General features: G+C 36.8%; 2 protein-coding genes and 3 long non-coding RNA genes across 14 annotated transcripts in view; 3 read left to right on the top strand and 2 right to left on the bottom strand.

The window, feature by feature from the left end:
- LOC110882866 overlaps positions 1-1,603 on the top strand; it is a 3,683-nt gene extending 2,080 nt beyond the window's left edge. For all 5 annotated transcript variants that reach the window (XR_004869703.1, XR_004869704.1, XR_004869701.1 and 2 more), the window contains 3 exons: positions 49-120; positions 421-566; positions 1,494-1,603. This is a non-coding gene — a long non-coding RNA (uncharacterized LOC110882866). The remainder of the gene's footprint in view (positions 1-48; positions 121-420; positions 567-1,493) is intronic.
- A 5,780-nt stretch (positions 1,604-7,383) lies between these two features.
- On the top strand, positions 7,384-8,605 carry LOC110882864. The gene is made up of 3 exons (XR_002560260.2): positions 7,384-7,568; positions 7,674-8,170; positions 8,265-8,605. It is a non-coding gene; the product is annotated as an uncharacterized LOC110882864 (long non-coding RNA).
- A 30,184-nt stretch (positions 8,606-38,789) lies between these two features.
- Positions 38,790-39,533, bottom strand: LOC110882826. The gene is made up of 2 exons (XM_022130749.1): positions 39,233-39,533; positions 38,790-39,118 (listed from the first exon to the last, which is right to left on the bottom strand). Exons 1-2 carry the CDS (start codon positions 39,531-39,533, stop codon positions 38,790-38,792), a joined length of 630 nt encoding a protein of 209 aa, XP_021986441.1.
- A 1,089-nt stretch (positions 39,534-40,622) lies between these two features.
- Positions 40,623-41,663, bottom strand: LOC110882825. Its single transcript, XM_022130748.1, has one exon. The coding sequence runs from the start codon at positions 41,661-41,663 to the stop codon at positions 40,623-40,625; it is 1,041 nt and encodes a 346-aa protein (XP_021986440.1).
- Positions 41,664-48,336: 6,673 nt separating this feature from the next.
- LOC118483154 lies at positions 48,337-53,182 on the top strand. 6 transcript variants are annotated; one of them, XR_004869696.1, is made up of 8 exons: positions 48,337-48,582; positions 48,660-48,917; positions 49,125-49,284; positions 49,388-49,681; positions 50,593-50,756; positions 51,176-51,346; positions 51,419-51,693; positions 52,878-53,181. It is a non-coding gene; the product is annotated as an uncharacterized LOC118483154 (long non-coding RNA). The 6 variants fall into 6 exon arrangements; XR_004869697.1 differs by lacking the exon at positions 52,878-53,181 and having other exon boundaries at positions 51,176-51,207; positions 51,271-51,346; positions 51,419-52,856; XR_004869694.1 differs by having other exon boundaries at positions 51,419-53,175.
- The last annotated feature ends 18,907 nt before the right edge of the window (positions 53,183-72,089 follow it).

Raw genomic sequence — 72,089 nt, 5'->3', positions numbered from 1 at the left:
AGTATAGTGAATCTTATGCTTTTGTTGTTACTTTTGGTTTTTAAATAGTTATACTATATCACTCGGTGATCCATAGCAAGTGTCCAACACAAGATAGTTACATCCGAGCTTACATTCGCAGTAAGTATATGCTTCCAGTTAGAGGTGGTGACAATATGAGCAGGCCAGACGGGTTGGGTAATATGTCAATATATATATATTTTTTTTTAATTTGACCCAGTTGAGATAAAAAGTAACGCCTATTGACCCGTTTATAAGTAAATGGTTTGAAATTACCTATGTGCTTCCAATCTTTCACATATGAAGATTTTATTCAACTGGTTGGAACAATTTGCTTAGAATTTTGTGATTATTATTATTATTATTATTATTATTATTATTGTTATTATTATTATTATTATTGTTGTTGTTGTTATTTAGGTGGAGGATTTGTGGTTAGCCCTCTGAATCAAGGAAAAGAATCTGTTGTTAAAACATGCCTTCGGTTGATTGGAAGTTGTGGAAATACTATTTTCCAAGAACATCTACAAGGTCTCTGACAATTCGTATGCTTGGTAGAGTTTCAGGTATTCTTGAACAATATAAATATATGTCACTCCATTAATTATCCTTTGAGTAATATTCAGAGATTGTCCCTGTGGTTTACCAAAAATTTGGATTTGGTCTCTACCTTTCCAAAATTACACGTATGGTTCCAGTGGTTTGCACTTTGTAACGCATTTAGTCCTCAACTTTACCAAAAGTCACATGGATGGCCTCTGTGGTTTACACTTTGTAACATGTTTAGTCCCTAACTTGGACATGCTGACCTTTAGATTTGTAGGCTGGGGACCAAATGCGTTTAAAGTGCAAACCATAGGAACCGTCCGTGTAATTTACTCTTATCCTTTTCTTGAAGATATATGGATATGGACAAATACTGAAGTTGCCATCCTTAAAACACAAAGTCAATATATTTATAAATGTATTCCGTTGTAGTGTGTTATATATCACCCCAATAGTAGAAATGTTAATTATATAGTGAATTGTTTTTCAATAATGTTAAACAAAAAAAAAACTACTAAAATTGATAGGTTTTTTATGGACATGTTGATGGCCATGATATTGGTCTCAGTTTTGACTAATTTACTTGGGAAATGGTGAATTTAAGGATTTTTTTTTAATCTCTTACAACAACGTAACTGGTTAGATAGATAAAATAAAAAAATTTTGAGTAAAAAGGATTTTTTTTAATGGTAAAAGGATGTTTAATAGTCAAATGGAATTTTGGCTTTTTGGTTGACTTTATAGAGTAGCAGACTGCCTTGGTATGGTATGAATATAGAGAGAGGCATATAGCTTTAAGATGTTTCAATAATGTCTGATATAGAAAGGCACATTTGTATCCCTCTCTGGCTATAGTTAGTAGGAAAAAAAGGCAGTTAACTCAGCTGGTGAAGATAGTGTCAGTTAACATAATAACTAATGTTTAATTTTTTTGGATCTTTTAATAGATAATAATTGCAGTGGGTTTTATTGTGACTGTTGTCACACCCCGAAATTATCAGAGCATGGCGTGACTGGACCGGTATCTTCATTGCACAGCGGAAGCAAAAAGCTAAGACTTCTAAACAATGAACGCCCGCTAAGTACTCGAAATCCCGTGGGTTCTCCTATTCCAACCGTTCCGTATTTTGAAAATTTCCACCTGAGAAAGAACATGCGAAAAAGTCAACATAAAGTTGAGCGAGTTCATAGTTTGTTTTGAAAAGATTTAAAATAAATCTTTTTGATAACCGGTTTTAAAGTTTTTGAGAAAATATAGTAAAATTATTTTCTTGGCATGATATATGAAAGGTTTGAGTCTAGCCCATGAGAGTCTTTGTAAGTAGGACCAACTCGTCCTCTTACTTGTACATAAGTTGAAAACGTTACCAATGTTTGTAAATCCATGTATTTGTGAGTTTGTGTCAAATGAATCTTAAAGACATCTGAAAGTTTAGCTGTCGAAATCCGATATGTAAAGCGTAAATGAATATGTTGATCATTAATGTGTAGCTAGGACATTAATATGTGTGCCGACATAGGAAGCCACCAACCCGTAAGCGATTTAGTACCGGTCCACCCGGCGAGGGTAACAAAGGAAACTCCATGTGGTCACACAAGGACTCGTGAGTGGGGCTCGCCCTGTACCCGATAGATCTACCCCCTTTGTTCCGTGGTCTTAAACAAGATTAATGGTGCTTTAAGTATCAGCCTATTCGCACGTGATCTACTAATTCATTTTGTTGCTTAACCATACCATAGTAACATGTATTTCCCCCCGAGAGTTATAAAACCGAAAACGTTTAAAAGAAAAGGGGAACATGAACTCACTGGGGTGGTCTCGTTTTGCGTACGCAGACAAACCCAGTCTCGTTGTTGTAGCTAGGACATTCCCGTCTCTAGACATGAAAATCATGCACGTTTCGTAGATACGCGTGTGTTTTGTAAAACCGGTATGTTTAGTATAAAGCGTTCGTAAACCGTTTAAGTTCCTTGAAATCCATTCGTAAAACGATTTAAAAGTATGAGTTTTCGTTCATCGAAAAGTTGTTTGTTTTTGCAAAAACTTGCATGTCTTTCCACCCCCGAAAACATTTGTAAAAATGTAAAACTAGAAAAGGTGGGGGTTATGAACTCACCTGGATATTCCTGTGCAAAGCTAGCTTAGCGTGATTCCGTAGTGCCATTCCAAGAACGTGACTTAGCTAGCGTGCAACTATAACATTCCTACGAAGGAATACTTATAAGTGTCTAAACAGAACAACGTAGCTAAACTACGTGCCCGAGCTCTACCGAATCGTTAACTAAACGACTCTAAGGTAGTGTTATATTGATTTAGAATAACCATTCTATGGTTATTTGATCCCGTTTATAATCGGGATAAAACTAATTCTCGAAAACAACTTAATTTTCGAGTGTTATAAGGTATATATTTATATATATAACCAAATATATATATATATATATATACGATGCCGTGTTAGTCGTCTCGAATAAAAGGCGTAGATGGATAGTAGTACAACTATTCGTAGCTTTCGTAAGACGTAAGCGAATAAGGTGTGTGTGTGTATATATATATTTACATATATATATTCGAAACCCTTGAAACTTGAAATATAAATTTCATCGTTTGAAATAAATATAAATCGTTATATTTATTTGATAGAAAAAGTATGAAGTCGTGGTGTAAAATATTCGGTCTTAAGGTGTTTGAAATAGGTATACCCGTTATATTTATCGTATAAAAGTGTTCGAAAGTATAGATGCTCGAAATAAATATAACATTATATCTATCTTGTAGAAAGTGTTCGGAATTTCAATTTTTGAAATAAATATAAACAATCACATTTATTTTATGTAAGATTTCTGAGTTTTCGTTGACTTGTATACCGTAATTGTCGATCCTTTGAAAAATACTCGTTTTATGAGTTATGATATGTCGCCAAAAATAAATATACGCTTATATTTATTTTTATAAAATACGTTGCATTCCAATAGGCGTCGTTTTTATAACAAAATACGTTTCATATGTCGGGTTTTTACAAAAATCAGCAGAGTTTCCTCTGTTTTTGGAATAACCCCGACAACTCAAGTTGTCGTCTTTTGTCAAAACTCAACATTGATTCAAACAATTTTCAACAATATAATCACTATATACTCAATTTATATAAATTTTCGTCGAGTAATAATAAATGTAAACTAATACCAAAATGAAACGGGTCGAGCTCGGTCGCGTTTAACTATCTAAAGTCTAAAATCTACGTTAATTTCGCGTCGTTAAACTTTACCGGGTCTGAGTTGACCATATTTGACTTCTGTTGACCGGCGTTGACCATTGACTTTTGTTGACTGGCTTTGACCAGTTGACTGACTTTGACCGTGACCCGAAACCGACTGAGTTGACTTGGCATCGAACCGAGTTAACTGAGCTTCGAACCCGTTAAACCATGTGAACCGAAACTGAATCTGAAACCCGAAATGATGTTTGACTGGCGTTGACTAGGCTGACCATCTTTGACCTTGTTGACCGACTGGCTTCGTTGACTGACTTGACTCGGTTTGACCGAGTCAACTGAACCGATTCTATCTGATCCGAACCAGCTGATCCGAACTGAACCGTTTGACCGAGCCGTTGACCATTTGACCGAGACCCAAACCACTCCTTTTACTGAGCATGAACCACTATTCAGCCGTCGTTGAACCGAACATACGTGACTCGTCAACACTAGATCTGTTTCTCAACATACAAGAGTTTAACAACTTTCGAAATGAAAATGGCGAGTGAACTGAAGATAAAACAAGTCTCAAATCTAACCTTGACTGTTTGAAATTCATCCCGAGCATCCATCGTCGCTGTCGTCGCTGATGTTGTCGAACCTCCGGTCACCGTGGACGCCACAAACAGCGGTAACAGCGCCGCCGTCACCTCCATCTCTCCGATTTATCCTTTCTGTATCTCTTCTCTCTCTGCCTCTCGGACCTTGTCGCCGCGCCGCCGCCATGCGCCACCACCCAAGGATGGTGGCCGGCCGTTGATTCTGTAACGGGGGGGGGTGGTTGCCGCTGACTGTCGTGCTTGTGGGGATCCACCACCGCCGTACACCGCCTCCACAGTTGTGGTTGGCCTGTTCCTTTGATAGATGAGGGGTTTTGTTTGTTTGATGGAACTCATGAGGAAGGAGATGAGGTTCCTTCATATAAGTGTGTGTGTATTCTTTGAGTAGTAGAGCAACAAAAGGAAACAGGAGGAAACGAACTCATATGCGGCTGAAAACAATTGAAGATTAGGGTTTTGGTTCTCTTTTATAGCTAGGTTAAGTGTAGATTAAGTGGGCTTGGGCTTGGGCCCAAGGCCCACAAGCCCAATCGCGTGTTTTAAGTGACCCGCTAATTATCCGAAGCCCGTTTTCATAACCGTTTTTCTAAAAATTGTCGGGAATTATTGTTTTAAAATAAGAAGACGCAAAACAGTGTCGGTTGTCGCATTTGACGCTCTCGTTCGTCGCTTACGCTAAAAGTCGCGTAAAATTGTGTCGTTGCCGCTTTAATCCGTTTTTCAATCCGGTTTCGACTACGGATATTAAAATTTGAAAACGACGTTCCATATATCATAATATATTATTATCGCGACAAAAATTCTTGCCCGGTGCTTCCGTTTCATCGTTGATTGTCTGTGCGTTATTGTTTCCGTGTTTTTCGTTCTCGTATGCGCTTAGTGACGTTCGAGAGCACAATAAATCCGTAAAACCAAGCTCATATATATAAAATATATGTACAAAATTCGTATTTGTCGGCGTTGTCAGTATTTTGTACGGTATCAGCTCGTATTCGTTTAACGCTCCGCATATTTTTCGAAAATAATCATACGCGCACCGTAACGTCCGATAAGGGTTCCTGGGCATACCAAGAGCCTAATTAAGATAATCCGTGCCTTAAACTCTATTTATTATCGACTTAAACGTTTGTTAATCGCGTAATTAGAAGCCGTTAATTGCAGGTTGTCACAACTGTTTCTCTCCAAATAACAAAGAAACCAAAAGCACAATATGGACAGAGGCTTGGAGTGGCCGGTAAGTCAAACGTCAAGATCGTCACCTTTTGTATTGTGCTTGAACAAGATCTCTCCGGAAACAATGGGTGGACGTTTCGAAGACCTTACTGTACATTGAACGGCTGAGTTTCCATCGGTTAGTAGAATATTTGGTAGGGTCCCATCAGTTTCTTGGTAACGGGTTCTAATGCTTACCAAACCGAAGTTATTACTGTTGAAAAGGTATAAACACTTATTGAATTACATGGGTCTTCAAGCCATTACTTATAGAGGTTTATGATTTTGCATCTGCTATTTATCCAGTTGAATAATGTGGTTTTATTTTATAGATCTATACTATATTTACTAGGATTATTGTTTCTTTTACCTTAATAACTTTGATGATGTGTTAGTGATTGTCTTTATGTATTCTCTTTTTGAATATAAATTATTGTAGGCAATCGGTCTCTCATGGGAGTTCAGTACATGATATAGTGTATATATGCTCTTTAATGGAGTGTAGAAGTTAATGGGAAACTAACTCTTAATGTAACAAAGGCACATATTATAAAAGCTTTTATTAATGAGGTCACAATGGATATGGTTTAGCATGTTGTGGTCTAGAGTTGACTAAAATTTCTAATATTTTCATTTTTATATTTATAAAAGATTTAAGTGTGTGTTGATGACTATTGAACCCGTATATTATTGTTGCTTTTGATTGTAATTTAAATTTTCCTACCCGGGTATCTACCCGGGGAATAACCTAGTCATGGTAATAAATGAGATCAACAATTTATTCTTCAAGTTAATATGGTAGTTAATTTGTGGCTCATTTACTACTTTAATAAATGTTATAAATTTCCTTTGATTTTGTGTTGTTATTCATTCAATTTAGTTTTGATTTTATAGATTGTAAAAAAATGGTCATAAATTAGTGTTTAGTTTATAGTCATACGAATATTGTTTTCATGTAGGGTACGGTTTTGCGATGTACTGTGTGGAATGATTATGCTCTGCAGTTTAACGAGTTCATATCTAAAACCACAACTCATGAGCATGTGATGGCTGTTATACAGTATGGAAAGTGTAAGGAATGGAAAGGTAATTTTTGTTACCTTCTGCAAATCATAACTATACTCTTTATTACTGGCAATATAATAATAGGTTGACTAAATATTTATATACTTTTGCATGTAGGTGAATTTACAGTTCAAAGTGATAAGTTTGCAACACGAATGTTTCTAAATGATGAAATCGATGAAGTTAATCAGCTAAGGAGGAGGTAATTTGTCAACATAATTTGTATTGTATATAGATATTCAAGTCAAATACTTTGTTTCATGTTATCTGTATACTAATTCTAATCATTTGTGGTATCGAAAAGTCGTATACTGAAACATTGACAAGGGAGTGGTTCTACTTCTCAAACAATACTATCGTCTCAGACTGTTTTTCCATTGCATAGGTAGCCCAGTTGGCCAGTCCCACCCAGGCCTCTTCTTGAGGTCACCGGTTCGACTCCTGGCAATGCCCTATTGGGGTGTTGGGGCTCTTCACCGTGGGTACTCACCGCCAGGCAATATTGGGACGTTGTTAGCTTGCGGAGTTGCAATACTCCGGCGGATGGGAGGTCCGTGCAACTACCCCCCCCCCCCCCCGAATTTGTAACAGATGGTGTGAAGAAACATGTTGATAAGATTAGTGAGATAGAAAAGGTTTCACATCTTTTTATATAGTTTGGTTTATCACCTGTATGTTTGTCAAACTATAGATTACAAGTGGATATATTGTTTTTACATGAAATATCTTGTATTATGGTTGCGACAATTAAGATTGTGCAAGAAGAGTATGGTTGGTTTTATCCTGCCTGTCGTAAGTGTTTTAAGAAGGTCGTAGCTAAAAGTGAATACTTATAGAATGTTGAAAATGTTTCGGATGATATTCTTCAATTGCCTACGACTTCTTTGGTTTGTCCCAAATGTCATAGTGAATGTACATCTATCACCACAAAGTAAGCAATGATGATTATTTAACATTTTATTTATATAAATAACAGTTTAAGACTGATATTTCAATATAATTTGGAAGCTTACTTAGGCATTTGTATATATTTCAGGTTCAAGGTGCAAGTCTGGGTGTAGGATGGGAGTGGTAGTGTTTCTTTTGTTATGTTTAATAGAGATGTTCAGAAGCTTCTTGGATTAGCGACGAGTGACATAAAAGAAAGGCAGGTGAAGGTGAATGATATTGAATGTTTCCCACATGAGATATTTCGATTGGTTGATAAGAAGGTCGCTTTTAAGATTGATGTTATAGAATTCAATCTTAAAAATGACTATCGTGTTTATACTGTGCAAAAAACATGTGATGATTCAGTAATAATTGCTGAGTTAGTTGGTGGAGATGGTAATGGTGATGAAAATGCTGATGAGCTAGTATATAAAATCACTTTTTCAATCTATTTATTTTTGGTTTGAGGTTCAAAAACTGGATTCTGCACTTTTTTATATAATATCATATATTACGATCCTTTAGGTTACTCAAGAAGTAGCTGAAGTTAAAGATGTTAACTTTTCAGAATGTTCCCAGGTGTCTGCTAAACGAGCTTCAAGGGTGAGTATTTATTTTTGAAAGTATGTTTAATATGTTTTTAGAGTTCATTATTTTATTAAATGAGATCAATAGTTGTTTTGTGATCTGTTGCAAGGATGTTGTCTCTGTTACGGCCGACTCTTTAGCCGTTGAAGTTGAAAAGGATTTAGGACCAAGTCCCAATGGAAAGCGGATAGTTCAAGATGTTGATCTTGTAAATGTTGGTGAGCTATCCTCTAATATGAGAAGAACCCGGAAGAAGCTATCTAAGGTTAACAATTAGATGCTTATGAAAAAACATTTCTTATGAGAGATAAGTTGAAACCACTTATTTTGAAGACTCCTTATGGTTTTTATTTATGTCTGTTAACTGTTGTTTTAACATATTGTGGTTAAAAGTTTGGTATGTAATGGCTACAATTTGAAACATCTAAACTGATGGATTTGGTATGTAATGTCGACAATTTGAATACCAAGTAAATTTGACCTTTCTTTGTTATATATTATTGTTATTATACATTATACATTATTGTTGATATTCATGTATTGCACAAGTAGTAGGGTTGTATATTATTGTTAGTGAATGGATGTAAATTTAATCAATTGGTTAGTGGGAAAACTGTTAGGGTATGAGATACATTAACATATGTTAGAGGCTAAGCACTGTTACAGACTTCTAACATCTGCTAAGGCCTAAGCACTGTTAGGATCTGAGTTACATTAGCATCTGTTGAACAAACTTTGCTTCAACAGACCTTATCATATGTTGATCATCATCTATTAAAGATCCTCTGTTGATCCACATCAGAACTTAGATTCGTCATACATTTGGCTTCATCAGCAGAGGTTCTCTTTGGCAGCCCTTTGCTTCAACAGTCTTTGTGTTCATCAGTAGAGGTTGTTTGCTTCAACAGACTTTGCTTCAACAGACTTTGTCTTCAACAGACCTTTTGGTTTGCAGAGTTTAGCGAAACAAATGTTGAATCTATCCTTTTGGTATGAGCAGATGTTTAAAAGACTGTTATTTGTAATTAGAGGTTATATAGTATTTTGTTAATTTTAAATCTTATATCTCTTTCCCTTGAGCGACCAGAAAACGTGATGTAAATTGTACAAACTACAAGATACCCATATAGTAATGTTTAGATGCAAAATATAAAAAGCTAAATCTACAAAGTTTGGAAAATATATAACTTTCATACACTAACACTACATAACTTCATCCTACATGCAGTTAGTTTTGGAAGAAGAAATTTGCCCATCAAACATACCAACAAAAACAAAAATCATTAAACCCTAGAAAGATATTCAGAGGCCATATCAAAAAACTTCAAAGTGTACTTTATCTCCTGGCACACTTTTTTCTTCGACCATCTGAAACCTCAGCTTTTTGCCCGTAGACATTCCCACTTCATCCATGATACACTGCCAGTTCGAATATATTACTAGATGGGTGTTATCATCAGCTTTTCTAGGATCTCTCCTTACAAGCAGCTGTACCAGAAACTTCACATAACCAAATGACAACACAATACTAGAGTACTAATTTAGTTGGTGTTCTCGAACAAACTTCTTCGGTATCGTCTGTAAAAGTAAATTCTTTATTTGGTAATTCATTATCCATAACATATACTTTAAGTAACAGATAAATCCAACATTATAAGTAAAATAAACCATATTAAAAGTAGATATGTAAATACCATGCTGTGTGTACTTATGACATGGTATTCAAATTGTTTCTTATAATGTGGACGCCTTTTGTGGTGTCGGTGGTTGCTACGGCTGCAGTGATGTTTAGTCCCCACGTGAAGTCCAATCCCGTATGTTTTGGTCAAAAATCACACAAGGATAATGCAACCAAACTCTTTGTAAACGGGGAATGATGCTTGGTATGATGAACAAAGATAAGGATCACTTAAATGAAAATTGCACAAGTGACACAAGGATTTATACGAGGAAAAAGCCCTTGATCAATGAATAATCTCCGGCATAAAAAACCTCGGGTGATGGAAACTACCGATCACCAAACTTCAATATAACAAACAATGTTTACAACTTCGGATTGTAACGAGCTAGGTACAAGGATCACTATAGTATCGTATGCTAAAGCGTGTGAGAAATGTGTTGTGTCTTCCAAATGCTGAAGAGTGCCCTTTATATAAGTGTGTGTGGTCATATTTTAGGCAAATCACCTAACTACTAGCTCGTTACCCCTTTAGGAATAGAAGTAAATTTAGCCTAACTAATTGCCCGTAATTTGTGCTAAGTTTCCATATTCTCCACAACGTCTATTTCCGGAGATGTATGTGCGAGATTTACGTGAAAGATTCCTTAATAACGTTGCCAAGACCAGGTCCAACTCGTAATCCCTGCAAAACAACATTAAATTCAAAGAGAACAATCGTTAGTATGAGGATCCTTAGGATGATCCATGATCCTGATCCTGAAGCTCTTCTGAGGATCACTATCTGCCAAAGAAACAAGGATCACTCGTTAGGATATCATGTAAGGATCACAGGTCATTAAAATCATGCCCTAACAATTGCCCCCAAAATATAAGGAGTAATTATATAATATTATCGAGTTATATTTTGCCGGATCTTATCTATAACTAACTCAACGGATATATAGCCGTTAAGAATGAACTATCCGTTGCGATCTGACGTCATGGAGATGACAGCCCTGCACAAATCATCATTATAAATAGAAAAAGGGATAGGATCGTTTGCATTTAAATTCAAGGACTCTTCCCTTTATAACCGCGATCAGAGGATTGAACAGGTATTCCCCTTCTCCTTCTCTCTTGCTTACTCTGTTTTTCTTTCTTTTTCCATCGTTCTGTAAAAAATGTTGCTCCGGAACTCTCCCAGCAAGGATCCTAAGGACAGCCCCTTGAAGGGTCAAGGGATCATCAAGGATTCTCCCACCGAGAGGTGTTGTTTTACTGATCCTCAAATTGATAAAATCCGTCATTGTTTTCCGGCGAACACCCTCTTTAAATCTTTTAACCCTACCGCTCTGAGCGATTATATCTCTGAGACTTGGGTAGCTTTCCCGGTCACTCCTTTCATGATAGGTTACTCGTATCCTTTCCCTCAGTTCACCGAGTCCTTCTTCTCTCTTACCGGCATCTGCTATATCCAGGCTATGCCGATGATCTGGAGGGTTTTATACACCCTTGAAAGGATAATCGAACAAGAAGGAATTGATCTGGGTATGGCGGAGCTGGCTGAGATGTATGATCTCACAACTTTTGGATCCCACCGATACTTGTTCAAACGAAAGGCTGGAGAAGAGCACCCTGTTCTCAAAGTTACCAAAAATGATATGAACTGGAAGCGGCGGTTCTTTTTTGTGAGGAGAGATACCATCCCTGACGGGAAGGATTTGCCCAAGAAGTGGGCTACCCATGGTAGGATAGAGGATCCTGGAAGGATCACCGTAGAACTTATCCTTTAGCATAAGGATCACTGACATTCTTTTGTTTCCTTACTGTGCAGCTATATCCGTTTCTCATCTTAAGTTGACTCCTGCTGCAAAAGAGAGACTCTTGGCCTTTAGGAAGCTTGATCCTGAAACAAGAACTTTCCAGGTCATCACCCAGGATTCTCAGGAAGTATCCTCTGCTTCTGTCACAATGTCAAGTAAGTATCCTCTTTTAAGGACTATTTATATAATGAGAGTCAAATAAAATTAAGATACTTATCTTGTTTTGGTTGTGCAGGCGCTGGAAAATCCTCTAAGTCTGCTTCGAAGTTCGGCATCGATGATCTTACTAATGTCAAATCCGCAAGGAAGAAGACTCCTGCTGCTAGCCCAAGTGCTTCAGCCCCTAAAGCACCTATCAGGGGAAAAGGAAGCAAGAAGAGAAAGGCCTCTGAGGATTTGCAAGGTCTGCCCCTGCTCCGCCAACAGTGTCTGGATTACATCAACGAGGTAAGGATCACTGTCCTGCTTGTGTATCCTGCTAGTCTAAGGGTCACTTGATTTCTGAGGTCATTCCTTGTCTTCCTTGCAGAAATTCGCTGAGGTAGAGACATATGTTGGTCATGTTGAGGATCAAGATCGCCAGATTGCTGACCTTCAACAGGTTGGGGTGTTGAAGGATCTCAAGATAGCCGATCTTCAGAAGGAGCTCCAGGCCACCAAGGGGGAAGCCGCCAAGATGCTGATCAACTTCGACTATGAGAGGCACGAGATTACCCAGGATGCCAAGGTCTCTGCTGCAATAGCTATGTACAAGATCCAGCTGCAGATGGCTACGGAGGCTCAGGATCCTGCTTTTGACAAGAGCACCTGGGATGTCGAAGGCTGGAAGGCTAGGCTGGCTGAACTGGAGGATGATGAGGAGGCTGAGGAGATCCCGATGCTTGAGGGTGGAGACATTGGCAAGGATCAGGGTGGAGAGGCAAGTGGAGCCAGTGGTGATGGTGCAGCGAAGGATTGAGCTGCAGGATTGGGCAATGATGGAAATTTCGAGACTTAGCCGGAGCCCAATTTTTTTTGTTTGGTGGTTGTGATGTTTTAAAACAATTATGGTCTGTATTTGAACAATAGGTTTAGGGTTGAGGATCTAGGATCCTGTGAACAATAGGTAGGATTACATATGGTGGAGAGATCCTCTGTTTGGGGGATGAAGCCATTGTGATCCTGCCGCCTTTAATTTCCTGCACTTGCTATAACCGCATAAACAATGGACACCCTTTGCCAACCCATGTGGACGGGCCACGTTTTGCTGGTAGAAATGTGGGTTGGCACTTTTGACAACTTAAAAAGGGTTTAAACTTTTGTTAATAAAATAACTCTAATCTTTTTGGCTCATCTTGTGTTGTTATCCTTGTTTATCCTTTTAATTTCCAATTGTTTTGATATATATTTGTCTGAGTAAGAAAAGTTAAGCAAATTATGTTTAAGAAATTTAGGATACGATCCAGGATCAAGTATCCTATAATTGAAAACTTCCAAAAAGTAGTTCATTTTAAGGATCATAGGTTCAGTTGTCAAGGTCTAAGGGTTATTCAAATGAATAATGAATGAAATTAAAAATAGTTAAGGATCATACCTGAGGATCCAAGTTAGGATCCTAATCTTTGATCAGGATAACCATAAGGAAAACTTTAATGGATAATAAGGATTGGGGATCGTTAATTGTTTAACTTCGAAAACCTGAAAAATGGAATATAACTTGGGACTAAGCCAATATAAAAGATAAGTTAGTAACTGGGGACAAGCCCAAAGGATAACTGGGGACAAGCCCAAGGATAACTGGGGACAAGCCCAAGGATAACTGGGGACAAGCCCAAGGATCGTCTGTAAACTGGAGTATGGCCCTCACTGGCGACTATCCAAACTTAGTGACATGAAAATGCCAAAACCTTAGCTAACGTGAAAACGTTAGAAACCTTAGGAACGGATGTATGGTACGTCTACCATTATACGTAGGATCCTAGGTATAGCCAGTACAATGGAATTATCAGCCCCTAAAGCGAGTATTGGTCCCAAAGACGTGAACTATACCAGGATCATCGTGCGCTACAGGCGAAACTGGGGACAAGCCCAAGGATAACTGGGGACAAGCCCAAATAACTGGGGTTGAACCCGAGGATCTGAGTTGCTTCTGAAGATTGTCGACAATATGCTAAGGATACCTGGACTATCAGAACTCAAAATCTCGTGAGAGAAGGATGAAGGATACATGATCCTCATCCTTAAATAAGAAAAATATGTAAATAAGAGTTCGAGCTTAGGACATTACCAGAGTAAGGATCATTGATGCTTCAGGGATCCTTGAAGGATACTTCCAATGTAAGGATCATATATGCCAGAAGGATCCTGCTCACATGAAATATTTCTTCAAGTGGACAGCATTCCAGGTTCTTGGTAACAGATTACCTTCCATGGTAAGCAATCTATATGCCCCCTTTCCTGCTTCGGCTTCGATCAAATAAGGGCCTTCCCATTTTGGTGCCAATTTCCCATCAGCAGGATTGGTGGTATTTTGGAATGCTTTTCTTAATACCATATCCCCAACTTGGAATTTCCTTATCCTGACATTTTTGTTGTAAGCACCAGCCATTCTTTGTTGGTAGCTAGCCATCCTTATCCTAGCCAGATCCCTGATTTCCTCAATAGTATCCAAGTCTTGAGCCAGGTTTGCATCATTCTCCTCAGGATCACGGGTACTTGTTCTAGCAGTTGGAACCACCATTTCTGTTGGGATCACTGATTCTGCCCCAAATACCAAAGAGAAGGGTGTTTGACCAGTAGCATTCTTGGGAGTTGTCCTATCAGCCCAAAGCACATAAGGCAATTCCTCTGCCCATTTCCCCTTCTTGGATCCAAGTTTCTTCTTCAGATTGTTGATGATGATCTTGTTGGATGATTCTGCTTGACCATTGGCCTGTGGGTGGACTGGTCTTGATGTTATCATCTTAATCCCCCAACTGTCACAAAAGTTAGTAGTCCTGCTCCCAATAAATTGGGAACCATTATCACATACAATTTCGGAAGGAATGCCAAATCTAGTTATAATATTTCTCTTAATAAAGGATATAACTTCCTTCTCTCTGACTTGGGCAAAAGCTTCAGCCTCTATCCACTTGGAGAAGTAGTCAGTCATAGCAAGCATGAATACTTTTCCACCAGGTGCCTTAGGGAGTTTGCCAACTATATCCATCCCCCATCTCATAAATGGCCAAGAGGATGGTATAGGATGTAGAAATTCAGTTGGCTGATGAAGGATATTGCTGTGTCTTTGACAAGGATCACACTTCTTAGCATACTCCACAGCATCCCTTTTCATAGTTGGCCAGTAGTATCCTGTCCTTAAGATCCTTGAGAACAATGCCCTGCCCCTAGTGTGGTTTCCACAATCTCCTTCATGGAAATCTTTTAACACTTCTTGAACTTCAGGATCCTCGATACATCTTAAATATGGTCCTGCAAGAGATTGCTTATACAGCATGTTATTTAAGATTGTGAATTGAGATACCTTAATTCTGAAAGCCCTAGGATTTTCTCCCATAGGAATCTCTCCGTGTTGTAAGTATCTCATGATTGGTGAGATCCATGATCCTGAACAAGATTGAGTATCCTCACTAGGGATCATTGCAGAATCCTCTTCTATTTCCATGGCCACCTGATTTTCAAAAGCAGGAGCCAGGATATGGATGATGGGGATACTTATATCCTCTGGGATCTTCAAAGATGATCCTAGATTGGCCAATGTATCAGCTTCTATATTTTCTTCCCTTGGTACCTGTGTCAAACTGAAGGAAACAAAGGAGAGTGCCAATTCTTTGACTATCTCTAAATATTTGGTTAGTTTTCCACCTTTAACAGCATAGGATCCATTAAAGTGATTAGTGATTAACAATGAATCCACGTATACCTCAAGATACCTGATCCCCATATGCTTAGCAATTTGCAAACCAGCGATTAAGGCTTCATATTCAGCCTCATTATTAGTGGCTTGGAACTCACAAGCTATGGAGTGAGGTATTATGTCCCCATGTGGCGATTTTAGTAGTATACCAAGCCCCGTGCCTTTAACATTTGAGGATCCGTCAGTATGTAGTATCCAAGGATCCTTGGTTTCATCCAGCTGCTGGACTTCCAATTCGGCTTCCTTTTGTAAATCACTACTGAAATCAACCACAAAGTCTGCTAATGCTTGGGATTTGATGGCTGTTCTAGGCTCATATCTTATATCATGGGCACTAAGCTTTACTGCCCACTTAGCCATCCTTCCGGACATCTCTGGTTTCCTGAGGACATTCTTAATTGGAAAATTAGTTCTAACAACAATAACATGGGTTTCAAAATAATGTCTTAGTTTAGTAGATGCCATAATTAGTTCAAGAATAAGTTTTTCAAGGTGTGAATACCTGGATTCAGCATCAAGTAAACTCTTACTTACATAATAGACAGGATATTGTGTACCTTCATGATCCTTAACAAGGACTGCACTTACTGCTTTTGAGGATACCGCAAGGTATAAGGATAACACATCTCTTTTTTCTGGTTTCATCAATGCTGGAATGAGGACATGTATTCTTTTAGGGCTTGTAAAGCATTCTCATGCTTTTCAGTCCATTCGAATTTCTTGTTCTTTCTTAGGATATCATAGAATTCTTTACATTTTTCTGAGGATTTGGATATAAATCTGTTTAGAGCTGCTATCCTACCTGTTAGCCTTTGCACATCCTTAGCGTTGGCAGGGGATTTGATATTCACCAATGCTTTGATCTGTTCCGGGCTTGCTTCAATGCCCCTCTGGGTTACCATATATCCTAAGAATTTACCTGCTTTAACACCAAAGTGACATTTTGAAGGATTAAGCTTCATGTTATAATTATCAAGGATATCAAATGCTTCCTCCAAGTCCCTTAGGTGATCCTCAGCTTTTTTGGATTTCACCACCATATCGTCTATGTACACTTCCATAGTTTGTCCAATTTGATCTTTGAACATCATATTCACCAGCCTTTGATATGTTGCACCTGCATTTCTTAATCCAAATGGCATAGCAATATAACAATATAAACCGGTTGGGGTCATAAAAGCCGTATCCTCTTGGTCAGATGGTTCCATCTGAATTTGTTGGAATCCAGATGATGCATCCATAAAGGTTAACAGTTCATGACCCGCCGTTGCATCCACCATGGAGTCAATGTGGGGTAATGGGAAAGGATCCTTGGGACATGCCTTATTCAAATCAGTGAAATCGACACATACCCTCCACTTTCCATTTTTCTTTTGAACAACAACCACATTGGCCAGCCATTTTGGATACTTCATTTCTCTAATCATACCTGCTCGTAGTAATCTTTCTACCTCTTCCTGGATAATGGCGTTTCTTTCTGGTGCAAACTTCCTCCTTTTTTGATGGATTGGTTTAACTGACCTGTCAATGCCAAGTTTATGAGTGATAATATCCTTAGATATACCTGTCATATCCTCATGTTTCCATGCAAAGGTAGATTTTCTTCTTTTGAGGAAGGATACAATGTCTTCTTTCATTTGTCCAAGGGTCCCTGATCCGATATAGATTTTGGATTCAGGATCATCAGGATCCAGGAGGATTTCGTCCACATCCTGCTCTCTTGCCTCCAAGACATCCCTTGGAGGATACTTTAATTGCTATTGCTCCCTCGATTTCGAGGCTGGTTTCATTGATGAGGTGTAACAATCCTTAGCCTCCTGCTGATCACTTTTGATCTTGATTATTCCCCAAGGGCTAGGGAGCTTCACACATTGATGGTAGGTGCATGGGACTGCCTTCATATCGTGTATCCAGGGCCTGCCAAGGATAACATTACAACAAGACAAACAGTCAATAACACAAAATTTTTGATAATTATGTAATCCTTCCACGTAAATTGGGAGTTTGATGTCCCCCCCAGGGTTTTCTTAGTTTCGCCACTAAATCCCACAAGCACGGAGGATCTTGGTGTGATGTCTGATTCAGGAATACCCATTTTCTTCAGAACATCAAGCTGGATAATGTTTACTGAGCTTCCTCCGTCAATAAGGATCCTGCGGACAAAATGGTTAGAAATAAAGAGAGTAATAACTAAACTATCATGATGAGGATCTTGGATGTTAATTCTATCATCCTCATCGAAGGTTATGATTTTTCCTTCCGAGACACTTGATGTTCGAATAGGTCTTTCTCCGTTATCCATTTTAGCTTCCTTTGCATGCCTTTTAGCTGCTGAGAAGGATGTACCACAGATGTCTGATCCTCCAGAAATAAAGTTGATCACTTGTGCATCTGCCGGAGGGGCTGGAGCTTTTTCAGGGATCCTTTCAGGATCCTGAGTCCTTTGCTTTTTTCTTCCCAACAATTCTTTCAAATGCCCCTTGCTCAGCAGATATCCAATTTCCTTTCTTAATGTGATGCATTCCTCTGTCAAATGCCCAAAATCCTCATGGTATGCACACCACTTTGATTTATCTTTAGCTGCGGCTGGTTTGTCATTTTTTCTGGGCCATCTGGCTTTTTCTCCTAGATTCTGCATTGCAAGGATTAGTTCATGGTTATCAACAGGAAAACAGTATTCAGAAATCGGAGGATAATCCTCATCATCCTCTTCTTGGTCAACAGCATGCACATTCTGGTTGTCAGCTCTGTTATAGGATTTGGATTTGTTGCTTTTGAAAGAGGATCCTTGCTTCTCTTGTCTTGAGGATCCTACTTGTCTCTCCTGAATCCTCTTGTCATCCTCTAACCGGATGAACCTGGGTGCCCGAGTCCTTACTTCGTCTAGGTTCCTTTATGGTGTCATAACAAGATCATCATAGAACAATGAATCCTTAAGCAATCCCATCTTGAAGGCCTCAACAGCTGTGGCCACATCCAAGTTGGGAATGTCCAAGGATTCTTTACTAAATTTGGTTATATAATCCCTTAATGATTCGTTATGACCCTGAGTTATCCTATATAAATCACTAGTCAATCATTCAAATATTCTGCTACAAGAAAATTGATTATTGAATAAGTTAACTAAATTAGCAAACGAAGTAATAGAGTAAGGGGGAAGACTTAGCAGCCATTTAAGAGCTGATCCAGTAAGAGTGGATCCAAATCCCTTGCACAGGCATGCTTGCTTTAACTTTTCTAGAATTGGATTGATCTCCATCCTCTCCCTGTATTGTGCTATGTGTTCCTCGGGATCCGTTGTACCATCATACAGCTTCATAGTAGGGATATGGAATCTTTTGGGTATCTCAGCATCACAAATTGGTGGTGCAAAACGAGATACCTTATGGCTTCCATCTGCAATCTCCGGGATAGGTTTGACTACCCCTGGAACACTTGATATCATATCCTTCAGTTTCTGCAGTTCTCTGGCCATAGCATGGTTGATACCTGTATCCTGCATGAATCCATGGTTAGTGGTAAGAGAATTATTAAAAGTGTTACCTCCCATCGGGTTCAAGTTAGGAACATTGGATGTGAATCCATATTGCTGGGATTCTGGGATGATGGAGGGACCAGTGGAAGCAATGGTCTGCATTGGAATAAAATCTCCTTGATGGACATCTGGACTTCCTGTTTGCAAATTCTTCAAGGATCCTGGTATCTGAAGGGATCCCTGAACATGGGATGATCCTGGAACAAAGGAGGATCCTTGAACCTGGGATGATCCTGGAATGAAGGAGGATCCTTGAACCTGGGATGATCCTGGAACGAAGGAGGATCCTGAGTTCATGAAGGATCCCATATGCCGGTTGGAAATATGATCCTGATGCCTGAGTCACTGTTGCTGGGCCGAAATGCACTCCTCTTGATCCACCCATATGTTGAATGTCTGGGACCTCTGATGGCTGAGAAGTAATCATCGGAGTATCAAAATTCAAAGATTTGGGCATCAGTGGGGAATGATCCTCTGCCGTTTTCTTTTGCCTTTTGAGATCTCCGATTTCTTTGAGGATCCTGTCATTAGTTTCATCCTGCTGCTGCATACGATCCCTCATCTGCAAAATCAAAGTAAATATATCACTAGTACTGGGAGCAGAAGAAGTTAGAGCAGAAGATGAAGGTTTAGAGAAGATAGGAGTTGGTCTCTTCTCAGCATTTTTCTGAGATCCAGCTGGTGGTGAAGGCAAAGGTGGAATGCCATTAGATGAATTGACTGCAGACATCGCTGTGGAGGTGTTCTTCAACGATGAAGCCATGCAACACTCCGGAATGATCACCAACAGAAAAACTTTCTTATGAATGAAGCACCAATTGCCCCACGGTGGGCGCCAAACTGTTTTAGTCAAAAATCACACAAGGATAATGCAACCAAACTCTTTGTAAACGGGGAATGATGCTTGGTATGATGAACAAAGATAAGGATCACTTAAATGAAAATTGCACAAGTGACACAAGGATTTATACGAGGAAAAAGCCCTTGATCAATGAATGATCTCCGGCATAAAAAAACCTCGGGTGATGGAAACTACCGATCACCAAACTTCAATATAACAAACAATGTTTACAACTTCGGATGGTAACGAGCTAGGTACAAGGATCACTATAGTATCGTATGCTAAAGCGTGTGAGAAATGTGTTGTGTCTTCCAAATGCTGAAGAGTGCCCTTTATATAAGTGTGTGTGGTCATATTTTAGGCAAATCACCTAACTACTAGCTCGTTACCCCTTTAGGAATAGAAGTAAATTTAGCCTAACTAATTGCCTGTAATTTGTGCTAAGTTTCCATATTCTCCACAACGTCTATTTCCGGAGATGTATGTGCGAGATTTACGTGAAAGATTCCTTAATAACGTTGCCAAGACCAGGTCCAACTCGTAATCCCTGCAAAACAACATTAAATTCAAAGAGAACAATCGTTAGTATGAGGATCCTTAGGATGATCCATGATCCTGATCCTGAAGCTCTTCTGAGGATCACTATCTGCCAAAGAAACAAGGATGACTCGTTAGGATATCATGTAAGGATCACAGGTCATTAAAATCCAGCCCTAACACCGTATTTGTTAAAAAAATTTACAATGAAGTTAAAGTGATCTTCAGGAGTACTTTCCATCCATTGAAACAACAGTTGGCAACTTTCCTCAATGTCATTTTCAAAGCAAAAAGTTGTCCATCCTGATCGCATAAAACTAGCAGCCAATCCCTTTTCATTTTCAGGGGGGAAAACATAATACACATCAACTTTACAACTCTGCTTTGGTCCGCGTACTTTTGCAACCAAGTTATCAATTTTTAACCTCCTCTCTGACAACAGCCACAACAAATCGTGCGATAAATCCTATAATTTTCATACATTTCAAAAATGTCATATTAGACTTTATTCAAAATACAAAATATAAATTAGAAGTTTTTCTAACAGCCCAAAAGAAACACTAACAATATATAAAAACAAGGTAGCAATTTTTAAACTGCTTATAGTATGTTTCTTCTTCAGCCTGTATCAAGCAACCATGAACATAATCTCTGCCTGAGGCATCCTTTCTAACCTCCAAACCCTCATTGTTCAAAACACTTATCTCAAATTTGACTTCTTTCAATTTTTTTAAACACAACTTCTCTATATTCTTATTTTTGTAAGTTTCAACAAACCGAATCCATTCTGGCCCATTTATCCTTTTACTTTTACGACCGATGCTCTGTACTGCAACCTTATACTTAAATCCCATATAATCAACAAGCTTTATTACTTGACACTCTCTTGGTAATTGGTTACTCATTATCATCGGAAGTACCTATGTATACAAAATATTATTGACATTTAATTTTATATTTTCATTATAAACACACTTTTTAGCACATAATCGTGATTTGAGTTAAGTTGTTTTAAGAATATAGTTTACCAATCCCTCACTTAGCTCTGTCATTTCAGAGACATTGATAATTATCATAAACTCCATCTGAAAGTAAAAAAATACAATAACAATTAAATACTTAAACATAAAATCAACTGTATCTGAAAAACATTCTATTTAAGGCATAAAAAATATCCAACACCCTGTAGGACCAAAGTTATATGTTGTGTACTTCAGTTTGGTCCCTGCAACGAACAATATGAGTCTAACACCGTGTAAGACCAAATTTATATTGTTGTATACTAAAAAAATATTATATGACATTAAACTTTCCAAAGATCCATGTTGGTGTCAACTTCAAACTTCAATTTTTTCAGCAACCAACACTATATTCACTTACAAATCAGACATATGAGTCCTATAAACTGATTGCAGAATATTTTACCAAAATTAAGTTTGATAGAAGAAATATATCAATACTACATTGCAATTCATACAATAATTCTAAAACCATTCGGAAAATATACAACCAAATAGTTATGAAACAACATTATCTCAGATTCTTATTTAGATGGAATGTATCTAAGTGTAACTAAATAAGTTCATATCAATATTATTATAAAACAAAGAAAACAAGTTCATATAAGTTTATCTATTTTAAATCAGCAGATTATGATTTTGATATCTATATAATTTGAAACGAAGAAACCGAAACGAACATGTCAAAACATAACTGTAAAATACACAAGAAAACAAAAAAAAAATACCTGATCCAAAACTTTCAACTTCTGATCGACAAGTCTGAAGAAGAAGAAGAAGAAACTGAATAGTTTTTTCGCCAGAGAAGAAGAAGAGAAAAGATTGTATTGGGATTTTTGAAAGTAAGATTCTTATCCATTATGTAATTCTTTATTTATTTGATATATAATAGTCTTTAATATTGGGATTTTAAAAACCTATTTTTAATTATGTAAATGCATGAATTAATACATAAGCTTTTCTTATTTAACATTAAATTTATATTGAAGCAGTGGTAAAATATGCTAAAATTACATTATTTTAAAGAAAAGGGGGTAAAGTATAAATTTTACAAAACTTAAATGCACCAAACCAGTGTAAATGGAGCATCTGATTAACTCCATTTAATATTCATTTCAACTCCATTATTGTACATAAGCATCGCAAAACACATTCGGAAGTTTTCTCACATAAGCTTCTTATCAAAATCGGAAAGGGTCTATTGCATATATAGATTAGACACTATAAAACCAAGTATTGTTCCTTTGATGTAATTGTTTGTATTATAAACGTTAGATTGTCGTTGTTTGATATATGAGTATGTATTTCTCATAAATGGCATTTCATATTCTTTGTTTCGCTCATAATAGTTGTTGTAATCTGGTGTACTTTTATTGATTAAGTACTTCATTAACTTAAATGAAGTTACTGATGGCATTCTCTGTGACAATTTGTGCATGCATCTTCTTGATGTCCTCTTCTACATTACGATTGATAAATCAACCATATAATTTTTGGTTGTTATGGATTTGCTTAACTGTTGTGAGAGATGATGATTTTCGTTTTGTGCTTTATTTTTATAAAACCCTAAGTGTGTGATTATACAAATAGTCCTGTTACTATTTGGTACTTTTGTTTTTTAAGTGTTGATTTAGATTAACTGAAGTTAGTGATGTTTTTTTATGATGTTGCTTGTCTATAAGTTTTCTTGGATGTTGTTCATCTTTATAACTTGTAAGTTTATATTCTTTATTGCAGATATGAATCCATCCAACCAAATACTATCCTTTTTATAATATCTTAATGAAGATGATTTTATATTTTTGGTATGTTTTTTTTTTACTTTCTTGCTACTATTAGCAGTGTACATTAATTTTTGATGCAAGATGTTTGCTAACTACCGTTGAAGAATATACAACTAGATTTTGAGAATTTGTTGTGGGGGAAGGAGGTCCCCTACGGTCAAACTGTAGAACTACTTGATGGTGACAAAACATGGTTAATATGAGTAAGGAAGAGAGATGATAATTGTATATTTACAAATGGATGGACAAAGTTGGTTAGAGATTGTTGTTTGAAAATCAAAGATGTTGTATTGGTAAAAGCTATTGGAAGTTTGTCATTCGTTGTCTCATGTTTTAAAGAAAATGTCTACGAGAATTCGTACATTTAAGCAAATATTAGACCTGAACTTGGCATGACTGTAAGTAAGTATATATTATTTTGCTACTTACTGTAAACATTTTATCCTCTTATGTAAACATTTTATCCTACTTACTGTAAACATTTTATGCTAGCTCAACAACTTGCTAACATTTGATTGCCCTTTTAACGTCTGTTTCCTTATCCTCTTAACGTCTGTTGACTAACCTTTTTAACTTTTGTTGACTTTGCTAGCTCAACAACTTGCTAACATTTGTTTGCCCTTTAAACGCCTGTTTCCTTATCATCTTAACCTCTGTTGACTAACTCTTTTAACATCGGTCGACTAACATCTGATAGTTAACATCTGTCCACGTTGCAACCTCTGTTGGGCATAATAGATGACAATTGTTAGGAAACCTCTATTGGAAAGCAACAGAGGTATGTAACAGTTGATAGACAATAGTGGTTAGGTTGCGTGTAAATACTGGAACCCCTTTTTACTAACCCTCCTTTTAACTTTTGTTGACTAACCCGTTTTAACCTCTGTTAATCATCAGTTCATATCAATTTTGTAAGTCTACACTAATTATTTTTTACTTCTTCTATAGCTAATTGTTAAGAAATTCTGGAAACAATTCTATGGTAAAAATTTACGAGTATGGGATGGAAACTATCTATGTTGGCGAAAGGTTTTGGAATGTGATGATGAAAGGATGGACCGACGGATGCGATTTTACTGATGGATGGTTAAAAGTGATTGAAGAAGTTCCGATAGCAGCTGAATCTTGGTTGGTTTTCACCATGATTGCATCTAAAACGCTTGAGCTTTCTGTTTTCCATCCCGAAACTGGAACTGAAATTTCTTTCAAGAAAGCTGATGTTGTTATTTTGGATGATTCGATTTATGGAGATGATGGCCTTGACTTATTAGCTGCAGTATAAAAATTCGATGTTAATATACATCTATTTGATAACATGATGTTGATAAGTAACTTTTTTATATTATGCTAATAACTATTGAAATGACATATTGTAGACTAAACGCAAACAAGATCTGGATTCTAGTGAAGTTGCTTTAGATGATGCTGAGACTGGAGCCACAGTTGTTAATTCTACGCATTTTACGAGTTTTGAAGATATTTTTAATGTATATATACACATGTAATATTTACTTATTATTATGATTTAAAATACGGTTTCTTATATATGATCATTCTTGTAAATATAGTCTGTTGATGATGGCATATTCGATGCAAAGGTAGCGGCTCTGGTTGATGAGTCAGATGCTAAAAGTGTTGTAAGTTTAAATTTTCCTTCTTTACTTATGTATTGTATATAAACATATACATATATATTATATTGTACAATAAGTATAACACGGTTTTTTTAAATTTTTTTGTGGTCTCAAGATCATTCTGTAAAAATAAATGCTGATGTTAATGATCCTCAACTTCACTCTAAAGATTTTTCTATTGATGACACTCCTGCTTCTCCAAGTGTTGTATCTAATGTAAGCGTTTATTAGTTTTACACTGCCCATTTTATTATTGTTTTGATATGTTGATATTCTTCGCATTGATTGAGTCTTAAACTTCAAAGCTGAGATGACAAGATAGTTTGTGTTGATAAAGAAAGTTACAAAACTTCAAGAATTCAGAGTTATTATAGACTAAATTAATATACTTTGGTTGAAAAGATGCGCAATCTTCATGGCAAGACCATTGTAGAGGATAAACAAGTTGTTGATAGACCGTGTAAAGTTCAAAAGGTTCATTTGGCATCATTCACTTCAGAGCCAGTTTTACACTTCACCACACAAGCTGAACACAGCCTTGTAAGTTTTTGCAGTTCTTACCTTATTTTGTTATTTCAACAATTTCAGTTATATATCAATATTTTATAAAATTCATTATTCAATTTTCTGTTTTTTAGCATCTGCCATCAGATGTATCATCTGCATTGGATCTGGATATGGATAATCTTAAGCCTGTTAAGATCCAAAATCAAAAAGGTGAAGTCCAGGAACTATTTACAATATCTCAAAAAACCAATACCGGATTCAGCTACGGTATTGTTGATGGCCTGTGATGTGTGCTAAACAGACTATTAAAATTAACTAAATTAGACTCTCTAAGCTAGACACTAAAAAGCTTTAAATCTAGACTCGACCTGAACCACACAACCGACAAGTGTACCGATCACTGTAGTATGACCTAAGGAAGTCCGGATATCGAACCACGGGACTCTATTAATCACGTTAATTAGACTCTAACAGACACTGACAGACACGACTCAAACTGTTTAATTGTTTTGGGGGGGGGGGTTACTGAAAATCTAAGGAAATCTATTTAAACTAATTATTAAACTAAAATTAAGCTAATACGAAATAAGGCGAAGACTTGTCTTATATGATGAACGAGACCACCTAGACTAGAATCCTGGATTGATTTTAAAGAATTACCGATTAGGTTAACTGCATGATTTATGGAACCGAGATCTTATGGTACTAAACCTATTAAGACACCAACTAAGCCCCTCAACCCTTCTCAAGGTGAAACTTATGGCACTACCTAGGCCGTTAATCCTACCGGTTATTATACTTGTTTCCAGTTGTCTAATTATTGTGTAAGTACCCTAATGTTGACCTACTCTTTTCCAATTATAGATCTAGGGTAGTTTGGATTTATTGACTTGACTTGATAGACTAATAAACTGACAGGGCAACTAAGGCACGACTTTTTCCAAAGACTGTCTAAAGCAACTCGCCGGGTAAGACCTACCAATAGCCCCTCACCTTCCAGCTATTAGGACTAGTAGAACACTAAAACCTAGCAAATTACTAACTATCACTTCTAGGGTTTATTGGCCAATTCTCCCTAAAGGTCAAAGACACTAGCATGAACCTATTCTGTAGCGGACAACCACCAAGATTCACACGAAGCAATTGATAGTAATAAACTGGATTAAAGTACGCATGCACATCAATTCAATAAATCAAACTCTTTACTAAACACAATCAACCCATAAAATACATGCAATTAACAAAAAAGGTTAAAACTTTATATAAATCCATTCATCATAGTCTAGGTGGCTTAAAAGTTTAGCCAAGCATGTCAAATAACGAAAACAAATCCAAGATGTTCAAGTAAGAATTGATGACAACGAATTTCAAGAAAGAAAGTCAACAAACAAGGAATTGGAAAACCCGAGCAAGTCTTAAATTCTTCGTCCCGAACTCGTACCGATGATTTCTATCCTTCAAAACCTTCAAAATTGCTCTAAGAATGCTCCAAGAATCGCCAATGATGTCCTCAATTCGTAACTAGGGTTTAGTAATGATTCTCTTGAGTTTATATACGTAACCCTAATCGTTAACGAAGAAAAGTCGTCCAACAACCCCGTCGTGTGACGGGTAAACGATCTTGAGGTCGCGTGATGCGACACCTTTAAAGTCCAGAAATCATTAAAATAATGGTGGCGGGGCGTGACTGCAATATTGTGTAGCTGTGGCGTAGTTCACAAACTGTTGCGTAATTTTCCCAGCTTCAACATCCGAAAACTTCAGAATTTTTTCTAACTCTTTTAAACTTGTTTCCCAACCTTTAACACTTCAGTTTTTCAATGTTTTTAGCACAAACGACCTGGAAACACAAAATTTTATCAAAGTATGCACATTCTAACAAAAACAGAACTAAATATAACGGAAAACTATAGAAACTATACACGAATAAGAGATGTATTTTGCAATACATCAAATATCCCCACACTTACTCTTTTTTCGTGCTCGAAAAAGAATTATGCAACGGAATTAGAGATGAATAGTTACTCGGGTCAAAAGCATATTTATATTTTATTAAAACCAAAGCTTGCGTTAGCCGCGATTGCGAATATATTTGTCCGTTTAAACCCAAATCGGTCTTAAGCCCTTATCATGTGAATTTAGTTTAAGTGCGGTCAATCTACCTAGGGTCTCACAATAGAATCTACGGTCCACCTAATCCAGCCTCAAGCTTATAGAACCAAAGGAACTATCACTGGACCAATTCCCAACTGTCTTATATCAAAACCAAGAGAATTTAAATTCACACTTTTTTTCTCATTTTTTTTCATCACTTTTTCTTTCTTTTCATTCTTTTTTTTTTCTTTTTTTTGTTTAACGAGCGTATACGTTGCTTTCCCTAAGCCAGAGGCATTCCGATTACTTAGGCTTTGGTACTTTTTACTTGCAAGTTCGATTTCACACATCCTAGCGGTATTCCGGTTGTAGAGTCGCTATCCCCAGCCTAGATTACATAGAATTGCGCTACTTACATTCAGTTTCTAGCTCATTTTTTTTTCTATTTTTTTTCTTTTCTTTCATGATTACAAAATTCTAGTGGTTTTAACTTATAACAGTGTCCCTTATACTCTTATTGGCGGTTTCAATCTCCCATATTTCCTAGGCAAAAACCCACTAGTAGACCGACAATTAAGGTATATTAACTCAAAGGGACTTAAAACCAAACCCGGGCCTATTCACATATCCCTAACTAGACACAAACTTGATTTATTTAATCTCATATTATTATTATTTGAACCCAACCAAAAACTCATCTTTTCTATCATTTTCTGTGTTAATTTGCAAACTTCTTTATTAGAAAGACATTTTTCTGATTATTCAATTTTTTTTTTTTTGAATTTTTCAATTTTTTTAATTTTTTTGGATTTTTAAATATTTATGACTAGATTATTTACATGTATCCCATCCCCACACTTGAAGATTGCATTGTCCCTAATGCAAGAACGGAAATACGACTCAAAACTACCTAAAAATAAAAACTGAAAACGAAATATATAAATAAATACAAAAAATACAAGGGAAACGACTTAGCTGAATATGTGAGACTGTCAAAGTGCCAGTCGTTTCCACATAAGCCCTCCAATTCGAAACGCGCTCAGCAAACAGCTCCTAATCTCGGACACGCAAACGAAAGCGGCTACTAACATCAACCTATCACATCATAAGCAAACACTACCCAAAAGATCATAATATATATCATCCAAAATTCAGTTTCAACACAAACCAACCCATCCTGCCCAACCAACCTGTTTAACGTGTATCAGTATAAGTACAAACCAACAAATGAGGATAAAAAAACAGCATAAAAGAAAAGTAAAACAAAAGATATAGTCAGCTACTGCATCCTCATCTCATCCCCACACTAGTCCTCCTCATGCTCGCTGGCAGTCTCCTCACTGCCCTCCTGTCATCCAGCTGCACCAGATTGCCCTCTCCAAATACACGGAATGGGGGATCCAGGTGAAACCTCTCACCAGCACCAGCCGAGCCACCCTGCTGTCTCGGCTGGAAGAAATCTGGAATCCCCATGTTGTGCGTGCTCATCATGTACCTGAGAGCATCATCCTGCCTCTCCTGACCCAACTGAATCGACTGAATAAGATGCTCCAACCTGTCGAATCTCTGCTCCACATAGCCAGAGAGCGACTGCAAAGTAAGTGGCTCAGGTGGTGGCTGCCTACGGGGGTACTGTGGCGCTGGCCGCTCGTGTCGCTGTTGTGGCCGCTGTCGGCGAGTAGGGTCAATTTGTATCATCACATCCTCAGTTGGTTGTCCCTCTGGAGGCTGCACCTGTGGGCCCTACCTAATCGGCTCCCAGCCGTAGGGCTTCGTATACGACACTATCCCAGCCTGCTGTAACTCCTTAATCCCAAATGTCATCGTCTTCGGCCCCTCATGTAGAAATTGGGGGACATACTTGTTAAACACCCCCAAATCCTGTGCAATCTAAGTAATATATGGGCCTATAGCCAACCCAGCCCGATGACCACCTCGACGTCCCCTACTGAATGAGTCCGCTAACACCGTAGCTAAGTTCATCTCCCTGTTCTCCACCCGACACATGAGAATGAACAACTCGATCCAATTCTCCTTATTTTCCCCTGATTTTCGCCCCACCAACGTAGTAGAAAAAATCTTCAAAACATACCTATAAATTGGGTTACGAACCGAAGTAATCAGGTTCGTAACTGCGAATGGGTGGTCGGAAATCGTCTTCTAGAAATTTCGCAGCTCAGCTCCTCCAACACTGTGATCCCTCACAGTAGAATATGCACCTCGCAGACAAGTCACAAATCCCGGCTGCTTCACCTCCTCCCCAGTATAAAACCCCGAAACAATGGCAAACCTCGCCATATTCATCTCAAGTACTTGCCTACCCAGACTGAAGGACACAGTTGTGTCATTATCAAACTTTCCTTCCTTGTGTCTCCATGTGTTGTGAAACTCCAGCACCAACTCCTCATACTGAGCCTGAGTACACTCTAATGCATCAGTCAACTTTGGACCCAGGAGGTCCAACACTACCTGCCTTGAACCTATTTCGTCCAACCAGGTCCAGTCTATTACCCTATGCTGAAGCAAATCCGTATGCCTCAACTTATCATACTTATCCCATTCCGGTGTACTCGGCTCGAACTGTAGTAACGGGTGGTCGAGTCGATTAACTTTCTGTGTTGGAATAAACTCATGAGCCCTTTGGTACTTAAGTTTTCTCAGCTTTGGATCATTGGCACCTATTTGTATAATCGGGGTCTCCTGTGGAATCGGATCTCGCCATATTCATCTCAAGTACTTGCCTACCCAGACTGAAGGACACAGCTGTGTCATTATCAAACTTTCCTTCCTTGTGTCTCCATGTGTTGTGAAACTCCAGCACCAACTCCTCATACTGAGCCTGAGTACACTCTAATGCATCAGTCAACTTTGGACCCAGGAGGTCCAACACTACCTGCCTTGAACCTATTTCGTCCAACCAGGTCCAGTCTATTACCCTATGCTGAAGCAAATCCGTATTCCTCAACTTATCATACTTATCCCATTCCGGTGTACTCGGCTCGAACTGTAGTAACGGGTGGTCGAGTCGATTAACTTTCTGTGTTGGAATAAACTCATGAGCCCTTTGGTACTTAAGTTTTCTCAGCTTTGGATCATTGGCACCTATTTGTATAATCGGGGTCTCCTGTGGAATCGGATCTTGCTGGGGTGCTGTCTGATCCGCACCCCTTTTCTGGGCCCTACCCCTACGTGAGCTGCTAGCCATGTCTACAAAACAGATATTAAACAAGACAAAACAAGAAAACAATCAGTAATAACAAACTATTTTTGGTATTTTTCATTTTTTAACTTTTTTGAAATTTTTATATTTTGTTTGGATTTTTAAAAATTTTTTTCGAAAAAATTAGAATAGCCGTATAGCATTTCATTCGCGGCTAATTCTGAAAAATAAAGTTGAAATAAAAAACAAACGGGTTACCTTTTTATAAATGCTAAGAGATAATTAAACTCGCCCGAATGGAGATTGAGTACGAGCGAGCCTAAATCACTTGTACGTGCAAGTAAACCCAAGACCGACTACAAACGACTCGAACTAGACTAAAAAGGACTAAAAAGGACTAAAAAGACTAAAACTTGACTAAAAAAACACAAAGACACTAAACTGGACTCAATGTACACTACCCCCCTCGGCACTTTAATTGTCCGCAATTAAACAATATTGCCTAATCAAGACATTGAAGTCCAACCTTGCTTAAAAATCAGCCGTTTATTAGTTTTAAAATCAAATTTTTTTGCGTTTGAAAAAGTCCGCCTAGTTAAAGGAGGGTTTTCCATTTGCAAAAATTTCATTCTGAATGCAAGGTTCGAACTTTAGTCGCCAATGTCTTACAAAACCACCAATATTCATCAATTCAAGGTCAATAATCCCAACCCAACAATCATTCGCTCCGAATAGTCGACACGAAAAGAACCTAGACATAACGCCAGTTTTGCTAAGTAAAGCCTAATACTGACAAGTGACGTTCAAAGTCTGCAAATCAAGCTATCATACGCCCAAACCATCCATCTGCACCCAACGACGACATTATCACAACCTATATGTAATGTTAAGTTCACTGAGTAAAAGCCCAAAATTAACACAGGAACTATCATTCTACCAATCCATATATATATATATAATGTAAGTATCTATGAAAAAACCCATTTAATCTAGAAAACTTGGCAAACCTGAATTGTGTGGTCAAGATTGATCCACATCATATCTTTAAACACATGTTAAAAGGGTAAATTAGTCATTTGTTCAAGCCATCATTTCACCCTCTTCCCCATCCCATCAAGTCATTTATTACCCATCATCTCATCACTTTTTTAAACCAAACAATATATACAGAACTTGCATCTCTTTCTTCCTTCTTTATCCCCCATTCCTTTCTTCTTCAAAAACCCTAATTCCTTTGCTTTCTCCCATCTTTCATGGCTGATTTTCAGGCATCAATCCATCACCTTTTTAGTCAATACCCAACCTCACATTTTAAACCCCCATTTTCTTTCTACCTCAACTGTTTCTCTCTCAACATTCAAAACCCCAAAACCCACCGGAGAAGAAGAAGAGAGCACTGCAGATCCAAACATTGTCGGCGATCATTTGAGCACAAAATTGTACGACGATCATTGGAGAAACAAGAAAAAACGACGGTGCTTTTTGTTTGGAGGAAAACCCTAGATATGAGAGCCACATTTTCGGTTGTTATCATCCGGTAAATGTCACCGGAAATGGAAGAAATCAAGAAGCAAGTGCAGAACCAAGTAAGTTTCCTCCGTTTTTCCGATAAATGTCGCCGAAAATGTAGTTATTACGGTTTTTTTTTTCCGATGATTGACAGAACAGACAACCATCTGTCTCATCGCTCGTCGATCGGTAGGTGTTTAGCTTCGAATGTCTCGTGTTTTTGCGACTTTTAATCTGATACAAAATTGTTAGTTGTTTTGAATGAGAGTAGAAATATGTGTCTTCTTGTTCATAACTGATGTTGTGATTTTTTATAAGATTTCAAGTAGGATCCCATGACAATTGTTATGTGCTTAATTCGTTTATTAGAGAGTTGGTTTTATAAAAGTTAGGATTGAGATGTTCACTTGGCTGAGATAATGTCGAATTCGACTTTTGTTATATGCTAAGGATGTTGACTTAATATTCTAGGGGACGAAAGCTTGTTTGATGAACTGTTGGTTTGTTTGCTTTTTTGTTTGAAAACATGTTGAGAATAATGGCCATAAACTGTGTAGGAGACTGTGCAATTTCAACTCAGAAAAATAGATTAGCATGTGTTAAACCTGTCTTATTTTTATCAAATTAGGTAACATGTATTAAACCTGCATTATTTTTATCAAAAACATATTAAGTAAACCTGTCTTTATTAGGGTAACATGTGTTAAACCTGTCTTATTAGGTAAACATATTAGAGTAACATGTGTTAAACCTGTCTTATTTTAATCGAATTATAACATATAGGAGATTAATGCTGATGTACTTGTTTTGTTCATAGGTGAATGGTTGTTTTGTGTTCAAAATGAAGATGGCTATCAAGAAGCAAAGCATAGCTAGATTTTAACTTATAATAGTTTTTGGATCATTTTTATATATTTAAGTTCACATAAAACACTTTTGCCACTTTTGTTACCTTATGTATTACATTACAACTTCCAGGAACCAACTGAAGATGTTACATATGTTAACATAAGTAGATTCTCTTAAAATCTGAAGAAGTATTACATCACGTAAAGAGGAGTATTGTTGAACGTAATATAACATTACATGTACCACATAACATCATTAAAAGTAAACCATAAAAATGTTGTTGTAAACCATTCAATGAAACACGTAAACTATAATGTCAGAAAAGGGTAATATAACATTAAATGTTACCCATAACATCATTAAAAGGTAATATATAAAAATGATACAAAATGTATAAACTTCATAATTTATTCGGAATATCTCGTTTATTTTACAAATAAAAAGTCGTGGTTTTTTGTGGGATAATTAGCTACATATGTAGTAACAACGTTACACAAGTTACTTATAGTTACCCCAACCCTTTTTTAGACACAAAGGGGGGTTGCACATATGTAATACATGTTTGTAACATGTGTTACACTAGAGAGGTAACACATGTATAGCCACGTTACACATGTTACATAGGAGATTAATAAGTTTTAACTATAGAAGATTAATATTGATGTACTTGTTTTATTCATAGGTAAAACGATGTTTTGTGTTCAAGATGAAGATGGTTATCAAGAAGCGAAGCCCGCCGAAGCATTACAACGCATCATCAGGTTTTCATGCTGACGATGGTGTGTTTTTTGGTTGGCTGTTATGTGTTGTAAAGATGGATGTTGCTGTGATGGCCATTTTTAGAAGCATTACAACTATTGATATAAAATTCATTTTTATTTTCATTGTTAGTATGAATACGGATGTTGTTGGGAAGGCATTTTTTTTTTTGATGCAACAACTATATGTAACATGTGTAACAGTGACATTGTAACATATGTAAAACCTATATGTAACATGTGTAAGATGGTTATACACGTGTTACATATATTACCCCATAGTGTAACATATGTTATAAACATGTGTTACATATGTGAGCCCGTTTGGTGTCAAGTTAAACTTAGTAAAATTACATATGTAACAACATTACATCATCCAAAATGTCATATAAGTAAACAAACAAGTAATATCAGTAAAATTACATATGTAACATATGTTTACATACATGGAGTTACATGTCTTACATAAGTGGTAACGTATGTATGCTCATAATATACACATTACACCCTTATGTTAGAGACTCTGGCCTACAACCTGAGTATACACATGTTAATGTGTTTTTTAACCTCATGGTGTTATATTAGGAAGCTACACGTAACACAAGTTACATTTGAAGTGTTTGCACCCTTATAAATTTTCCTTTTCCATCTGTTTATGTGTTATATTAGAAAGTTAAATGTAACACAAGTTACATTTGAAACTCGTAACACAAGTTACATTATTAAACGGTGGGATTATGGCACAAGTTACATATCCTGATCTTCTTACACCTTCATGTTTTTTTACTCCATAAATGATGTAATATTGTTGGATTGTACGCCACTTTATACTCCTAATACATGCAACACTGCTTGGAACATTTGCTACATGGTTATATATTGGGATCTTTGTTCCACCCTCATCTTACAAAGGTTTAAACATATCAAAACCCACTTCATATTGGTTTAACATATGTCACAACATATTCAAACATTTTTAACTAGTATATTTGTTGTATATGCTACAAGGGTTCCTCTATGCTACAATTATTTTAATGTGTATAAATTGTCACAATTAGCCTTACGCTACGTAATTATCGCTCCCACCATTTTTATAGATCAATTGAGTGATGAGTATGGCGACTTGTCATTACCACCACGTACCAATCAAGGTCAAACATTTCCACGTATGGGCTCATATGTTCATGAAGGTTTTGATTGAATAATATCTTTTTATCAATTTCCATGTTTTGCATGTGTTACTCCAAAGTGGATAACATATGTACAACCAAGTTACATATGTTGCATAGTGTAGTTACGTGATCTACACCAGAGGCCAACACTTGCATAGCAAGGTTACACATGTTATCTTTTATTTGTAACACGTGTTACACCGATTGTAACATATTTTTAGATAACACAGGATGTTACATGTGTTACACATGTTACATAGAGTAGTTGCATGTTCTACACCAGAGGCTAGCACTTGTATAGCCACGTTACACATGTTACCACATGTAACCTTTATATAGAGAAAACAAGATGTAGCATGTGTTACACGTGTTACACAAAGTAGTTGCATAGGATATAGCATTGTAACACATGTTACCTGGAAAACCAGGTAACACATGTAACAAACAAAAAAGAGATCAAATTAAGTTGCACAAGCAAACTAACATATGTTAAACGTTCGAAAAATACAAAATATGAAATACAATGCTAAAATGTATACAACATATCAATTTCACCTGCCTTTTTTCACCTAGACAATTAATACATTCAATTCCTCTCATCATTGTTTTCTTATCGTTTTTTCACTTGCCACATTGACCCAAAAAATAATATCCCACAAAATAACCGATTAGCCACTGATTGAAATCATATCCCACAAAATAACCGATTAGCCACTAATCGAATGTGGTTTCAGCAATCACAACATCCGATTGGTCGTTGCAACATTTAACGACAGTGGTTGTTGGAAGAAGACGATTTGTTTAAAGTACACTTGGTGGTTTCACTTACTGATTGATGGCTACAAAGTTTAACGATAGCGGTTTCACTTACCGTCGGTAAGGAAGAAGACGATTGTGTTAGTGGCTGTTGGTGGTGTTATCGAATCCGGTTTTACTTACCGCCGACAAGGAAGAAGACGGTTGTGTTAGTGGTTGTTGGTTGTTGGTTGTTGGAAGAAGTCGGTTGCTGGTACAAGACGTTTCCAGATCTATAAATTTGTCACCATAGCTTCAGATCTGAAAATCAGTCACCACGATGTGAAACCAGAAAAATGGTGTGAGAAGTGGCTGGACGCCCTACCTTATTTGTCTCTCTTTATACAATCCATGTCTCCCCTTTATTTTGTTATACCAGTCTCACATATCAACTAGTTACATATGCAACAATTACTAGTATAACGACGAACAAAAAAAATCTCGTCATAATTGAAACGAATTTACTTAATATGAAATTTAAAATTAATTTGAATGAAAAACAAAGTTGTAGATAAAGTAAGAGAGAGAATGTTGGTGAGAGAAAAAAAAGTAGAGAGAGAATGTTGGTGAGAGAAAAAAGGTAGAGAGAGAATGTTGGTGAGAGAAAAGGTGGAGAGAGAATGTTGGTGAGAGAAAAGGTGGAAAGAGAATGTTGGTGAGAGAAAAGGTGGAGAGAGAATGTTGGTGAAATGAAAGGTGGAAAGAGAATGTTATTTAATATTATTTCTTATGTACTTTGTGTAATGTCTTGACCAAAATACCCATCCAGCCACTTAAATGGTATTAAATTTAAATGAAATTACTATCTAATAATTTCAACCATTGGATCATGTTGATCAATGGTTATCATAGAGTTTACTAGGTTTTCTTACTACAAATAAGTTTTCTATAGATCCTTTCCCTATATATATATATATATCCAAACCATGGACCCACAACCCTGCAACATAATCAAACAAAAACGACACTGACCCGACTCCTAAATCTCTTAAAAAAACTGACTCGAACCTGAACTAAGACTACTCGACTGACCCGACACCAAAAACCACAAAACTAAGACAATCTAAACCATACAAAGACCCGAAACTGAAATTTAGAAAAGTATAAGCAAGAGTTACATACCAGATTCGCCAGAAATTTGAAGAAAAACCAAAAAATTTCATAAAGGGTGAGTCCCGAATTGGAGCAGACCGGCGGTTAGATGATGTTTTTTTATGGTGGGGTTTGCTCAGTGATGAAATCCGGTCACGTGGGTGACATGATGGCTGAAAATGGTGGAGTTACGGTGGTGTAAGGGTGGGTGAAGGGTTTGGGGTGATGTTCGGCGGTGGGAGTTAGGGGATAAGGGTTGTTTAAGTTTTTGGGGAAAACAAATGAAAAGGGGCTTTTTATTCTATCTGGGACTCCGTTGCATCGCGCTACGGAAGAATGGGTAGGCTGTGGCGTAGCGCCACAGGGTGGTTCAAAGAAAAAGGGGTTCAGGTGAGGGGTCGCGTTACGCGACTGATAAATATCACCATCGTCGCGCACCGCCACATGTAGGTTCAGACGGTTTAAGTGGCCTGAGGGGTCGCGTAGCGCGACCAAAAGTCCTTTTCACCATGGCGTGACGCGAGGGCGTGTTTTGGGCAGAAGGTTGCGTAAATTTTCATGTTTTATGCCTTAGAAATTTTTTCAAGTCTTACCAATCCTTCCCAAAACCATCCCAAATTTTTCTAAGTATTGGGACTTACCGGGAATGTCATTTTCTTCGCAATTTGAGATCCTCAATGGTACGATTCCTGCAAAATTACTCAAACACACAAAACAAAGACACGAAAACTACGAAAAAATACGAAAAAATACGAAAAAATACGAAAAAATACGAAAAATCACGAAATTACAAACGGTACAAACTCTACACTTGGGATTTCATCCCAAAACACTAAGTGGCGGCTTTTGATGGAATTTCGAGAGGAGTTTCCTCCATCTCGTTCTTGTCTATCGCTCCTCCAATGTAGTGCTTCAAATGGTGGCCATTCACCTTCCAACTTCGGCCATCCGACTCATCCATAATCTCCACCGCTCCGTACGGAAACAGTAATGAACCATATACAGTCCCGACCACTTCGACTTCAACTTCCCTGCAAACAACTTCAATCTTGAATTGTAGGGAAGTACTTTATCACCCTTGCTAAACTCTTTGATGTTTCTTAACTTCCTATCATGTGAAGCTTTCGTCTTCTCCTTAATTCCCAACGATCGAGTATAAGCCGCATCCCTAAGCTCTTCAAGCTCATGGATTTGAAAGAAACGCTTCCTAGCGGCTTCGGTCATGTCAAGATTAACGGTCTTTAAGGCCCAAAGTGCTCGGTGTTCTAGCTCTACGGGAAGATGACAAGCTTTTCTATAAACGATCATAAATGGTGTGGTTCCTAAAGGCGTTTTGTAGGCGGTTCGAAACACCCACAATGCATCGTCAAGCTTGTCGGACCAATCCTTCCTATTCTTACCAACGGTTTTCTCCAAGATACGTTTGATACCACGATTAACGTTATACACTTGACCACTCATCTGTGGATGTTATGCGGTAGACCAACGATAAGTGACTCCGTAGTGTGCAAGCAATTTTTCCATCAATGCGTTGCAAAAGTGAGTACCACGGTCACTGATTAAAGCTTTAGGTGTACCGAAGCGGGAAAAGAGTTTCTTGAGGAAACTCAAGACTACTCGGTCTTCATTTGTAGGAAGAGCTTGAGCTTCTACCCACTTAGACACGTAGTCAATTGCCACAAGTATGTAACGATTCCCTTTTGAGACGGGAAAGGGTCCCATGAAATCAATGCCCCAAACATCAAAAACCTCCAACACTTGGATTGGGTTTTGAGGCATCTCATCTTTGGCTGAAATGTTGCTGGTTCGTTGACAAGCATCACATGTCTTCACGAACTCAACGGCATCACGAAGTACGTTAGGCCAATAAAAACCACAATCAAACACCTTTTGAGCGGTGGCGTATGCACCATGATGGTCTCCCGTGAGGCCTTCATGTACTTGCTTAAGGATGTTCATACCTTCCTCTCTCAACACGCACCGCCTAAGTATCCTATCTCCCCCTTTCTAAAGAGAAAAGGATCATCCCACACATACTTCTTTGACTCACTAAGGAATTTCCTCCTTTGTTGTCTGGTCATTCCCTTCACAATATTGCCACTAGATAGATAGTTCGCTAAGTCACAAAACCAAGGCAATCCCTCTTTTTCGGCCTCTACAAACTCAATAGACTCGTGAGGAAATGTGTCTCCTATCTCTTCCTCACGAATCTCCTCTCTCCTAGGGTCCTCTAAATGTGAAAGATGATCGGCTGCTACGTTTTCGGCCCCTCTCTTGTCTCTAATTTCGATTTCGAACTCTAAAAGCAATAGAATCCACCAAATACGTCAGGGTTTGGCATCTTTCTTTTGGAAAAAAAACGCAACGCAGAATGGTCGGTGAAAACTATGGTCTTGGATAGCACAATATGAACGGAATTTGTCGAAAGCAAAGACTACGGCTAAGAGTTCTTTCTCCGTGGTGGTGTAGTTCTCTTGAGCATCATTTAACGTTTTGCTCGCATAGTATATGGGGTGGAAGTGCTTGTCCTTTCTTTGTCCTAATACCGCTCCAACGGCATAGTCACTCGCATCGCACATGAGCTCAACGGGCAAGTTCCAGTCGGGCGAGATAAGAATAGGTGCACTCATAAGCTGTTCCTTCAAGAAGTTGAAGGCCTTAAGACATTCCTCGTCAAAGACGAATGGAACATCTTTCTCTAGAAGACAGGTCATGGGGCGAGTGATTTTAGAGAAATCCCTAATGAAGCGTCTATAGAAGCCCGCATGACCTAGAAAACTCCGAATCGACTTAACACTAGTGGGTGGAGGTAACCTACTAATGGTATATATTTTCACACTAGTGGGTGGAGGTAACCGCTGAAAGGTAGCTAGAGCGTTACATAGCCCAAATGGCATGCGTCGGTACACATAGGTTCCTTAGGGGCATGTGAAGGTGGTCTTATCCTGATCCTCCGGGGCAATGGGGATCTGGAAGTACCCGGAAAAACCGTCGAGAAAACAATAGAATTGTTGACCCGCGAGACGCTCCAACATTTGATCGATGAAGGGCAATGGGAAGTGGTCTTTTCGGGTGGCATCATTCACCTTTCGGTAGTTGATGCACACGCGCCAACCCGTGACCGTACGAGAAGGGATAAGCTCATTCTTCGAATTCATGACAACGGTCATCCCTCCCTTCTTAGGGACAACATGAGTAGGACTCACCCATGGTGAATCTGAAATGGGATATATCATCCCGACATCTAGGAGTTTTAGAACCTCCTTCTTCACAACATCTTGCATGTTAGGGTTGAGGCGTCTTTGGGGTTGCACCACCGGCTTGTAATCATCCTCCATGAGTATCCGGTGGGTGCAATAAGAAGGGCTAATGCCCTTTATGTCGGACAACCTCCATGCAATGGCCTCCTTGTTGGCCTTCAACACCTCCAACAACCTCAACTTCTCTCCTTCTTCCAACTTCGATGAGATGATAACAGGTAGCTCCGAACCCTCCCCTAGGAAAGCATACTCTAAATGAGATGGAAGTACCTTAAGCTCTAAGGGTGGGGGTTGGGTGGTGTCATCACTAACGGCTAACACTTCGGGAATCAAAGGAATCCCCTCGACTTCTACTTCATCTACCCTCAACGACTCCTCCTCTACCTTCTCTCCTCCTACTAAGTCGGCACCACTAATGTACTCTAGACAATGGTCAACAAATGAGATGAATGAATTCAAGAAGTAGACGGAATGGCGAGGACCACTATAGTCATCGGAACCACTCGGGTGGTTCATGGATCGATCTATCTCAAAGGCGACTCTCTACTCACCGACCCTAAGTGTAATCTTACCATCGTAGACGTCTATGAGTGCTTTAGCGGTACGCAAGAATGGACGACCAAGTATGATAGGAACTCTCTCATCCGCTTCCATATCAAGAATGACGAAATCGGCGAGAAAAACAAACTTGTCGACCTTAACAAGCAAATTCTCAACTATACCCCTCGGGTATTTCACGGACCAATCGGGTAAGGATAATGTCATACGGGTAGGTGAAAGCTCACCTAAGTCTAGCTTCTCGTGGAGAGAAAAGGGCATCAAATTGATGCTAGCACCTAGGTCGGCTAAGGCTCTAGTATTGGTGTTACTACCGAATAGACATGGAATAGTAAAAATACCGGGATCTGTAAGCTTTTCCGGAAGCTTATTTAAGACAACTGCGGAACACCCTCCATTTAATGGAACATTCGAATACTCCCCTAACTTCTCCTTGTTCCTAAGAAACTCCTTTAAGAATTTCGCGTATTTGGGCATCAATTCAAGTGCCTCAATGAAAGGTAGATTAATCTTCAATTGCTTGAAGATATCTAAGAATTGCCCGTATTCCTTGGAGTACTTTTGGTTCCTAAGACGTGTAGGAAACGGGATACGCGAATGGTCTATGATAGGGGAAGGTCTAACGTCTACGGGTGGTTTCTCTACTTTCTTCTCACCTTGAGACTCACCGGGCTGTGCGGTACATGTTGGGCTTAGCCTCGATTGCACTTTGCCGGGAGCCTCCATCTCGATCTCTTCGTTTACAATCTCCTCATCTTTCTCAACTACTCTCTCCTCAACTCTAGGGTTCCCTACGGTTTTGCCACTACGAGTGGTAATGGCTTTAGCATGGGCGTTAGGGTTTGGTTGGGTGTTACCCGCAAACTGACCGGGTAATCTCTCCTCTAGTTTCCTAGACATATCACCTACGACCCTTTGAAGGTCTTGGAAAGAGGCTTGGTGGTTCTTAAGCATAAGGTCATGTTCGTTAAGTATCTTTTGAGTGGTTTGGTCCTTAACAACTAATTGGCTCATCATTACCTCCATTCTCTCTAGGCTACCCCCTAAATCATAACTTGGACCCTGAACTGGTTGAACCTGACTACTTGACCCCCCATCCTTGACCTGCCCATTGAACCCCTTATTGAACTACCCATTTGAACCCCCACCAAAGAATGAACCTTGACCTATATTTGGATTTTCAGCTAATTGGAAACCAGGGGGCCATTTGAGCGAAAATTATTATTATTAAAATCATTATTATTATTATTTCGCCAACCCGAATTAAAATTACCTCCGAACCCACTATGTTGACCTCTACCTAAACCCCCTCCCACGAAATCAACTTGCTCCTCACCAACTAGCAATGGATACGCATTCGTATCGTGACCCCCTCGACAATACTCACACTTATCTACATTTGCCTTAATCTCTTTGAGCTGCCTAGTCACGTTTTCCAAAACAACGGCTATACTGGGGTGCATAGTGACATGGTTCACCCCACGGGCGGGTGCACTAGTAGTGGTATTTGAATTACCACTTTGATACCGTTGATCGGATCGCGACTGAGATTGAGATTGGGCAAATGCCTCGAAACGCTCTAAACACTCGGCAACAGTAAGAATACCCATCATATGACCCCCCGCATTAGTGTCAAAACGATCATGAGTCTCTTGGGTGAGACCGTTATAGAATTTTTCACAAAGGGCCCAATCAGAAAGACCGTGTTGGGAGCATCGAGCGACTAGGTTTTGAAATCGCTCCCAAGCAAGGTAATAGGGCTCGTCGGGCTCCATGCGGAAGGAGTGAATTTGATCACGCAGACGTGAGGCTTTAGCGGGCAGGAAATATTTGTTCAAAAAGGCTTGACGAAGGCCCGCCCATGTGGTGAAAGTACCAGTTGGCTGAGAGTCCAACTAAGTAGCCGCACGGCCGGCTAGTGAAAAGGGGAAAAGCTGCAAGTAAGTAGCATCGTTTGGGGCTCCGTGAAGGATAAAAGTAGCAAGTATACGGAGAAACGGTTTATGTGGGCCGGGGCGTCCTCGTCCTCGCGGCCATGGAACTGGATGCTATTGGTGATGGCTTGCATGACATAAGATGGAATCTGCCATGAACTTTCATTAACTATGGGTGAAACGGTAATGGGTGAAACAAGACCAGTAAAGCCTTGGGTGGCTTGTTGGTGGACAGTCTATCTTGCGTTGGCCATTTGCTCTAAGTTTGGGTTATCTGGGGCGCTAAAGGTGCTAGAAGTAGGGCTATCGGGTGGAGAAACCTTAGGTGATGTTTTAGGTGAATGGGGTGGTGATGAAGGTGGGGTGGGTAAACAAACTATAAAAATTAACTAAATTAGACTCTCTAATCTAGACACTAAAAAGCTTTAAATCTAGACTCGACCTAAACAACACAATCGGCAAGTGTACCGATCACTGTAGTATGACCTAAGGAAGTTCGGATATCAAACCACGAGACTCTATTAATCACGTTAATTAGACTATAACAGACACTGATAGACACGACTCAAACTGTTTAATTGTTTTGCGGGGGGGGGGGGGGTTACTGAAAATCTAAGGAAATCTATTTAAACTAATTATTAAACTAAAATTAAGCTAATACGAAATAAGGCGAAGACTTGTCTTATATGATGAATGAGACCACCTAGACTAGAATCCTGGATTGATTTTAAAGAATTACCGATTAGGTTAACTGCATGATTTATGGAACCGGGATCTTATGGTACTAAACCTATTAAGACATCAACTAAGCCCCTCAACCCTTCTCGAGGTGAAAGTTATGGCACTACCTAGGCCGTTAATCCTACTGGTTATTAGACTTCTTTCCAGTGGTCTAATTGTTGTGTAAGTACCCTAATGTTGACCTACTCTTTTCCAATTATAGATCTAGGGTAGTTTGGATTTATTGACTTGACTTGATAGACTAATAAACTGACGGGGCAACTAAGGTACGACTTTTTCCAAAGACTTTCTAAAGCAATTCGCCGGGTAAGACCTACCAATAGCCCCTCACCTTCCAGCTATTAGGACTAGTAGAACACTAAAACCTAGCAAATTACTAACTATCACTTCTAGGGTTTATTGGCTAATTCTCCCTAAAGGTCAAAGACACTAGCATGAACCTATTCTGCAGCAGACAACCACCAAGATTCACACGAAGCAATTGATAGTAATAAACCGGATTAAAGTACGCATGCACATCAATTCAATAAATCAAAGTCTTTACTAAACACAATCAACCCATAAAATACATGCAATTAACAAAAAAGGTTAAAACTTTATATTAATCCATTCATCATAGTCTAGGTAGCTTAAAAGTTTAGCCAAACATGTCAAATAACGAAAACAAATCAAAGATGTTCAAGTAAGAATTCATGACAACGAATTTCAAGAAAGAAAGTCAACAAACAAGGAATTGGAAAACCCGAGCAAGTCTTCAATTCTTCGTCCTGAACTCGTACCGATGATTCCTATGCTTCAAAACCTTCAAAATTGCTCTAAGAATGCTCCAAGAATCGCCTATGATGTCCTCAATTCGTAACTAGGGTTTAGTAATGATTCTCTTGAGTTTATATACATAACCCTAATCGTTAACGAAGAAGAGTCGTCCAACAACCATGTCGCGTCGCGCAACGGATAAACGATCATGAGGTCGCGTGACGCGACACCTTAAAAGTCCAGAAATCATTAAAATAATGGTGGCAGGGCGCGACTACAATGTTGTGTAGCTGTGGCGTAGCGCGACGGCTCCATTTTCACAGATTGTTGCGTAATTTTCCCAGCTTCAACATCCCAAAACTTCAGAATTTTTTTCTAACTCTTTTAAACTTGTTTCCTAGCCTTTAACACTTTAGTTTTTCAACGTTTTTAGCACAAACGACCTGGAAACACAAAATTTCATCAAAGTATGCACATTCTAACGAAAACAGAACTAAATATAACGGAAAACTATACAAACTATACACGAATAAGAGATGTATTTTGCAATACATCAGCGTGGTTATCTGAAGAACCAAAATATTGTTTTTGGTGATGAACTTTCATTTGAATTTCACAAGTCTGCTCAGTTGTTGAAGCTAACAAAAATTGTGCATTTCGTGACAAAGATTAAGTCCTCTTCATGAGTGTTGTGTTGATTGGAGGTTTATAAACAATGTTCAATGGGATGGTTGTTTGTGGTTGTACATTTGGTTCCTTGGTGGTACTAATTTAGCTTCGTAGACATCTTTTATATGTACTTATGTCTATAAACAGTTACATTGTCAATGGGTGGGTACTCCTTTTTTGGATAGGAGAATGGAAATAGTCGTACGTAACTGATATATTAACCGATGATCTATGTTTATAGTTGTCTATTATCTATAATAGATAACAAGTTTTGGTACAATATCTATATATCTATCTATACTTTCTATTAAAATGTATTATGCATTGTTTTCTAAAAACCATCCGTGTTTTCACACGGGTTTTACTATTAGTTTTTAATATAAAAATAACAATATGAAATGTTATATCATTTTTAGATATCCACTACAAGAAGTGTGATATTTTCCTTAAAAACTTGTTAATTAATCTAGATGACTCCCCCCCCCCTCAAGTTTAACATTTCTCCCATAACATTTCTAAGAATATCCGTAGTGAGGTTTTTTGGCGTTTTTCCAAAAAAAAAAATGCCCCCAACGCCTGTAAACCGCCCCCCTTGGGAGTTTTTTTTTTCAAAAAAAAAAAACTCTGCGACGTGCTTTATAAGGCTGGAAGGTGTAGCTGGAGCCCCCTAGGGGCTTTATCAGGCCACGTAAATGACACGTATGATCCACCTCAGCCATGGGGCTTTATCACGCCCCCTTTAACTTGCATGGTGTGGGATGGAGCCCCCTATTAAACAAAATTAAAAAAAAAGATTTCATTGGTTTAAATCAAGTGGCCCCCACCTGATAAAGCCCTTCTCCTTCGTTACCATAATGGAGCCCCATCAATGGCGCCCCCTCTCGAATTCCTCGGTGTGGATGTATAGCGCCTTGGGGTGCTATAGACGATGAGCTGGCCTGGGTGGCGCCCACACACCCTCCGGCCTAAAACGCTAAATTGTCGCACACCTTTCAAAATTCGACCTTTGAAGAACGGTAACAAACAATAATTTTTTTTTATTCCACTTTTTTACCTATATAACACTCCACTTTTCACCTATTTTTTATAAACTTTCCCTACCCTCTTCTATACCACTTTATAGTTTAAAAAAAAAATACATCATGAATCCCTTCCGACCCCATTTCGGTGCTCCGTCTAGACCCGGTAACCCCACTACATACCGCCCGAACACCACCCAACCGCAACCAAACTTCAATTTTCTAGAGATGGACCCGAATATGTTTGCGTACGCACAAATACTAGGCATGGGCGGTTCGCAACCGTTCTTTCAAGGTCCACAAGCCTTTGCATCCATGGGCAATTCGCAACCGTCCACCCAAGAAACCGAACCCGAGATAGAAACGGTACCGGAGACACAACCCGAGCCCGTTGCCGAGGCATCTTCAAACCGATGTTGCTTCATATCAAACATCTGTTTGGCCTAAACAGATGTTTGGTTTTCTTCAACAAATCTTTGCTTCAACAACACTTTGGTCTTGATCAGTTCTTGTCTCTTCTTCAACAACGGTTTCCAAGGCTTGAACAGATGTTAGCATATCTTCAACAGATGTTCTGATTAGTGTTCAAGATTCACTATCTTTAGGAGGAGTCTAGTTTAATTTAATTATTTCAGTTGATTATCGGTTGGGGTGTGACAGTCACAACCGCGAACTAGGCAAGCAACCATAAACAGAGACCAAGAAGTTGGAACAACCGCGATCTAGGCAAGTAGCAAGCAGCCATAAACAGAGACCGAGAAGAAGTACGATGAAAATGCGCCTAACGGGGAATTCCGTTTTGGTAAGTTTAGAACAACAAGATTTAAATGGGTTCTCGTTACGTAAAGAGTACACACATCTAAACCTTAAGCGGATTTGGTGGAATACATTTGGAACAACACACAAAACGAATCCAAATAATGACGTGTCAAATGACGACTAGTAGCTTTTTATTTAAGTTTAGGTTTTATTTTTTTTTCAATGTAATGTAAGCATTAATATTAATTTTAGAGTTTAAATTAGTTTTACTTTAATATATATTGCATATTATTTGTAAAAATTAAAAAAAAAAGAAAAAAATATATAAATGAAAAAGGGAGGAGGCTCATCCTCCACACCCTTCCATCCTATGAAGGTCATCCTCAAATGTATGTGATGTGGCGGATAACATGGAGGAGTATTTTTTAAGGATGAGACTCTTCTACACCGTCTAATTATAAATCTAGAATTTGGAGGCTCGTAAAAATGGTAAGGACAATAAGCACATTAAATGTTTATTTAATTGTTTCAGTTGATCATGTATTTTTGGGTTTCAATAATTTTTTAGAGTTTATTGCTTGATGTTCCGCTCATATTTCCATGTCAAATTCATAACAAAAGTATCAATCTCGCAATTCAAAATGTCTTTTTTTTCTTTCTTTTCTTTTTTTTTTTTTTTTTTTTTTTTTTTTTTTGATAAAAGGCTGAAGTTTTTCAATTCTCTTCAGGCCTCACAAAGGTTAGCCCATGCATAAAATAAGGTTACTTTTGAGATATGATCATGTTAAGGTAGGCCTCAAAAGGTTGAGCCCATGCATAAAATAAGGTAGACTTTTGAGATATGATTATGTTAAGGTCAAACTTATAACTTTTAGGACAACATGTCGACCTTTTTTCCGGTGTTTCATTTTTTCAGCTTTTTAACTTTGAAAAGTTTTGATCGACTTAAATAAAGCAATCTTTTCACATTTGGAGTATGAGTTAGTCGTCCTTATGGGTATAAATTTTGTTATTCTTTAGAAAATGATCTTTTGATTCTTGGTATCCTGTAAGCATTTTAATAGCTTCAGTTACTGATAAAATTATTCTAAATATTCTCAAGAGATAGCACTCATTGTAATATATAGATTATTTTAAACAAATAAAATTATTCTCAAGAGATAGCACTCATCCATATACTACACGTTTTCTCATAAGTTTTGTATGATTTTTTGTCATTAGTTTCTTTCAATAATACGCTTAATTTTCTGTAGTATTGCAACCATGTTATCATACCGGATGGCATGTCATTATTAAAATGGTTCCAGTGAGCACTATTACTAGTAGAAAGGGGATGCTATACCAGTGGAAAAAAGCAATCTGTCCCATGTGTGATCAAGACTCAAGAGAGCTAGTATGTGGTATCATGCATTTTTATCATGTAAATGGGCAGGGAATATAGTGTCTGAATTATTGAATCTTTGGGAAGTATATATCATGGGTGTCCAAACACACTGGAAGGATAACTCTTATTGTGGAAGAGAGCGAAAGCATTAACTGATCAATCGTGTTCCTGTGTGGATGTTATTCTTCATAGGAAAAATTATCTTTGACAATATTGGAATGTAGGAATAATAAATGAGTGTTTAAAAGGTACGTTACTAATCACATGTGATTTTGCGACAAATTGAGTAATCTTGCTTTCAAGAGTATCTACTACTTCTAATAATGCAAAACCAACTTATGCCACATGGCATCTTCTTAAACCACTTATTGCCACCTGACATCCTATTATTCTATTATTCTATTCTGAATCAATTTGAGCGCTAAAACAAAAACACGCTCTCCTCTTTGGTATTCACAAACCCTAATATACTGCCTCCGCTCTTTTTTTCACCCGCTTCCTTTAAACCCTAATTTCAGTTTCATATTACCATTTATTGGTGCTCCGTTTCTTCTTCTTATGACAGACTAAGTTTTATGAGAGACAATCAAGTTTCTACTCTTCAAAGCCTAATTGGTTCAGCAGTGTCTGCCTCTGCAATAATCATATCGACAAAACCAAGAGCGCTATCCAAATCATAAAAGGTTAGGAATCAATCTACCTATTGTTCATTTATTCTTCTTGATTTTATTAGTTCGCATTTAACCATTTTCTTGATCAGAAACCCTAATGGCATCGCTAATACAGTCGACAACAACCAATTGGCAACAAGGGTGGTTTGTTGATTCGTTTAACGCCGTTCAAATCTGTCTCTTCGTTGGCGTCGGATAATCTTGATTTTTTCCGGATTTGATTAAGGAAATGTGCATATCCAGATCACATCTGCTCAAGGCTCTTCTAACCCTAAACTTATTGATTGATCCTAATAGTTCTTGGAGTTTAACTCATGGTCAAAATGTTCAAGATGTCGTGATCAAAGGTCAACATTTTTATGTGTTTTCTCATAGGGTTTCATTCATTAATTCTGAATTTAGGTTTTCATTCTGATTATATTTTTTTATAAGATTCTTAGGGAAATATTCACTCTAATCTAATAAAGGAACAAATGGTTAATGCGATTCATAAAGATTTCTCTTCACATGTCTCATTCTCTAATCCTCAGTTTATGATGTTATTTGTACACCAGGTTTTGTTTTCTTTAGCTCCCTGATTTGAAAATGTCGAAGCTATGATGCGTAAGCTGAGCTTGAAAGGTTATGATGGTTGCTTGATCGTCTGTAATTAGCGTAGAAACTGTGTGTGTGAGGTGTTTGAAAGGTTATGATGGTTGCTTGATCGTCTATCTGGTAAAATTTCAGTAGTGTGTGTAATGTTTGTTTAATTTCCAAATGATCTTGATTCTGGTTTACGTGTACATATATGTGCTTATACCTATACATACTCTGTTAGATATTCAGATGGAAGAGACACCGGATGTGAAGAATCGGAGATTGTAGAGGGAGTTAATGACGATAGTAGTTTAGAAGCGTATAATAGCAGTCTAGGCTGGGAAGCGGCTGCTGTTGGTAGTAAAATCAGTGTGGTTAAGAATGTGCTTCGTTGTAGGTGTAGGTTTCATCGATTCGAAGAGAATAATTTAGGGGAGGAGTTGTCATTAGAGTACACAAATAAGTTTTTTACGATGGTGTTTGGGAATGGAGTTTAGAAGAGGATACTTGCACAATGGAGCAAACAAGGCATTAGGTATGTTGAATTTTTGTTTTCGATTTATTAAATATTACAATTCAAAAAATTTTGGTGCATATCCATTTGGATTCGAATCCTGACTTTATTGAACATATTTCTAGCCTGTGTATTAGTTAATACTTGAAAATCAAAATTTTGATCTCAGTGCGATGCTGTATGGTTAGGCCGTATTCTTAAGAACCCACATAAGAATGGTAGATTTAAAACTGACTTTGATGGTCAAGTTATCTGTTTGGAGCGAATTCAGCTATCTTACGATCATTTTTGTTGTCATTAGAGTACACAAATAAGTTTTTTACGATGGTGTTTGGGAATGGAGTTTAGAAGGGGATACTTGCACAATGGAGCAAACAAGGCATTAGGTATGTTGAATTTTCGTTTTCGATTTATTAAATATTACAATTCAAAAAATTGTGGTGCATATCCATTTGGATTCGAATCCTGACTTTATTGAACATATTTCTAGCCTGTGTATTAGTAAACACTTGAAAATCAAAATTTTGATCTTAGTGCGATGCAGTATTGTTAGGCCGTATTCTTAAGAACCCAAATAAGAATGGTAGATTTAAAACTGACTTCGATGGTCAAGTTGTCTGTTTGGAGCGAATTCAGCTATCTTAGGATCATTTTTTCACCAGTGGTTTATATTATGTTAGAAGTATTCAACTGTTACAACACTTATAGAGTCTTATGTGTGGGATTGTGTCCGATTTACAAATCTAATGTTTTTACTCTGTTGTTGTTGATCGTATGTAGACCTAGCATTTAGGTATATATCTAGGGTTTTGTTAATATACCATGGTTGAGTGAGTGAGTGTATGCATTTTAAACTTTATACTATGTACACAATACTCAAATTGATTTTCTTTGTGCGGATATCTGATGATATAAAATACTTCAATATTCAGGTATGTAAGAGTTTACAAGTTTATAGAATGATTAAACGCTGGTGGTGCACAAGAACTTGATCCGCGGTGCTAATATGGCGTCAATGCGGTGACAAACAAGACGATGGCAGCGATGCACGCAACTGATTCGGTGGTGATCGGTGGCTTTGTCACAGCAGTGAAAGGTAACGTAAATCTTCCTGGAAAAGCTCAGCGAATGAGACGACAATGTCATGCATTCTGGGCATTTTTTAGAGCATATTCACGGTTTAATTATCGATCCGCAACTGTTTTCTGATATATGTCAAGATCTTGGAAGTCTGATTTTTAGTGTTCTGTATCAGAAATTAGTTTTTGGAAGTCTTATTTTTGGATCTTTGAAATTTGATTTTTAGGGTTCATGATCTTGGAAGTTTGATTTTTTTTTTTTATCTTAGAAGTCTGATTTATAGGGTTTCAAAATCGAAATTAGTTCTGTATCAAAAGTCTGGTTACTTGATCCTGGAAGTCTAATTTCTTGACCCGTATACCATGGTTGAGTGAGTGTATGCATTTTAAACTTTATACTATGTACACAATACTCAAATTGATTTTCTTTATGCAGATATCTCTGATATAAAATACTTCAATATTCAGGTATGAGGTTTTCTTAAGGAATTTTTATTTATCTATTTGATATGCTTGATTTGAAACCTTCAGGCTTAAGGATAAACAACATAGTAGTGGTGGTGCTACCTCTAGACTAACTTCAAATTATGCCTTCACACCTGTGCAGGTTGGTTATTTGAATTTGCAAAGTTGATTTGAAAATTGGCAATCTGATGTTTTTTTTTTTTTTTTGTGCAAGGCATTGATCATCTGATAGATCCACAGGCAGACGCTAATACACTTAGGAGTGGAACTCAGAGCACATACTTTCTCGGAAACAAGAAAAGGAACATTTTCAAAGATCAAGTGAACCCAAGCCCCATTTCACTAAAGTGAGATAGATCCATGTCAATAATCTTTGACAACCCAACGTCGGCTAGCGTCGCATGAAAGTTCATATTTAGGAGAATGTTCGTCGGCTGGCATAATCTAAACATCAAAAAGCAACATGAAAATTGACTTCAATTCCATCAGGTACACTTTTTAGCTCTTGAAATTTTAATAATGTTTTCTACAAAATATGTTTACAAATAGTTTTCTAATAGTGTTTTCAAGGAGGCGTAAAGCGAAACAACTTTGTTCTAAACATAGTTGTTAATGGCGAATAATGGGCGGCTATTTTATAAATAGTAATACACTAGATTTTAAAAAAAAATTATATATATATTATATCAAAATACCATGGCATATATCTAACAAAAAACCTAAAATCCAGCTATTTTATAGCTATATTTAATTGTTATTTATATTAAAAAAACAAAAAAAAATTGCCGTTATTATCACTATCTATTGCTAATAGCGAGCCTAGACCTATACGCTACGTAGCGCGCTTTAGCGATCGTTGCGCTCGCTATTAACAACCATGGTTCTAAACAGTTTTGGTTGTTGGTTTTTTATTCTATTGTTTGTTAAGCCGCTACAAAACGAACGCGTATCACCTACGAACCTTGGCAATACGGCATGAAGGGGTTACCTACCGAAACTGAATATGTAAGGGTGAACGGAGTCGTAGGTAAACTCCATCAGTAAACACCTTTACCGAAGCGATAAACCACCGCCAACAACCTCTTTACCGATTTTGGTTGAGGGGTTCGGTGAAGCTACACCGATTCGATGAGAGGGAGGGAAGGGGGGATAGATGGGTGTGTGGTGGGGTCCATTACTTCTCAACCAATCACACATTTTTTCCTTTTTTTTTAATAGTTTACCTAAATCCCATTAGGTAAACACCCGCCAACGTTTTTTAGCATTATGTAACTTGTTTAGGTGAATTGACATGACAATGTGTGAGTAGGTGAATTAGGAGTTTACCTATTTGGAATAGGTAACTACTCCCTTCAACCTAAGTGATACTATATCTAAAAAATGGATTACCGGCAATGTTTTCTTTATATTTTCTTATATTTATCCTTTTAGGTTTAGTGTTTTTTACTATTCACTATTTTTAGAGATAACTAAATCCTTAATGTTCATTATTAATCTTGAGATTATTGTGGCTTGAATTTTACTTTTTGAAGGTTCAAAATAGTGGATTCACGGTTTAGTTGACTTTTGTAAACTAATACAAAATCTGTTACAATCTTTTTAAGTTTATTCTTGATATATTGGAATCATGGTGAAATCATCATTTTGACATAAAGTTGCAAACAAATTGCCAGCTGAAGTCGTCAAACTTTTCGATCTTGGGGAAATACACACTCTACGTTACTATTAGGGATACTGATGCAAAACATCTCAGACAATGAATATTTTGTTACCGAGTTTAGCAAATGGATATTCCATGAAGGATGAATTTTGGTCAGAACTAATGATTGATAATGTGGGTCAAAATGGTTTAGGCTGGGTTACCCTGTGAAAAAAAAAATTGCTCCTCTTAAATTTGTAAATAATTAACATGTAAAATCATACTATATTGTTAAAATACTAAGCTAATCCCTTTTTAATAAAGTAGTTACCATTTCCTTATCTCTCCATCGGTAATTGCCCATCCATTAAAGGTAACTATTCAACTCACTAGGTATATATGCTGAGGAACCGAAGCAGAAATTAAGCTGCCAAGGTAATGCATTAGTCTGATCATCATTACTCAATTTGAGTTTGTGTTTACGTTGAAGGTACATCTTTATAGGTGTTGCTTTTCAATATTTTGTTTTTAGTTTTGGTTTCAAGTTTTATCCATGATTTCACATCTTGAGATACAGTTTGGAATTGAACTATATGAGCCGGCAACCCCCTCTCCACTACTGCACCGCTGTTCACACTACATCACCTCAAACCACCAATACACCGGCCACGTCACACCCCGATATTTCCACATATTACCGGTGGGCCCGGTGGGGAGTATCGTGACGCAGTTGATATCATCATGGTCAATCATACACAGAATAGCACAGCGGAAGTCTTGGAATATAAAATATTATTACAAACTCAAATGTCTGAAATATCAAAGTATTTATACAGACGAGCCTGTAATATCAAATCCACAGGAGGATCATTACAGAATGTATAAAATGAAGCTTAGCAGACTTTATGGCATCTTTAAGGATTTGCAAGATCCTCTTTTTCGACACCGAGCAACTCCCAGCCTATTACGAGTAGTACCTTCCACTTAGTCTTTTGAAAATACGTTAGTTTTCACTGGTAAATACAATTAACCGACTCATTTGAAAAGAGTTTATGAAAATTGATTTAAATGCACAAAGCACAAAACCTTTTATAACTTGGGACAATTTTTAATAAAATCTTGTATACTGAATTACATGTTTACCGTACATCTGGGGCCTAGTACAGAGACTGAGACATGATTAAACGACACACCACTTATAAAACCCATAAAGGAGTTATCCCCAACTTGTGGGTAATTAATAATTTATTACTGGCATCTTTTCGGTGTATGCCTACACCTTGCGCATCGGTCGTGGCCATTTACAAATGAATGAGCCTAGGATATATCCAGGACATGGTCGTTAACCCCCAATGTTTAAGTTATCAACAGAACAGTACCAAAACAGGTTTTGTGGATTTACTAGCCACAATCCGACATTTGATTGATCCACACCCGACCAAGCGGTATTAATTTACCGTATCCCAAGCCCGTATAAGGGAAAATAAGTTGAAAGTATCTACCTGAGCTAATACTTGATTCACAGCATAATAACTTTGTCGTATCCAATCTATCTAAATGCAGGTAGCTTTTACCGGGTGGCTCTAGTCTGGAATGATGGTAATATATAACCAGTTCAGAATGCTAATGGTCTTATTTAAGTCGTAGACTTAGACCGGCTAGCTTAAAGTATCTAAAGCGGTACGATACACTAGTTTAAGCGATGATCGGAATAGAATGTTATTTAGACCCAACAAGTACGAAGACTTGTATATTATGGGTAAACTAAACACGTTCCGGATTTTGAGATAAAAACGATAAGGTTAAACCCGTTTCGGCAACTTACGTAACTAGTTACATAAACCGATCCGAACGCGTAAACGCGTAACGGGCAACCAAATGAACCATATACGAGTACCATATGTTATTATGCTTAGAATATGTTAATACATAATTTTACCCTTTATAAAAGAGGTTTTAAAACAATCTGAGGTTCTGGTCTTTGGTAATCAGTAAAAATATTTATTTTATCACATTACATCAGTAAGATATCATACATATGTGAGGGTTACCATTTATGGCCAAACTATGCCCCGAAAGGGTATTTTGGTCACTTCACATATGCTTTTACGGACATTTTTGGAAGTCTGAGTTCACGACTTATACCTACTGCAATAATATTAAAATTTGTTTAAAAATTCAGTAGGTAACAAGTCTTAGGTGTTAATTATGGTTTAAAACCATACTATGCACCTAAATATCGTAAAAATCGGTAATTGACGATAATTAAGGAGTTTTATGGAAATCTGAGATTTTGATCAGTTTTGAATGCTCAAAATAATTTATTTAATATATGAAATCAGTAGGAAAAGGTTTGGCATTCAAATCATTTATTAAATCTCATTTTATGCATGAAAAGGGTATTATCGTCATTTACCGAATTACACAAGAACTCTATGATACGATCAGATTATAATCTGATAAAAAAACTCCAAAAATCCCTAAAAATCATATCTTAACAGTCGGTAATGAGTTTTGGGTCAAATTCCAAGTTTAAACATGCCTTATGCAAGATATCGCAATTTAATTAATAAAAAGCTTCTATTTACGATGTCGAGCATAACTCCTGTTTGAGACCAAGAACTGATGTGAAATTTTCAGGACATACTTATATATCAGTAACAAAGGTTTTTGTCCTCTCACATTTCTAAAAATCTCATTCATATGTCAAAAGGGCAAAATGGGCATTTATAATCATAATAACGGAAACTAGCATATAATTCAAACTACTAAGGACCAGGTAATATAACCTTAGGGGGTTATACTATAACATAATAGGTCCTAATGGAAGCTTAAAAAATAAAGGATTTAAGCTAGATTGGGTCAGAATTGAAAGTCAAAGCAAAAGTCAAGCTTTCGTGATTTTCGGTTGCGAACCGACCCTAAACTCAGAATTGTCGGGTTGAACATGTTTAGACTTGTTCTAATAATAATTACCAAGTTATTATAGTGTTAAAATATAATTTATAACCTCTGCATCATTGGTTTTAATTATTATTCACAATTCTGCCAAGTTAGAATTTTTACCTAAATGGTTTGACCCAACAATTAACTAAGCAAACAAAGGAATTAGGAGGTGCCCTTTTAAGGGTTAATCACCTACCTAACTATGGTCTTATACCCACATTCATTTCGATCAGTGACTAGACCATTAGAGTTTAAACCGAAAGTTAAAGTTAATTTACGATAACTTGACTTTTCGGTTTTTAAAACTTAAAACTGAACTAATGAGAGGGCAAAGACACATACAATGGGTCCATGCTATCTTTTCTACTAAAATTAAGTTCCCATCAGATCATAAAGCTCCAGATTGAGAGATTTAAAGAAGGAATGAAGAATGGCAATTTATATGGATGAACTTTCATCCTTTATATAGGTTTTGAGAAAACATAGTGTTGGTGCATACATCTGTCGACTTCGTCTTGTATCGAGTCTTGTACTAGATTGTTAGATCAGGGCACGTTGTTCGAGATAGTAGAATTTGAGGTGATTTCGCTTGAAAGCATCTAATTCCGCTTGAAATATCATGTGACAGTTTCAAGCGAAATCAGCATTTCTAATTCCGCTTGAAATGTACCTTGACACTTTCAAGCGGAATCTCATCTCTATATATACCTCTCGAGCGAAATCATATGGAATAGTTCATGATTTGGATACCGAGGTGCTGCCGGTTTGTCCAGTGATTGTAATCAGTGTTATCTCAATCAGAAAGAAGTTTAAAGTGATTTGCAAGCTATTTCGAAGTCTATTTCTCTGTTTCCGCCTTTGAAATAGATTAAAACTCCTCTGAACGACTCATTTGGGTCACAAACACGATCCTACAAGTGGTATCAGAGCTCAGGAGGAGGAGTTCCTACCGATTCAGCTCAAAATTTCTGTTTTCTACACCTTCTTTTCAAAATTAACAAGTTTTTACGGTTAAAATCGGCTAATTTTCTCATATATTGTGTAAAACTGCATTTTAACAAACCTTTGAGAGTTTCAGGACAAAATTCTGATTAAAAATGACTAAAATGGACCAAAGTTCTGATTCCGCTTGAACGAACATCTTTGATTCCGCTCGAGATTGACATTTCGCTTGGCTGATTCCGCTTCAAAGTTGTTATTCCGCTTGAGATTTTCAAGCGAAATCAGTGATTTCGCTTCAGTCTGATTCCGTTTGAAAGTTGCTGGTGATTTCGCTTGAAATCGTAATCTTGCTTGAGTGATTTCGCTTGAGTGAGTATTCCGCTTGAAATTGTTTGTTTTTGAAAAACGTGTTACCGAATCATGAGTGAAGAATTTTACAACGCGTTTGCCACATCCCCGACTACTCCGGCTTCCATTGCTCAAAACATGAATTTGGAAAACGAAACTGGAACAATGCAAAAACCCCCGAAGCTAATGAGCATTGAGGAGTATTACGGATGGAAAGATAGGTTTGAAAACTGGGTTCAAGCTAACCATCTGAGATCTTAGGAATGTATTTTGAAGAAGTATGTTCTACCACGTACAGATCTGCAAGTTATAAAAGAAATCTCTGAATTCAGTGACAAAGAACGTGACATGTACAAAGCCGAAAAGATGATGATTAGTTTACTTCAACAAGCCATTAAAGAAGACATCTTTGTATTGCTTCAACATGACAAAACTTCAAAATCAATTTGGGATGCTCTTAAAATCAAGTTTGAGGGAAGTGAAAAGATGATTAAGAGTAAAAAAGCATTGCTTAAAAAGGAATTTGATCTTTTCACTAGTTTGCCCGGGGAAGATACAAAGAAACTAATTGAAAGATATTGCCATTTAGTGAGATCTATGTCGATGTTAAGCATAACCAAAGATCGTGAAGAATGGGTCGAAAGTTAGCTGACGCTTTACCTCAAAAGGAGTGGGGTACTTACTTGATGATCTTAAAGAACACTGGAGTATATGATGGTTTGACGATTTCTCAGTTCATCGAGAAGATTGAGGGTCAAGATCTTGAACAACAAAAGATTGCGAGGATGAATAATCCGAGTGGTCAACAAGACGTGAAAATGTATTACAAAGGCAGTGTTCAAGAGGTTGAAAGAAGTCCGAAAGTACAAACTGCGTTTAGTGCTGGAAACTCATCTGAAAATGTTGAACAAAGTCCTAATAGCAGCAGTGGTTTCTCTTCATACCCAAGTGTCAATCCAAAAAGTTCAACTTCGAGTTTTCATTCTCAAAGTACAAAAAGTGGTGGTTGTGTGATACAGTGCAATATAGCTTTGAATCTTCCAGAAGGTCAAAGTTTTCTGAAGAAATTGCAAAAGATCACATGTCGTTACTTGCAACGGTGCTACAATCCTATGAAGGTCTGGTTGCAGGGAGGATCGGAAATCCTATGCTGACAAAGGAGGATTACGATCAGATAAACGCTGAAGAGATGGAGCTCATGGACATCAAATGGTGTCTAGCTAGTGTTCTAAGAAGAGCTGAAAAGTTCAAGATGATTACCAGAAGAAATGATTTTCTTGATGCACATGTTTCTACTTTAGGTTTTGATAAATCTAAAGTTACTTGTTTTCGATGCAGGGAGAAAGGTCATTTCAAGAAGGAATGCAAGAATAGAGAAGCAAGTGAAGCAAAGAATCCGTTTGGAAAAGATGACTACTATCGGAAAGCCATATATCAACAAGTTGGTCAACAACAACAACAAGAACCACAAGTGGCTCATGGTAGAAAAGTGATAGAAGATTCTTCAAAGAGAGCATGTTTAGTGAATCAAGAAAATTTTAGCTGGGATAAATACATTTCATCCGACAGTAAAGCATGCCTAATCAATCAGGATGATGAAAGGTTACCAGAAGGTTTTAGCTGGGATATGTTTGTTGATGAAAAAGGAGAGTTAAAGCTTTCATTGCTAAAATTGTGAAAGAACCAGATATGTTTACCGAGTGGATGAAAGCTATTGGTGTTAATGTGAAGAATGGAGAAGAAAAGTCTTTTTCATCAGATGAAAGTTCAGAAAGAGAAACTGTTTTTGATCAAACACCATCTGATTCTAGTTCTTCAGATGATAGTTCTGACAAGTCAATAGAGTTTGATCAATCACCAACTGATGACAGTGGTGATGATGAAGAAGAAAGACATATTAATGTTGCAAAAACTCATCTATCTCCTGAAAGCTTTCATTTTTATTTTGCAGATCGCTTGGAGAGGCTGAAGGAGAGACGAGCAGCAAAAGAACAAAAACAAATGAAGTCTAAAAGTGTTGTTTAAAAAGAAGAGACTGTTCAAAATGAAGAAATTAAAATTGTTGCTGAGAAGATTGTTGAAACTGAGAAGGTGAATGAAGCTGAGAAAGCTGTTGAATCTGAAAAGATTATTGAGGTAGAAAAGATTGTGGAAGTCATCAAGCCTTGCTTAAAGTGTTTAGAATCGTGCAAGGAATGTGCAGCAAAAGATGAAAAGCTGATTGAGTTTGAGAAGATGAAGGAACAATTACTGTTCAATCTCAACTACGTGAAGGAGTCTTATGATGTTTTGAACAGAACAGTAACTGGTCTTCAAACGACAAATTCTGAAAGAGAAGATGCTTTGACGATGATGAATGCTACAATGATGACGAAACAAAAAGCCATAAATCATTACATTGAGGAATTTGCCAAGCTGAAACAAGAGTTAGAGACTGAGAAAATTGAGAGTTAGAGACTGAGACGATTATTACAGAGTTATTCTAGTTCTGATTATCTTATTGATCGAATTTATCCAACTGTTGCAGGTTTCGAAACATTTCAGGATGAGAAGCCAAAGAAGAAGGATACTGGTAAGAAACAGAGTGTTAGCTATAACAAGTGTCGACCTCCGATCTGGGAAGGATATTCTCCCAGAAAACCAAATGAGGAGCAAGTCCAAAAGGCAGTCAATATAAAACTAAAATCCGAAACAACTGATGGCTTACCAGAAAACATTGATGTCACTTTCACATCGTCTGACATTGATCATGAGTCTGAGTTAATTAAAAAGGTGGTCGATCAGGTGTTGGATACAGATGAGGAGTCTGAGTCAAAATCTGAGTCTGGAGGTTCAAGTTCATCAGTCAACAGTCCAAAGACATCGGTTAACCGGGCTTACAGTAAAGAGTTTTGTTATCAAAATCAAATTTGAATGATGAAACATTCGAAGTAGCATATACTTTGAATGATTCTGACAAATTTTATTCTGACAAAGAGTTTCCAATAAGAAGTGTTAGATTTGAAATGATCAAAAAGGTTTTCAAAATGACAGAAATTAATATTTCTGAAATAAAAGATTTAAATCTTACTGGAAAACCTAAAAAATACACTTCAAGAGTTCAACAACGGTTAAACAAGAAAAAAAGTTACAGTTCTGGTTCTGGTTTTCAAAAGAAACCAAACCATAACGGTAATTTCAAAAAGAAAGGTCTAGGCTTTATTCCATCAGAAAATGAAAAAAATGAGAAAATTTCTAAAACAAACACAAAATTTGTTTCAGGAGGAAGTGCTGAGGAAGAACAGAAGAAACATTTCTGGAAACAATCAAACCAGGAGTTTCTTGCTGAGAGGAAAGAACTGGAGTTTTTCATCGAAATAAGACTAGAACCTGTTACAAGTGCAATGAAGTTGGTTACATTGCATGGAACTGTTCTCAAGCTACAAAGACAAAACAGTGAGTCTCTGAAAAACTTAAAGGAAAAATTGTTGATGATGAACCACCAACTGAGAAATTCAAAATTTTTTAAAATTCAACTTATGAAGTTGGTGAGTGTTCAAAGAAAAATTTTTACAAAAAGAGAGCCAAGGACAACCAAATGTGGGTTGTTAAGAAGTTTGATGTAAATTCTGGCAATGATTCTGGTTCCACAAAGCCAGAAAAGCTACAAATTGAGATTAAAGAAGAGAATTCAGTGCCTTCAGTAGATGATGTTGATTTTCCATCTTTGAAGGATGAAAATGTTAAACAAAAAGTTGGTAAGGTTGAGATCTCAAATCAATTCTATTCTGAAAAGAAGGAATTTGATGTTGAGAAATTTTTCAATGGTAATGTGAAAAAGATTTTTGGAAAAATGATTGAGGGTAAAGTTCAAGGGGTTAAAGATTTTTATGCAACAAAGAAAGCAACTTATAACCCAACTGAACAAGAGTTAAAGTCACCCAAGGTTGGTAAGACTTGGGTGGAAATTCTTTTTCCTTGAAAAATCTGGACTTGCCGGAGATCCCAAGTTTGTAATCGCAGATCAGGAATCAGCATCTTTCTTGATATTTGATTTTGTGAATGAATCTCATAATGGTTAAATGTTTACAGGTTAAGTGTGACTTGCCGGAGCTTCTAGGTTGGTAAGTGTGAAGCAGGAATCGGCATTTTTGTTGGTATAAGGAATTTGTGTAGATGTGTTATTCCTACAAGTGGTACAAGTGGTAAATCAGGGACATTAAGTTGTACTTGATTTCCTACAAGTGGTACAGATGGTAATTTTTACAAGTGATTCGTCAAGGTCATTAAATTGAACTTGATGTAATCCTCATACATGTGGTTAACAATGGACAATGTGATGAGTTTACCCCGAACCTACAAGTGGTTAAAACAAAACTTATTTTCCGGAAAAATCATTTTAATTAAAACAAACTTGAGTGTTTTGAAATCTTAATGGGAAAATAGTTTGTTGAAAGGGGGAGGTCTGATTATTTATGCCTAGTGGATGGCGAATTGAAGCGATTCGATATCAGTTGTCACGTTGTTTGTATAGTTTGTTTTCAAATTTCTTTTAAATGTGTTTGAATTTTAGGGGGAGTAAAAATTTCAGAAAATCCAAAAACATCAGAAAATTTGAAAAAGCCAAAAACATGATAAAACAAAAATGAGTTTTGTTGTGAAAAAAAGGAAATGATAGTACATCAGTGGACTATCACAACATACTAAAGAAATGGAAAGTCAAATGTGATAAACAATCTCACTGCGGATGTGCCAGTAGGTTTTTGCACATTTAGTATATTGTAACGAGATATAAACCTAAAATTTTCAAACTTGCTTATATCGTGGGTAACATTTCTTGGATATATGGGTAACCCCCGAAATCTTGTTTGAAAGGTCCCTCTTTCTGAGATACTAGGTCTTTATGCTCAGTGATATATGGGGTATTATCCCGGGACTTCTGATTTTGCGGAAGCAATGGCTTAGTCCCCGTATAATACTTTCTGCAAATGCTTGAAATATAGCGCCGCCCTTAGTACAAAAAATGATGAAACATTGAAAAATGCTAAATCATGTGTTGTTGAAGAAAAGATCCTCTAAAGGGGACACACCAAAAGTTGAACCGTCATCTCTCTGCTGAACGGAAGTTCTGACCTGAGCTCTCACGGTTTCGCATCTAACCCCTTACAGATTTCATCTAGGTATACTCACCTGTAAGACTGAATATTGGGATTTGGATACGGGAGTATATTCAAGTAGTGGGTCACGCGAATAAGTTTAAGTGCTTAAGACATTAATCTCGTATCTCGAAACAGTTGAACTTTGTGTAAAAATTTAAGTGGATCAGTATACTGACAATCTAAGTGAATTGTTTAGAACTTGAAATGAAATAAAGCTTAACGGTGTTGGTGATTTGTCTCATAAACTGATATGATCCTCTTACACAAACTCACAAAAATATAGTTTGTAAATATTTTCTTTACTGCATTTCATTTATACTCAAAAATCCAAAAAGATTTTCGACAACTGATGCTGAAAAGCTGATTTTCAAAATTCCAAATGCTGAACATGATGATCATTTTGAGGGGAAGTCTGTTAAATCTAAAAATGTTTGGATATTTTTTTTGCAAGTGGTCACAAATATTCTTGGTTGTTTTGAAAAGGAGAGTCTGAGTTGGTGCATATATCTTTATATTAAATTGTTAAAATTTATGGAATTCATTGTGTGGTAGAGAATGTGTAGGAAAGCCAGGTTCCGATACCTGAGAAGAATGAGAGACAGGCTATGATCCTGGAGCTGATGATCTTAAGCAATCCCAGCACATCGAAAGGGGGAGTCTGAAGTCATTCGAGAGAAGGATTAGTTCAAAGGGAGCATGTTGGTGCTGATAGAAAAAAGTAAAGCCCAAAGACTGATAAAGATTGAAGATGAGAAGACTTGACACTTAAGACTCGTCAACATCTGAGGGGGAGTCTGTTGGTGCATACATCTGTCGACTTCGTCTTGTATCGAGTCTTGTACTAGATTGTTAGATCAGGGCACGTTGTTCGAGATAGTAGAATTTGAGGTGATTTTGCTTGAAAGCATCTAATTCCGCTTGAAATGTCATGTGACAGTTTCAAGCGAAATCAGCATATCTAATTCCGCTTGAAATGTACCTTGACACTTTCAAGCGGAATCTCATCTCTATATATACCTCTCGAGCGAAATCATATGGAATAGTTCATGATTTGGACACCGAGGTGCTGCCAGTTTGTCCAGTGATTGTAATCAGTGTTATATCAATCAGAAAGAAGTTTAAAGTGATTTGCAAGCTGTTTCGAAGTCTATTTCTCTGTTTCCGCCTTTGAAATAGATTAAAACTCCTCTGAACGACTCATTTGGGTCACAAACACGATCCTACACATAGGATCAAGACAAGTGTTAAATGAATCCCTTAGATCATTACAAGTGTCTTAACAGCTGGTATAATCAGCTTGGGGTCCAAGAAAGTCGAGCTTAATGATTAAGAATCGGATTTGAGTGGTAAGCAAGCAAGAACAACAAATAAAAAAATATATATATGCAGATCTGCGCTACGCGGCCGGCGTAAGGGGCGGCCAGATCTTACGCGGCCTGTATGAGGGTCTGGCCCAGCTTATAAGTTTGGCAGATTTGCCATTTCGGTCCCTGTGCTTTATTTATCTTCAAAACAGCATATAATGTTGCTGTTTGTTCAAGTTGGCCCACGAAAAACGCAGCCCGAGACTAGACCTGAACCAGCCATAACATGTTTCGGGTTTTACGATATATCAGCCCTTGAACCCTTTTTAGCAACTTATGAACTTTTAGAATTGGCACTTTAGGCACATAACTTTCAATCTAGCGTGATTCTTCGTTATAAGGTGTGTTAGGTGTTCGTAGCCAACCTTCGGCACACCCGGGAGTTTGACTAAGCATTGCAATGCTCTCGCTCCATTCAAAAGGCCTCTTAAAGGCGTAGTTTCACACATTGACGCGTTTAGTCCTTTTAATGCGTAAAGTTGCGCTTAATACCATTTATCGTCATTAAAGCCTTCCATGGCTCATATGAGGCATCCCGAGCGTATGTTCGAATATTACGATGCTCTAGTTCGCTCAAAAGGTTACTCAAAGGTGTATTATCCAATGTTGACTCTTTTGGTCCCTTTAACGCGTAAACTTACGCGTATCATCGTTTATTAGCATCCAAGCCCTATGTATCTCATGTTAAGCATTCTTGAGAGTATGGTTGCATATCATAATGCTTCGGGTTCGTTAAAAGATCATTCAGAGGTATAATTAAACATGTTGACGCTTTTAACCCCTCTAACTTACAAACTTGCGCGCAACTTCACTTATTGGCATAAAAGCCTAGCATAGCCAATATTTGGCATTCCCGAGAATATGATGAAACATAATGAAGCTCTCGGTTTGTTAAAAGGTCATTCAGAGGTAAGAATTAACATGTTGACACTTTTCACCCTTTATCGCGCAAACTTTCAAATAATTACTCAAACGGCTCCTCTCGTCCAACAAGTGGCTTGTTTGAGAATACGGACACCGTATAAGGTCACTCAGAGGCCTAGTTTAGGCATGTTGACACTTTCAATCCTTCTATAATCAAGGTTTTTGATTTTTGATGAAATTAGTCCCTCATAGTCAACGTTTGACTTTATTAAGGTTTATTACACGCGTCAACACAATATTGAGCACGATTTTACAAGGTGTTATAGGCCATGTCAACCACCTTTGATTATATGGTGTGTGTGTGTGTGTGTGTTTAGATCTCAGGTTTTCACATTATGTATTACAGGAATGTGTTTGTCATTTATGGAATCTGCATAATCGACTCACAGGTATATTTTAAAGAAAACTTGCTTTTGCAGGAAAAGGTAGGACTTCACTTTTAGCACACAAGGCGGTACTACAGTTTTTAGAAGCCATATAGGTACTGGTGCCTGCCTTTAACTCTTGCTATCTTAAAATAGACAAGACTTGCCTGCTATTTGAGCTGGGAAATCGATCGGAGGCATAAAGGGCTATATTATCTCTTGATTTACAAACTGGTCAAAGCTCTTCAACTGTAAAAATACATTTGTATACGAGAAATTATCTATCCGAACTAAAATTGGCATTAATTCATGAGAATGTGAGAGCGTATGCCCTTAATAGTCATGAGTATGTACGATTAAGGATTTGTATCGGGATATGTCATTTCTCTTTGTATAAAAAGTGATGCCTACTTTTTTGTAGTTGATAAACATACTTTAAAATAAATATTATTATATGTATTTTCATAAACATCACTTTAGCCCAGTTTGTAACCAGGTACTAAAAGATATGCTCTACCCTATTAAGTTTAAACATGCAGTTTTAGAGTGGATGACTAATTCATTAGATATTTATTAATTATCATTTGTTATTTATCAAAAGTGGTATATTCGATACGATATTGTCATTCTTCATTAGTTTATTAGCTTTTGTATTTAACTTTTAGATACTGTTTTGAGAATATATAATCTTTCTTGCTCTGCGATTACTTAGAACTATCATATTAGAAGAGATGTTATCTGCCACCAACAACTTTTCGGATGGAAATCTCATTACGGAAGGTAGATTAGGAAAGGTGTACAAAGGACAACGTTTGCAGTATGTGAATTTGGTGAATTTTGTCATACGGAGGTTAGATCGTGAGTACGGGTAAGGAGACGAGTTTGAGACGGAGATTTCAATGCTTAAGAGTTTCCAACATAAAAATATTGTTTCCTTCTTTTGGCTTTGTGATGAGGATAATGAAAAGATAGGGTGATTATTTTGTTTGTATTATTGATGTATTATAAATTGTCCATGAAGAGTGCTACATAAGGGTGATTATTTTGTTTGGACTACTAATGTACTAAGTACTATAAATGATCCATGTGATTTTGATGCTCTGTTAGTTTAATTTGTTAATTGTTTTTCGATCAATTCGATTTGGGAACTTGATTTGATGGACACTAATGTGCAAAAGAGGTAGAGAGTTATAATATATGAAACCTATGAATTAAAACTATTGTCTGACCTTTATAGTCAAAGTAAGACAGGTAAAGGAGCAAGGATTAAATATATAACTTCATTCACCTCAGCGCGCTGTGAGTACAAGATTGTCCATGTATTGAGTTATATTTACAAGATTGTCCATGTATTGAGTCATATCCTAACCTTGGGTTATAGAATCTCACTTTGTTAAAATATATGATTATCATAGGCCGTCAAATTTGGATGATTCCTTTCATCATGGACAATCTTACTTGGTATATGGTTTGATTCGAACCTTGGGCTATAGAACCCGTAATCGCTTATTTCAACATCTGTCTTACTTGGTATATGGTTTGATTCGAAACTCAACAAACTTTAGATGCCTTACCTTTTTTAGCTTAATTTTTTAAAGTTAGATTGAATCTGACTTCGTTTGATACATTACGTACCCGCGGGTAGAGAGATGGATTTCCTTACTTGAACGTTTATTTCTTTCAAATGATTATTTCAACAATTTTAAGTTATATATTTGTATGTTAAGCCACCCGCGAAACTCGTGGGGTTTTAGACTAGTTCTTGTTATATGAGAACATAAAGGGTTGATGTGGTAGGTAATTTTAGTATTATCAAACTACTTTTGATAATTAAGGTTTGCTTGAATACCAAATCAGAAATTACTATATACATTGGTGCAAGTAAGAAGGCGTGGAGTACTCGTTTGTCCGGGGAGCCCACAATTGAATCAATGCATTAAAACATAGTTCTTAAATCAATAATAGTCATTGCATGGTCATTTACGTCAATTTGTCATGTGTAAACAAAACATTTGAATAATATAAATGGTCTTCTAGGGTTGATAGGATGTTAGTAAAAAAAACTAGGGGAACCCTTAGTCCATTCCGTAGACTTCGTATCAAAGAATCAAATTTATTAACTTGGAATGCATGCTAAAAAAAAGTCAGTACGCTGAGTGAGTCTTAGTTTTAATAAATGTTTAGCATCAAAGAATCAAATCATGCACACCAATTTCAGTCATAAGTAAATATCAATTTATGAACCTATTTTCACCATCAACTGCCGCCTAATACTCGTCAGACAGGCTTACACAGGTATAAGACTCTATGTGTGTTACGCTGTAGCACTCAAAGGACCATTAATAAAGGCTTCAAATATCAATTAATCGTTTCGTTTAATATCTATCATCAATCATTTATCGTCAATCATTAATCATTTAAACTTACACTCTTAATCGGTCAAGGTTAAACACATAGCATCAATCAATCAATAATCACGTAATGGCGGTCAAGTACTTCAATAGTCGGTATCATTTACGATAGCTTGCATATCAGTCCAAAACGTTACAAAGAGGGCATCTAGAACACAACTGGGAGTTAGTTTCTTTTAGCATTTAAACGTACAGTCAAACTCTCACACCCTCAGTCAGCTAGTCAAAGATACAAACATAAGTCATCAAAATCACGCCTTCAATACCTAGCGCAAAGTAGAGATTTGCACAGGTGAGTAATGCTATAGTGTGCATTGTTTTGTGATATATATTTGTTTGAAATATTGTAGTAACGAAAAAGAATAAATTGAGAAGAGTTATAGGGCTAGAAGGCCTAAAGCTTTAAAAATATACATTAAAGACTAAAGCCCTCCATCAAGTAATTATAAGATGCTTATGAGATTCCTCTGTTACAATAAGCTTATAGATTAATTCAGATCTCCGATTTCAAGATGAATACATTGAACTAGGTGAAAAAGAAGGGAATTCAGGAAGATACGTCGATCAACAGTTTCAAGGGGTGCGTGTTGGAAAAGGAGGTGATACGATACAATGGTGGTCTAATTCATTGGGAGGAAAATTACCAAAATACCCTTACTTTTAATAAACATTTGGGATTGTGTTAGTGGTTGGGAGCAAATTGGCCACAAAATGGTAACTTCAAGGAGTTTTTTTAGCAAATTTGAAACTATTGACGCAGAAGCGTTAAAAGTGTCAAACCTCAGGGTGTAAAAACGAAATGAACTCTAAAATTAAAATTTCGAAGTATTGTCCTTACTCATTATTGTGCTAGCATGTGTATTGAGATGTGTGTGTGTATATATCTTTCTATACTAATAAATGAAAATCTCTTATGGACACATGTCATTTTCTGATGCTTTCTCATCTTATTTTCGTATTTATCTGTTATATTAAACATAATATCTCTTATATTAAATAATAATAATAATAATAATAATAATAATAAAAGTAGTAGTAATAGTAATAATAATAATAATAATAATAATTTTAGACATAAATATTTTACTATTTGAAAATCTCTTAAACGGATATGTGATCACAAGTTTGAAAACAAGAAATTCAAATTGAAATAATTATGTAGACAAATGATTAATTAACTTAATATATAAAAAAAATAATAAATGAAAAAAAACTAAAGTGTTCGAATGAAATAAATAAATCTTCCTATACGATGAAAAATTTTTCTGAACACGTGTTACTTTCTGGTGTTTTGTCATCTTATTTTTTTATTTATCTCTTATATTAAATAATAATAATAATTTTAAACAAAATTAGATAAGAATAAATATTTGTTTTTCTATAAATAATTTTAAACAAATATTTAGATAAGAATAAACGTTTGTTTTTTATATAATTATAAAGTTTTATCCCAAGTTTTTTTTAACGACTAACAGAATCAATCCTGAGTACTCTCGGGACACCCACTGGACCAGACGGAGTACTCCGAATGTAACCCGAGTCCACAATATACTTTGGAGTTTGGTGATTGAAATTATGGTAAATTCGGAATCAAAGGTTCACATTTGAAACTTGAAACTGAAATGTATAATAAGTGAATAGTACACCAAAGTTCATTTTTAAAAGATAAATGTTGACGACTGTAAGTTTTAACATATGACATTATATTTTATTCAACACGTGCGATACACGAGGTTTTTTTTAAGACATATCTTTTTTTATTATTTATTTTTATAAAATTAAATTTATGCAGCCCGTGTAATACACGGGGTTCACACCTAGTATATATATATATATATATATATATATATATATATATATATATATATATATATATTTGAATCTGAGGGATGGTAGGAACTCGATACTAGGGATGTTTATGGCTTGGTTTAAAACAATGAAACCATCCAAACTGGTCATCCGTTTGGTTTCACAGCCCGTCCTTCTCTAAACTTTTGGTCGGTTGCATTAAAAAAATTAAACTATAATGAAAGATTTGGTTTACAGTTTACACTAAATCTGGTCGTATAAAACTAGACCAAACCGTAAAACGTTAGTATGTTTAATTTTCAGTTATTTTCATATTACATATACTAGTTTAAAAGAGCGTGTATCACACGGGTTGCATAAATAATTTATATTTATACACTAAATAATAAGAAAATAAATCTTTAAATAAAAACTACATTACAATATATCACGTGGGAACGTTTCATTCCTAATTTACAATAATTTAAATCACCGAACTCCAAAGTATATATATCTACTCATAATATTCAAGATATAGTTTTATGATTATATAAAAAAACAAACGTTTATTCTTATCTAAATTTTTGTTTAAAATTATTTATTGAAAAACAAATATTTATTTTTATCTAATTTTCTGTTTAAAACTATTATTTATTTTTATCTAATTTTCTGTTAAAATTATTATTATTATTTAATATAAGAGATGAATAGGAAAATAAGGTGAGAAAACACCTGACACGTATTCAAAAAAATTTTTTGTTTATTAGTATAGAAAGATTTAAGTGACTTATGTTTAATATTATGTTTGGTTAGAACAAAACTTTGATTAAAATACAACTCCAGCCTAGCCTACTGCTGTAACTGTTTACCAACTTTAGAAAAATAAAATTGTGGTCTTTCTTTCTAGTTACATATTCTTTTTTGTTTTCTTTATGCCAAAATCATACACGACAATCTGGGAAAAGCTAATTTGATTTATTGATAAACAGTAATGGAAAACATATATAACCTACTGTAAAGTCAAATCTTAGCTAATTTGATGTTTTTTTTTTTTCTTATAGAGTTAAGGTGATTCATGGAGGCTCAGATCTTAGCAACACTCTGTGTTTATTTTATGTAATAAACTAATAATGTTTAAGTAGAATGTGATAATCGGGATCATATCACGTTTTCAGATTGTTTTATATAACGGTTTAAAACTTTAAGCTATTTGGACAGCTAGGTATTATCGACATCATGTTCTGCTTTATTTACTTTTGGGCACCTTTATTCTTTAAGGGCCAATAAAGTCCACATCGTGAAACTAAACTGTTGGTAACAGTTCAGTTTTAAATTTTAGTTTTAAATTTTAAATTTAAATTTTAAATTTAAATTTTAATGGTTCAATTTGGGTTTTTTATAATAAAAAACTGCTACTAGTAGCTTAACTCATGGTTTGACCTAAAAACCGTTAAAGTCAAATCGTAAACACCGTTACTTGATAGAATAGACATCCAGGTGGATCGAAATTGAGATTTTGACTACTCAAACGCTTTTTCACGTCAGCACATATGTGTCACAAGTTGATGCATTGCATGGTCCACTTCATTATGCGTATTTTCGTGTGTGCGAATCATGCACGTAAATTTGGAATGAAAAGTTGAAAAGTAGCAAAATAACTTTCCTTCTCAAATAAATCGTGAATGTACATGTGTTGTTTGCCACCGGTTACTAAAGGTACCACTTGCTCCTGTTGTGGACACCAAATTGACACTTTTAGACATTTTGCATTTGTTAATATACCTAGTAGGATTTTTCGCGTTATTCGACGGCCTTTCTAGCGTAGTGATTCCGTTTATTATAGTAAGGTTACATATCAATATTCAGTATGGCAAATAATACGTGTTTTACGTCGTTCGAAAACCATAAAGATAAATACAGGTACCAGTACCGATGTTGTTCGGACAATATCGGATCGGTTCGTTATGGTAACGGTACGGTACTAACACTCGATATAGCCTACGAAACCAAAAAAACACCCTATTACGAGTGCAACCTTGTTTTCAACGAAAATTATATTGCACGTTGAGAAAACTATAAAAACAAATACCGGTAGCGGTAGCGGTAATGATGTTGTTCAAACGATATCGGTTTGGTTCGTCACGGTAATGAAAAAAGGATAAATTATATTTGACTCGTCTGATTTTGTACAAAACTTTTATCGAAACGTCGATAAAAATAACATGTTGCAATGGTATATTTGAATTTAACGTGTTATATTATCTTATTATAATGACGAAAAGAGTAAACAACGTCAATTTATACGAAAAAAATACTAAATTGTGATGTAGTTTTAACGAAATGTACGTTTGTGATTCCATCACTTGTATTAACAACTCGGTTTTGAACAAAGTTTATACCGAGACGTTGATAAAAATAAGCACTCGCAATGACATACTCGGAACTTTATAAAATATCATATTTTAAAAGTTATAAACGAAAAACAAAATATGCTTAAAAGTAATTATAATAATAAAAAACTTGAATTACTATTCCTTGAATAGTGACCACCGGCGTTTCAGATTACTATATTATACAATATTAGGTTAGAAACTTGTATATTACACGGGTTGAATAAACAATATATTAACGACTCTTTTCTTATTTGATAGTAGAGGGTAATAAGAAAACGATGATTTAATTGCAAAGGAAAATAAGAAACGACTAAGCAATTTTAAAACAAACAAGGTCACGAATTATAGATCATGCTAGGTTAATAAAAAAACAATATTTTGATTATAGAATGGCACCATGTTTACTAAATAATAAGTACAAATTGACTGTGCTTATTGTATTAGAGGAGGTTATCATGTAAACTTATCTATAATATTTTTTTAAAGGATTTAAAATAAACATAATTAGTGGAATTCATCCTTGCTTTGCGGTGGGATGGGCCGATATTTAACAAAATTTACATGAAACTGTCGACGCAACGGTAAAGAAAATGTTAAAAAAAAAAAAAAACTACAACTAAAATAAAA

The sequence above is a fragment of the Helianthus annuus genome, chromosome 10, assembly GCF_002127325.2.
Source record: "Helianthus annuus cultivar XRQ/B chromosome 10, HanXRQr2.0-SUNRISE, whole genome shotgun sequence".
NCBI classification, from domain to species: Eukaryota; Viridiplantae; Streptophyta; class Magnoliopsida; order Asterales; family Asteraceae; genus Helianthus; species Helianthus annuus.
Note: the sequence above shows the minus strand (reverse complement) of the source record. Positions and strands in the feature narration are given on the sequence as shown.

Coding starts and splice junctions, on each gene's coding strand:
- LOC110882826 (XM_022130749.1), bottom strand. CDS start 39,533: ATGACCTGTCTTCTAGAGAAAGATGTTCCATTCGTCTTTGACGAGGAA. Junction 39,119..39,232: donor CTTTGCTTTCGACAAATTCC/GTTCATATTGTG, acceptor TATTGCTTTTAG/AGTTCGAAATCGAAATTAGA.
- LOC110882825 (XM_022130748.1), bottom strand. CDS start 41,663: ATGGAGGTAATGATGAGCCAATTAGTTGTTAAGGACCAAACCACTCAA.